General features: G+C 39.5%; 3 protein-coding genes across 6 annotated transcripts; 2 read left to right on the top strand and 1 right to left on the bottom strand.

Moving 5' to 3' along the window:
- Positions 1-23,310: 23,310 nt before the first annotated feature.
- On the top strand, positions 23,311-46,106 carry LOC309710790 (ceramide transfer protein-like). Of its 2 annotated transcripts, none has more exons than XM_082540556.1 (18): positions 23,311-23,994; positions 25,530-25,664; positions 31,998-32,114; positions 32,259-32,324; positions 35,051-35,158; positions 35,346-35,481; positions 36,230-36,313; positions 36,806-36,963; positions 37,051-37,143; positions 37,229-37,315; positions 37,427-37,519; positions 38,566-38,661; positions 38,835-38,967; positions 39,513-39,583; positions 39,722-39,850; positions 39,959-40,088; positions 43,794-43,930; positions 44,043-46,106. In XM_082540556.1, exons 1-17 carry the CDS (start codon positions 23,884-23,886, stop codon positions 43,919-43,921), a joined length of 1,875 nt encoding a protein of 624 aa, XP_082396682.1. In that variant the 5' UTR covers positions 23,311-23,883; the 3' UTR covers positions 43,922-43,930; positions 44,043-46,106. The 2 variants fall into 2 exon arrangements, with proteins under 2 accessions (XP_082396682.1, XP_082396681.1); XM_082540555.1 differs by having other exon boundaries at positions 23,312-23,994; positions 35,343-35,481.
- A 485-nt stretch (positions 46,107-46,591) lies between these two features.
- On the bottom strand, positions 46,592-55,747 carry LOC309710195 (3-hydroxy-3-methylglutaryl-coenzyme A reductase-like). Its single transcript, XM_082539461.1, has 20 exons — positions 55,640-55,747; positions 55,045-55,251; positions 54,526-54,637; positions 54,099-54,186; positions 53,281-53,365; positions 53,060-53,165; positions 52,827-52,933; positions 52,581-52,700; positions 52,334-52,467; positions 51,969-52,258; positions 51,735-51,868; positions 51,432-51,626; positions 51,028-51,186; positions 49,800-49,957; positions 49,618-49,723; positions 49,367-49,537; positions 49,107-49,247; positions 48,798-48,956; positions 48,558-48,706; positions 46,592-47,568 (listed from the first exon to the last, which is right to left on the bottom strand). The coding sequence occupies exons 2-20, from the start codon at positions 55,207-55,209 to the stop codon at positions 47,532-47,534; spliced, it is 2,616 nt and encodes an 871-aa protein (XP_082395587.1). The 5' UTR covers positions 55,210-55,251; positions 55,640-55,747; the 3' UTR covers positions 46,592-47,531.
- A 3,795-nt stretch (positions 55,748-59,542) lies between these two features.
- On the top strand, positions 59,543-65,400 carry LOC309711605 (beta-1,3-galactosyl-O-glycosyl-glycoprotein beta-1,6-N-acetylglucosaminyltransferase 4-like). 3 transcript variants are annotated; one of them, XM_082542012.1, is made up of 3 exons: positions 59,543-59,584; positions 59,837-60,908; positions 62,769-65,400. In XM_082542012.1, the coding sequence occupies exons 2-3, from the start codon at positions 60,886-60,888 to the stop codon at positions 64,060-64,062; spliced, it is 1,317 nt and encodes a 438-aa protein (XP_082398138.1). In that variant the 5' UTR covers positions 59,543-59,584; positions 59,837-60,885; the 3' UTR covers positions 64,063-65,400. The 3 variants fall into 3 exon arrangements, with proteins under 3 accessions (XP_082398138.1, XP_082398139.1, XP_082398140.1); XM_082542013.1 differs by adding an exon at positions 61,022-61,078 and having other exon boundaries at positions 59,549-60,908; XM_082542014.1 differs by adding an exon at positions 61,022-61,103 and having other exon boundaries at positions 59,549-60,908.
- Positions 65,401-69,909: the final 4,509 nt, after the last annotated feature.

The following is a 69,909-nucleotide window of genomic DNA, read 5'->3' as shown; positions in this document are numbered from 1 at the left end:
AGTATAGGAAGGGCACATCAGTCAAAGCAACATGTAATCACGTTTACATTACATTAATTACATTAAGTTAACCTAAGGACAAGGACACCTGGACCAACAAATAGAAAAACACATGCTTGTTTATAAAACTACAAACAAAAAAAGCATCTTCTGTTCTCGCCAAAGACATGGGAGAAAAAAGACTTCAGACTCCAAGAACAGCTGGAAATGAAGACGGGGGTGGCAGCCTCAAGGTTCACGATCCATAAGATGAAGAGCACTGTTCACAAAAATTTGCTGAAGGTACAATAGAGGTAGAATTTTCGATAAAGATAGAAATGAACACTGACTCAGTTTATCCTTCTGGTGCTGAACAGTCTAGTTGTAAGATATCAGGATGTGGAAATAAATAACTCACCAGTGGTCACAGATAAAAAAAAAAAAACAAGAACTGCTAATCAAGGAGAGATTCAATGAAACTGCATGTGGTGGTGTGGTAGAGTAATAATATGCAATATGTATAGTTAATAATTTGTTTGCTAAAGTCTATTCTAAAAATGCACTTGTTCAGGTGTTCATCACAGAAAAAACTTTGTTTGCTAGTTGTGGTCAGAAGTTTCCATATACTTTTAATTAGAATGAATGTCATAGTAATTTGGGGCGTTAAATGATTTCTAGGGTGGAACGATTGTACATTAATTATTTTAAAAACAAAAAAACAAGAATTGGTTTGGATTTATTTTGGAGTTTCTCTCATCCACAAAGCATAAAAAACAAATATATACCCTCACTAATATTTGATTAAAATTACTTAGCCCAACCCGATCTTTGATAGATATCACCAAGGTTGTGGCATAACTCTGGCTAGATATTAGACCAGCTCTTCTTGGCATAATTTGTAAAGTTTATTTAAACTGGCTGGCTTTCTGGCACAGACCCAGCTTTAAAGAGTAGTCCACAAATTTCAATAGGTTTAGGGTCGAGGCTTTGGGAAGGCCATTCTAGAACTTTAATATCAGCCTTTTTTTAATGTGTTTGGGATCATTGTTCTGTTTGAACACCCAAGTGTCCAAGTTTCAAACCTCTAGTTGTTGATTTGAAGTGAAGCTTGGAGGTAATCCTCCTTCTTCATTATTCAATCGACTTGTACTTGCAATGTACAAGAAGCACTGAAAGCAAAACAACCCCAGAGCGTGATGATGCCTCTACCATGTTTAACAGTTGGTCAGTGTTCATAGGTTTGGAAACTTAATATTTACTCCTCTAGGCTACCTTATAATTTTGGCTAATATCTAACTCTTTGTCTAGTACTTTTCTCCAGAAACCATATGGTGCAAATTTCAGTCAAACTTGAAGATGTCAATTTTGGAGTGAGGGTCTGTTTTCTTTAAGGGTGACATTGGTGTTCTAGCAGTTTCCACTTCATAACAGGGTCTCATTTGAGGGTGAGAATCTGGGTCCTCTTCCAGATCTTGGCAAAATGATAAATACCAAATACTTTGTATTGAGATACAGTTTTTTGAAGTGATGAAATTTCTGTCACGATCGGGCGAATTACACACAGTAATTCGGCGTGCCCGCGTGGCGTGCTGGCTAGACCCAAACGCGGTGAAGGCTAGCGATGGGTTGGAACTGGCGTTACAGACGGAGAGCGAGCGGAGCAGGGATGAGAAAAGGAATCAAGAGGGAAAACACTCACAGTTGCTGAGGCAGGCGGAGACTGACGTCGGCAAGGTTTCGGAGCTCCTGACATGAAGAGAACGATGACGAACAGGTAAGTGGTGTCTCTCTTTTAAACCCGGCCCCGTGATCAGCTGATCACTACCTGACAGATCACCCCCCCCCCCCCCCCCCGACGACCGGCAACCGACGGTCCAGGACGGCAGAAATCCGAGATAAGGGAGGGATCCAAGATGGTAAATGGTAAATGGCCTGTATTTATATAGCGCTTTACTAGTCCCTAAGGACCCCAAAGCGCTTTACATATCCAGTCATCCATCCACCCATTCACGCACACATTCACACACAAGGCGCCAGCGAGGAAGTAACGTGCCGTTTAAGCTGCGAGACGTGGACAACCGGATGGACCTTCATGGCGGATGGAAGCCTGAGACGATAAGTCACGGGGTTGAGCTGGGCAGTGATCTCGTACGGGCCAACGAACCTGGGAGCGAGCTTCTTGGACTCGGTGCGGAGCCTCAGGTGCCTTGTGGAGAGCCAGACACGATCCCCCGGCTGAAAAGGATGACCCGGGCGGTGGTGGCGATGATGCTGCTTGGTGTACAGAGCGTTGGCTCGGGAAATGGCAGCCCGTGCCTTGATCCAGGCCTGACGACAGCGGCGGACCATCCGTTCAGCAGCAGGCACGTCAACCTCCACCTCCTGATGGCTGAAGATAGGAGGATGGAAACCATGACAGATTTCAAAGGGCGAGAGACCGGTGGCAGAAGAGATGTGAAGGTTATGAGACAGCTCAGCCCACAGCAGGTAACGAGGCCAAAAAGCGCCCCAGCTGTTGATTGATCCGTTCAACCTGCCCATTGGTCTGAGGGTGATAGTCGGACGAGAGGCTGGGAGAGGGATGGTACATAGAGCCTCCCAGCAGGGGTGTCAGGCGGAGGTGGTTCGGCGGTCAGGGCATCCCGGATAGAGTCCTCCAGGGGCCACTGTGAGGAGAAAATTATTAGGAGGCAAAGAAACACAGACTCAAAGATTTTACATGTTTTGTTTTGGTTTTTTTTAGGAAAAAAAGAAAAGAAAAAAAAAAAGATTTTATATGTACATGGGCGATGCCCCGACACTGCACCAACGTGTGCACTGTGTGTGTCACAGAGGAATTGCGCCGGGGCTCCCAGTACGTTCTTTATTTATACTCAAACAAGCTTTCACAGAAATAGGTGTGGCATGTGTAGAACTCAAATAACATCTCCTTAAAAGGAGAGACCGTTAGCTTATCTGTTGAAACAGGTGGTAGCTTTTTGGCTGTCACAGCACATTTTTTCAACACACAGTGTCTCACTCCCTTCCTTCAATTGTCCAACTCACAAGCTCTTCTTCCTTTAAATGAAGCTACAAATAAACATAACACAAAACTCAAAATCTTTCAACAGCCACCGAAGGGGGGCAGCAAAGTGATGAGAAAGTAGGATAGGTCCGGGGTCTGACGTGAGGCCGTCCTGGGCAAACTGTCTGGAGAGAGCATCTGCCTTAGCGTTCTTGGTAGGCGAGGTGGAAATTGTAAGGCTCAAAGGCTTAGGTTGAGCTGCTTGGCAGTCCTAATATGGATCAGGTTCTGATGATCAGTTCAGATCAGAAAAGGGTCTTTTGCTCCCAGGAGCCAAAGCCGCCACTCTTCTAAGGCCCACTTGATGGCCAGGAGTTCTCGGTCTCCGACACTGTACTGTTGTTGCGTGGGAGAAAACTTCCTTGAGAAATAGCAGCATGGGGTGACATTTTCCATCCAGGCCATGTTGAGAAAGGACGGCGCCGGCGCCAACATCGGAGGCATCCACCTCCACCACAAAATCTCTGGCAGGATCAGGGTGGAGCAGGACGGGGGCCGTAGTGAACCGGTGGATAAGGTCTCGGAATGCCTGTTTTGCGCCTTGGGAGAGGCAGAAGGGTTTAGGCAGGTTAGCTGGTTTGGTGAGGGATGTCAGCAGGGCGACAATGGTGCTGAAATTACGAATAAAGCACCGATAGAAATTGGAAAAGCCCAGGAAGCTCTGTAGCTGCTTAAGGCTGGAGGGCTGAGGCCACTGGGTCACGGCTTGGACCTTTTGCGGGTCCATGGTCAGGCCATCGGAGGAGATGGTGAAGCCTAGGAAGGTGGTGGACCGCTGATGGAAAGCACACTTCTCCAGTTTGCAGAACAGCTGGTACTCGAGCAGCCTGTTCAGCACGGCCCTCACATGGCGAATATGGTCCACTTCGGTGCGGGAGTAGATCAAGATGTCGTCTAGATAAGCAAACACCCACCGGCCTAGCATATCCCGCAAGACATCGTTGATCAGATGTTGGAAGACAGCAGGGCTGTTGCAGAGGCCGAAGGGCATCACCAGGTATTCCCAGTGCCCGTTAGGGGGGATGAAGGCCGTCTTCCATTCGTCCCCTTCCCTAATGTGCACCAAATTGTAGGCGCTGCGTATGTCCAGTTTGGTGAAGATGCAGGCTTGGGAGAGGGAATTGAGTGTGGTGGATAGCAGAGGAAGAGGATGGCGGTTCTTGATAGTGACTTTATTCAGGCCCCGATAATCTATACAGGGGCGGAGCCCGCCATCTTTCTTCTTGACAAAGAAGAATCCAGCAGCAGCAGGAGAGGTAGAAGGGCGAATAAAGCCCTGTTGGAGAGCCTCAGCAACGTACTCCTCCATGGCCTTATTCTCTGCAGGAGACAGAGAGAACAGGCGACCCTTGGGGGGGACAGCTCCGGGGAGGAGCTCAATGGCCATGTCGTAGGAGCGATGAGGAGGTAGAGTTGAGGCTCGCCTCTTACTGAAGACCTCAGATAGGTCGTGGTAAGCCGGAGAGATCTTATCCAGATCAATGGGCTCCGGGGGAAAGGCCTCTTCTGACTTTGAGTTCTTTTTGGTCCGAGAGAGAAGGCAGCGGCGTGGACACTCGGGACTCCAATCCAGGATCTGGCAGGAAGACCAGGAAATGTGGGGGTCATGTTGACGGAACCAGGGGTATCCAAGGATGAGAGGAGAGGAAGTGGCCAAGACTACTAGAAACCGGATCTCCTCCTGATGATCCCCAATAGACATGCGAACCGGCTGGGTCTGGAACTGGATCGGGTAGGGTTGGAGGGGTCGCCCATCTACTGAGGTCACCGGGAGAAATCGATCAACAGGAGCTAATGGAATGCGAAGTCGAGAGGCTAGTTTTTGGTCGATGAAGTTCTCAGCGGCTCCGGTGTCCAGGAGGGCTTCAGATGAGAACTGTTGGTGTTTCAGGTGAAATATTACTGGTAACAAAAAACGAGAGGGGTCAGAGGAGTGTGAAGGGCCAGGTGGGACTCCCCCGCAGTCTACCTGGCGTCGTCATTTCCCGGACGTAGCGGGCACTGGGGACGACGGTGTCGAGCTGATCCACAGTAGGCACAGAGACCCTCACGCCAGCATCTCTCTCTCTCCTCTTTAGATAGTCTACCCAGCTGCATGGGCTCCTCGCTGGATATACTGCTTGGGCTAGCAGCTGCTCCTTCAGAGGGGGCAGGAGGCTGCGAAGACGTGGCCCTCTGAGGCTGGAAGGGTTTGAAGGCCCGAGGGGTGTGGCGAGGCCGCGACATCACTCATTGGTCGATCTTCAGGGCGAGGTCCACGGCCTCATCCAGAGTTTTGGGGGCCTCGCGGCCGGTCATCTCATCTCGGATGTAATCAGCCAGTCCCTCCAGAAAAATGGAGCGTAGAGAAGCATCTCCTCACTTTAGCTTAGCGGCCAGGGTACGGAATTGGGAGGCAAAGTGACAGACAAGTCGGCTGCCCTGGCGTAAATGAAGCAGCTGTGACTCCACTTCCACTTCACTGCTCGGGGGAACAAATGTCTTTTTTAATTCCTCCACAAACGGGGCATAGTCATTGCAAGCTGCGGATTTATTGTTGTAGAGAGCCGCGGCCCATTCCTGAGCCTGGCCAGACAAGAGAGAGGTTAACATTGCAACTTTTGCATGGGCGGTGGCGTATTTCGTGGGCTGGCATTCAAACAGCATGTCTAAAGTGGCGAGCAAACCATCAGGCCAGCCATCAACTCCGTTTCACTTATCTGGTAGTCCGATCCGGGGCTCCGCGCTCACCGGCGTTGGCTGACGTTGCAGCGAGGTGACGGAAGTGGAAAGTTGGAAGACAGTTTCGGTGAGAGATTCCATTTTTGTACTCATCCAATCTACCACACTGCGAAGATATAGTCCTCCGGCTTTCAGCCATTCGAATTCCGCTGGGTCTATAAGCGGCTCAGACATCCTGTCACGATCGGGCGAATTACACACAGTAATTCGGCGTGCCCGCGTGGCGTGCTGGTTAGACCCAAACGCGGCGAAGGCTATCGATGGGTTGGAACAGGCACGCAGTTATTCTAGTAACGATCAGTGCACGAAACGTGGCTTCGGAACTGGCGTTACAGACGGAGAGCGAGCGGAGCCTGGATGAGAAAAGGAATCAAGAGGGAAAACACTCACAGTTGCTGAGGCAGGTGGAGACTGACGTAGGCAAGGTTTCAGAGCTCCTGACATGAAGAGAATGATGTCTGAACGGCGAACAGGTGGGTGGTGTCTTTCTTTTAAACCCGGCCCCGTGATCACCTGATCACTACCTGACAATTTCAAGTTTAGAGACCTTCTTAGATCTATATTAAGATCACTTTCACTTTCCCAATTTTCTGTATTAATATATTTGGGCCTGTAACTTTTGCAAAAAAATGTTTATTTAAAGATGTATGCCTGAAAGAAATCAGCATTTATCATTATTGACATTATTATGCAAAAGAAATCATTAAAACCCCCAAATTGCTATGAAATTCATACCTATAAGGACTGTATTTAAACTTTTGACCACGACTTTGTATGGCAAACAAACTTTTTCAATGATGAAGCCAGATAAAGAAAAAGAATGTACCAACGAAAGCAGCTCTGCAGTCTCCTAATCAATGCATATTTTCTCATTACTTTTATCACTTTACAGGTAGATTATTATATGGAGAAGTTGCACATTGAATCTTGTTTTACTGTGTGTATTTACAATAAAGGAATGCAGTTGAATTTATCGGTCTACATTCACACATACTGCATGGACTTAGTTTCTAGGAAAGTTTCTGAGTTATAGAACCACTTTCAGGGTGAATGGACTACACAGACACAGACACACACACACACACCACTTCACAGCATCCCGTATTACACTCCATAATTTGTCATTTTCCATTAGGAAGGAGGATAATAGATGGTTAGTGACAGTGATGTTAATTGGTTTTCCCCTCCTTGGCAGCCAGGGGTTGGAAGAAGAGACAGCAGGAGAGGTAGAAAGAAGGAAAGAATGGAAAATAGAAAAGGACAGAATAGTTTTACCATACATTATATATTCTACCAGAACAAAACTTACACCACTCACTTATATGACTCGCCTTTGTTCTGCACTTCTTCCAGCTTTCATTTTGATTCTTTTCTCTTTTCTAAGTAATGTTTGTTCTGTTGAGGGGTTTAAATCCTTCCAGCACAATCTATCAGTGTTTTTATTCATATTATCTCAGTAATCTTATTCTGCTTTACCTCTCTGCATTTGAAATTTGCATTTCTTACAGTATTATACACACCTGAGAAAAGTTTTATGTTCACTGCATATTTTCAAGGTGGAGGTCTCCTCCCTTTGAAACATTGTATTATTTTATTTTATTTTATTTATATTTGGATTTTTAAACCAGGGGGCAAACTACACGTGCATTAAGTGTATGAAAATGCAAATCGCTGGATTATATTTAAACCAATAATGGTTGGTTAATTGTTTATCTATATCATCTTTTTTCAACCTGGTTTTTGCAGTTTTATTAGTCTGCTTCCTTAGAAATTCAACCCAGTCAACAATTACTCTGACCGTAGACTGAATTCAATTCAGTTTTATTGATAACATCAAATCCCAACAAGGTTACCTTAGTGTACTCTACATTGTAAGGTAAGGACCCTACAATAACAGAGAGAAAATCTCAACAATCAAACGGCCCCAGCTTGGTGACAGTGGGAAGGAAAAACTTTCTTGGTGAAATGAAATGAAACCAGTCTCCCTCTCATTCCCACACATTCCTTCTCCTTCTGTCTTGCTTCAACTGATTTTCTTTCCTCTTCTCCCAAGAGCATACGTCCACCTCTCTAGGCTCTCAGCCATTTACTCCCTACTTTCACTCACAATGCCATCTGCAACCATCATAGTCTACAAAGACTCCACCTCATCTGTCTGTCAGAATGGACTCAGGGCTGATACCCTGACGTACAGTAGTTCATCTTGCTTTCACAAAAGGTTTTAATCATGTTTAAAATATGAAATGAATGAAACTCATACTAAGGCCTGTTGAAAAGATCACATTTTATGGTTTAGACAATATTTGGGAAAATATGGTCAAGTGGGCTGCACACCTGCAGGGTGAATAATGTAGCACCAAATGAGAGCCGCATTAGTATTGACCGCTCTTCACAGGAATCTACTTTGATTTAATGTCCAAGAGAGACATGGCAATATGAGAGGACCTAGGGTGAGGGTTATAAGAGAGACTATAAACATTGATCAGTGGTGGGGTGACAAAAAAACTAGGGGGAGGAAACTATGATATTTAACATCAGGAGTGGAGAAAGATGGCACTTCGTAATCCATTAATTACATTTACCTGTCAGCCACCACCTTTTTAAAGAGTTTATGGTGTGTGAATATCATACATGGATACACATTTAGTTTTAAGCAGATGCATGTTTGTGTGCGTGGTGTGAGTTTTTATGCATATATTTAATTGAATTACTGTGCACTATAATAGTGCACAGGCCTGCAGTGTGTAACCATGGCTTAAGTCCTTTTGCGATGCTGCAGTAACAGAAAATATTGTCAAGGCGAGCTGTGTGGTAGATGGTGAGCAGACCTGAAATGCAGAAACCCTCAAATAAAAGTAAACTCAAAGTGCAGCTTTTTTCTTGTTTTTATACTTGAGATGAATAATTCTTGAATGAAGATATTGATCTGACACATTTGTTTCTGCATTTTGCTTGTCAAGTTTCTTGCATCTGTTCTGCACTTCCTCTAATTTTGCTTGTTTTTCTTCAAGCTATATATATATATATATATATATATATATATATATATATGTACAGGAACATCTGTGCCGAGTACAACCTGGAAGTCCCGAGGTCAAAATGGGAGATGCCCCCAAGGGTGGTGGAGAATGACCGAGCTAAGATCCTGTGGGACTTCCAGATACAGACGGACAAAATGGTGGTGGCTAACCAACCGGACATAGTGGTGGTAGACAAACAGAAGAAGGCGGCCGTAGTGATCGATGTAGCGGTTCCGAATGACAGCAATATCAGGAAGAAGGAACACGAGAAGCTGGAGAAATACCAAGGGCTCAGAGAAGAGCTCGAGAGGATGTGGAGGGTGAAGGTAACGGTGGTCCCCGTGGTAATCGGAGCACTAGGTGCGGTGACTCCCAAGCTAGGTGAGTGGCTCCAGCAGATCCCGGGAACAACATCGGAAATCTCTGTCCAGAAGAGCGCAGTCCTGGGAACAGCTAAGATACTGCGCAGGACCCTCAAGCTCCCAGGCCTCTGGTAGAGGACCCAAGCTTGAAGGATAAACCGCCCGCAGGGGCGTGCTGGGTGTTTTTTTTATATATACATATATATATATATACATATATACTTGTATATATATATATATATATATATATATATATATACACAAGTCACCATCATGTGCGGGATCTACCAAGGAGATGCTCTGTCCCCACTGCTGTTCTGCATAGGCCTGAACCCCCTCAGTGAGATCCTGCGGGTGGTTTATCCTTCAAGCTCGGGTCCTCTACCAGAGGCCTGGGAGCTTGAGGGTCCTGCGCAGTATCTTATATATCCTTTCACATATTTGCATTGCACATTGAATGTCACCTCTCCGGTGGGGAGGGAGCCTGAGATTGTGTAAATTGGAGTCATTTTTATACCAAATGCAGAAAAAAATGTTTTAAGAAAGCAATTAAGTTCATGTTCCAAAAAATATGATTGTTTGCTTGCAGGACACCGGGAGAGATGAGTCCTCCGTCACAGATGGTGTGGTCAGTAAGATGGTCGCCTGCAGGTTCAAGCTCATTGCATCTCCAACCCACATCCACTGCCACTGTACTTAAGGGAAGTTAAAGACTTTCTTCTGCACCTACATTTGGATCACCTCGATCCATGATAGTCATTCAGGCAGTAATGCCTGGATTCGAAACAAGCCATCCATAAAATATTACAACATTCCAGCTCATGTGTTGGAATACAAAGCAAATGTGTTGTTTAAATCAGAGACTGCACTTGTGAACAATAAATATTTTATTTTGATTATATAAGTAAGTACAAAACAAACTTGTGGTAGGCCTAAACTTATTTTCAGAATAATTACATCTGAGACTTTGTTTCATTGTAAGATAACAGTGATGGCAATATAACTGTTTGTTGTTCAGCAGAACAGTGTCCAGTATGTTGGCTGTTATACTTTGTTCTGTTTGAAAATAAAAGTTGGGCTCATTTTAACATCCTTACAAAAAGTGTTGTTAATTGTTTTTAATCATATTCAGGTTACCACAAATAGTTTTTTCATTTAGTTGAACTTGAAATGTTTGTCAGTAAGTAAACAATTAGTATTGTACAGTCAGAAATATCAAGTTATTCTTAATACTGCAGACTTCCACTGTATAAGTTGTCCTAACAGTCATCTTAAGTAAGCTTTACTTGGTTTTTTTTGAGGCAACGAGTTTCCTTAATTTTTTTGAGTTCTGGGAACTAACAAGGCTATACAGTGTACTCAAAATGAGTAAGTTGCCCTAACTTGGTCATCTTACGTAAACTTGATCCAATTTTCTTGAGTTCTGGGAACAAATGAGCTTGTACAGTGTACTCAAAATAAATAAGTTGTCCTAATTTAGTCATTTTTAGCTAAGCTTTACTCAATTTTTTTGAGGCAACGAGTTTCCTCAATTTTTTCGAGTTCTGGGAACTAATTAGATTGTTAAATTTAAAGAAAAGAATAAGGACAAACATTTTATTGTTTTTGATTTAATAATAGTGGATGTGGAGGTTAATATAACTTTATAAAACACAGAAAAAGTGGTTGATACAAAACTAAAAACAAAAACTGAAATGTTCTCTGCATTTAAAAATGGATTACAAAGTAGACTAGTCTTGTGTTGTGGACGCACAGCACAAGCAGCATCACATTAAAGCTGACTTTTTATGCTCAATAGACTTTTAAAAGGCAATAAATTAGATTAAAAATAAAAAGCTAACTTTAAAAAAGTGTGACAAAATTAATCCACAATGGATCTTTAAACAACATACCACATTTAGGTTTTATTCTGAACCTTTTTCGTTATGTTACTATAATACAGCATAATTATTTGTGTATTTATATATTTAAGCTCTACAAAATATTAAGTATCTTAAACTTAGTGGCACAGAGTACAAAGTAAAAATTTTGCATCTAAAATATAGTGAAGTATAATCAAAATCCATGTTAATAGGCTTTATATGAAGCAATCAGTTTCAGATAGACATAAACACAGGCAGGATTCACACCAGCTATAGAAAGCTGGCACGTTTAAGCCAATATTAGCTATCTATGTCACAAAAATAAAACAGTCTATGGATAAGACAGGAAGTTGTAACGAAGTTACTAGGCTAAAATATCACCGTCTGCATTCAAATTTTCAATGCCATGATGTGCAATAAAAATAACATGAAGAAAATATCTTTATTATACCTTTTCTTTTCCAGGGAAATAACAGTTTAGGTTATTTTACATTATATTCCAAACTTGGTCCAGTCATGCACTGCTTTGCTAAGAATAATCACATACGATCTCATAAATATGAGATGGATGTCCATGTGGCCAGGGTCACTGGGTAAAGTTAGAAAGTTCTCACAAAGGCAATGAGTCATGGGTGTCCTCAAAAGCTGAAGGGTGTATTCATGCTAGAAATGGAATAGATACGTGATCTATGTGCACAAGTAGCAGCTGGGCTATTCAGACCAGAAGTGAAATTTCTACATGGTCTAGTAGTCAGTTCACAATAACCCAAGGAGTCTGTATTTCCAGTGGCCTTCCGCAGCTGAGGCAAAATCCTCCCATACCAGTTTTCTCTCATTTGTCTTTGCAGTTTCCAAGAACCAGTTTCCAATCTTCTATTTAGCCATTTTACAGTTGACAGAAAAAATACACAAAGAATAAATTGGATGTATTATTTTGAAAACGACTCTGGTTAAAATGACAGGTATTTTGAATTGTTTTATGTCACAAAGAGCAGTATACATGGAAATGTTGACTGTTGACTCATTTAGTAACAATGTCAACCTTTCAAAGAGATGCACAAATATTGCTGTGGGAGGTTTGCAAAAAAAGAAAAAAAAACTGGGACATATGGTTGGAGAGCGCTTGTGCAAAAACATGAAGTAGATGGGAGAAAGATAAATGAGACAAATGTTGCAAGGGGGTTTTGTTGCATGTCATCATCTTTCCAAGTAGAGCTGCACTATGCTGAGGATCCCTCTTTATTAAAAAAAAAAAAAAAAAAGAATGAGGCCGGTGAACTGTGAAGGGACTCTGGAGATTCCTGCAAGACGGCTTTCCCTCCCACTCCTGCATGCCTCACACATCAATAAACCATTGTATGACTCACAGCTGGGAAGTCCTCGGGTGTTGAATCTGGCTGTGACTGTATATCTTTACTTCAGCACTTTCTTCAGCTGAAAGGTTAAATGCATGAACACATAGACTCCCTTAACAAACTGCTATTAGTTGTAAAAGCTAAGAATGTAGCCCTATTAGTTTCCATCTGGGTTGGGGAATACCATTAGGACTCCTCTTGCTGTATTTAGTGTGTAGATAATGTTCTCCAGAACCCACTGCAGCCATTACTGTCCCAGTATAATCATCCACGCCTTTAGCTTCATAATCACACAAATGAGCACACTATCAGGTGATTGGATGGTGTGTGTGTGTGTGGTGGGGGGGGGGGATTACAACCAAGAGGTCTTTTAAATGTAGGAAAGTCTAAAAAGTTTAAGTTAGGACAGCTGCAACCAGCCATACAATTTCAGCAGTGCTCCAAATCATTATCCACCTAACCATTTCATATCTGACCTCACACAAAAAAAAATCAACATTTTATCCATTTAGTCCTGGATTCAAGTCCGATTTTTGAAGAGAGAGTCTATTTAAATAGCAAACAAATGCTGCCCACAATATTTCATGACTAATGCTTCGACTGCCAACTGTTTAGAGAGGGTCATAGAAAAAAATCTATGCTACAGAAGCAGCAAGAAGGCAGAGGCCTTTTTGTGTGGAGCTTGCATGTTCTCTCTGTGTCTGTGTCCAAACCTTTGCCTGTTAGGTTAACTGGTCATTTTAAATTGGACATCTCTTTTTTTTTTTTTAGCTCTGTGACTATAGACTGTTGACCTGTCCAGCATGTACCAGTTCCAGTTATTGCAGAGTCTACTATCACCCTGCAACTACTGGCATAGGCTGCTAGTAAGTAATCAGAAAATAAGTGGGGAAAATAGCTGGTTTGGATGAACTAAGAGTGACGTGGGAGGGAGCTATATGTAATGGAGACCGTATGAAACAGGTGTGTGGATGAGTAGTGTTGGTTAGAAGTCAGTGTCTTGCTCTATATAACTACAAAGTGAGCACTATTTGAAATTGCTGGTTCTATTAGCATTCCAGCAACTTTATCAGCATCCAAATGAGCTTGACAGAGCATTTTAACATCTTTTTTTCCCCCTGAGTCATCTCTTTTAATATATGAAAACTTTCTATAGTGATGTGAGTGATCTCCTCCAGGATGACAATACCTCCTTCAGCAGGACTTCTTTGAATTATTTGATGAGCACAAAAATGTTGTGAATCATACAATCTTGTGAAAAAGGTTTTACATGTGCAAAGTTGCATGTGATCAAATCATAAGACTTCAGGAATAATGTCTTTTGGATATATGAGACCAATGTATGAGATAGATGAGACCACAACCGCTTTGGGTGGTGATTTGAGCTTGTTTTACACACCGGACATCTTGCAGTCAGAATGAACAACAAAGTCCTCTGTATGCTAAAGTATTCTAAATTCTTCCACAAAAATGTGAGAGATGGATAAAGTTCTAAAATTATTGCTTGAAGTTACTTAAGATGGTCCTATTAGCTATTGAATCACTGGATGAACATAACCCTGAGAAAAACATTTTTTTGCACATCACTATGTGCCAAGGCATTCACAGTCACTAAATCTAAAAACTGAATGAAGAACTACTAGGGTCTGGGAATCTGATTTTCCTTTGATTTGTCACCCAATTTAAGTGTTTTAAAATGGAGGAGATGAAGCGTTTTTACCAGGCTGGGTTCAAACATTCCTTGGATACTCACTGTATGATTGTTACTATTACTCTTCATCTATGGTGCAAACAATAACTGTATTTACAGATTCATGTCTATGCTGTTAACAATCTTGCACAGTGTTGTGAAGCTGTCGACTGGTTCCCTTTGGGCTATTTGCCTCAGTCTTTTATGTTATTTAAACCTGAAACTATCTCTCTGTGCACTGAATAACAGCCTGCAGATCACAGTATTTTTAGACTACTTGGTAAACACAGCACAGAGTAAGAAACTATTAAATAATACTCAGATACTCCATATAAAATTGCAGTGTTGAGATAATATGGTTCTTTATTGCTCTTCTTTTTTCCCCTTTTTCTGACTGAACTAAAGATCTCTAAAGGCAGACTTCATATTCAGCAGCTCCACCTCAGATGCCTCTTTCTCATAAGCTATCAACAGCCTTTTGAAGGTTAAGAAGCATCTTCAGTATAGACTCATGTAAACGATTTAGCAGATATTCAGACTGAATATGGGTGGGGTGGAATTTTCAGGCAACTTTCTTTTTGTCAGTTAGTCAGCACAGATCTGTAAAATCAACAGCTCAGTCATAATATGAATATTATTATATTAACACTTCATATATGTATTAATATATATTAATACTAATAATACTCCCATCCTCTGTCACTGCGACAACAAGTGCTACAAACACTGTTTTTCTAAGACCTAGCCTTCTATTTGAATACAAAATGAGAGAAGGACACCTAGCTCATGTTTGCAACAGCAATCCATCTTATGTAAGAGGTACTCCTGCTGTGGTGCATTAAACCAGACTCATAAATAATTTCAAGCTCACTCATGCTTTACCTTTTTGAATTATTTAAAGATTCATCTGCTTTTTACTGTTTAACATGTAAGCCAATAAACTAATTATTTACAGGCACGGTCAATCCTGGATTAAAAATGAATGCCTTTCTTTTATTTAAATGTGGTTTGTTTTGAAACATTTGCTATTTAATAAATAGGCATTAAAGTCATCTTGTGGCTACAGCTGGCTATTGTCTCTAAGTGGGTTTGACTCTGCTTGACTCAGAGCCATTGAAATCTGTACTGTCTGTCATTTCAATAGGCATGTACAAGGCCCATTTACAAAGGCTGGAGATAGTAAAACTGAGGGGCCAGCAGTTTTTTGTGGTTGTTTGGACATGCAAATTGTTATGATCGGTACTCTGTATGGAAACATAGCTAGCATTAGCAAATAAAGTCCAGCAAGCAAGTAAGGATCAGATTGGCTGTGGTGTTTATGCTCATTTGGTACTAAGGGGCTGTCGCAGCAGGAACCAAGATCCATCAAATCAGGCAACTTTTTTTTTTAATTCTCCAATTTTGGTGAGCCCATTTGAGCCAGGCTCCTTTTGTTAGTTACGAGGAGTGGCACTGATGTGTTCTTCATCTGCTGTAGCCCATCTGCTTCAAAGTGAAAAGTGTTTTCTTCAGATATGCTCTTCTGCATACCTTGGTTGTAATAAATGGTCATTAAGTGTGCCTATGCCAAAAGGCACACTTATTACTATTGCTCGGATTTATTATTATTTGAGTTACCGTTGCTTTCCTATTAGTACATTCTCCTCTGACCTCTGGCCTCAACAAGGCACTGTCTCCCAGCTCACTCACTGCTCACTGGATAATTTCTTTCTGTCTTTTTGTAATACCAGTAGATCTACAGAAATAATTTGGTTGACCAAATATAAGTTTAACCAGCTGTTTTCCTAATACAAAACCTTTTTTATCCCCCTTTTTAATTAAGCCTACACACAATTTTATAGAATATGATGCTCTACTGTAGACCCCATAGTCTCTGTGGGGGGTTTGTTTGTTTGTTTTGTTTTGTTCAGGGTTTTTTTGTTTGTTTGTTTGTTTGTTTGTTTTTGAAGCTATAAAGATTGTCTACATACCAGTTGTCAGAAAATTCCTTTGCTTTTATAACTGCTATAACTGTTAAACCTCTGCAGCACTCCATCTCAAGCATGCCATCTGACACTGGATAAAGCTGACATATATGGATTGTGAAAAATGTATAGCATATATGTCTGTATACAACTCTCCGTGAGCTGAAGATTCTTTTAATTGGGTACAATTAAAAAAATATTTAAAATAGTTCAAATCAGACAGCTGTCAAAGTTACATCCCTTTTATTGTGAGTATCGTGTGTTTTGCCTGATAATAATGGTGCTGCTGGTAATTTGAGAAAGGATACCTTGGCTTTGAAATAAATATTAACTGACAATTTTAAGCCATTGCAAGTCTGTTATGCTTAAGTATGAAGTGTATCGTTTACAAATGGTTAGGCTATAACGTTTTTTTCTGTACAAATTTAGTACAGACCATTTTAGTGATTAGACTGCCTGGTCAGAAAGTTTTCAGTGAGAATTCTCCATTCTCACTGTCATAAAAAATGAAGGATGTTCTGAAAGGCCAGACATTTAATATAAATAAAATTTTACTTATCATCTCCAAAGGATATGATCACTCTTCTTGAGTGATCAATCTGCATCTTTTGCTATCCACAGTTTAGAACAGTTAAGACTTGAAGATAAATGGTGATCCTAGTCTTTATTAAGGGTGGCTGTAGCTCAGGAGGTAGAACAGATCACCTACTAATTGGAAGATTGATGGGTTGATCCAGGCTGCATGACAGATGTCAGTGGGCAAAACACTAACCCAACGTTGTTCTCCGTGCATCCATCAGAGTGTGAATACTTGAAAGAAAGCGCAATATAGGAACCCGTCCACTTACTATTATGTGTTGGATATTGAAGTTTTCATCAATGATTGTTATTTTTGTTTCTCTGCAGCACTGACAGAAACTATGGCCTGTTTTTCCAGACCTCCTGCACTCCCCCAGTTTGGCACTCTTATGGGCTTGTCTGTTTGATGTGCGCAGTATTTCTCTGCCGTGTAAGTGGGGAGCCATTTTCACTCATGCGGATGACAATTATAATTCGACTAGAAAGAGAAACTGCTGAGTTGGCAAAGCCTGCCTGCCTTGGGAAGGTCAAAGCATTCCTGTGTCACTGACAAATGAGCTATATTTCAGGCCACTGCTTGCTACCGTTCTGCTCTGTTGTCCTTAAAATAGGAATGGCATGAGGAGGGGACACACCCACATGTGCTGGCATAGTGTAAAAAATGTACTCTGTTTATGTTCCTCGTTCTCGGTATTCAGTGCTTTACTCAGACATGCTGCATCCTTAATAGACAACATGCAGATTGATACCTAAAAATATTTCTCTTCATGTTAAGTCATATCAAATCAAATAACCAATGAAATTTGATTAAACAAGTTTATCAAATGAAAATGTTTTTCTTTTGGACAACATTTGATTATTGATGGGTTTAGATTTTATTATTGTCATTTGTATTAGGAAACATTTAACCATATATGCTTAGAGGTGTATAATCAATTGTGTAGTGATAGGATGTGTGATCTTTAGCAGGCTACAAAGGCTTGGTGTGTATTCCACACTGGAATGCACACCTACATCCTAGGAGCATGAGAGAGGTCGTACCTTGTTTTATTGTTTTATGGTAGGATTAACGTAGCTACGTCTGTTCTAGTCTAAGTGCTTTTTGTTTAGATGAACTGCTGGACTACTTCACCATGTTATCTAGGGTGAACCATCTAGGGTGAGGGGGAGGCTACCTTCTTCCTGACCAAGGATGTTTGCTTTTGTGCTTTCATGTTATATGACCCTTTGATCAGCAGTACCACACACACACACACACACACACACACACACACAGTATTCTTTGTTCACATGTATACGTATGCAAGATGCTATATGTTAATGACCCTATGCATATTCATGTAACCACAATAAAAGGAGTGCTATGGGGAACCTGTCTGAGAGTCTGACAGAGGTCAAGTGGTGGGACGACACTTAGCTCCAGGCAGGTCTCCCTCATGCATGAGTAAACCAGAGAACTTTGGTGCCTTGTCTCTTGCTTTTTGCTGCGTAGCAAATTGTCCTTAACGTTCCAGCGAATAGGTTCAAGCTACAAACCTATCATTTATCTTTGATAAAAGTCACACAATTGACATTAACAACCCCAAAAGGAATGTTACCGGTACATAGATGTTTTGTCATTTATTCAAGAAAATGATCAATATATGTATTATTCTTCTATGGGAGACGCAAGTACTCCCTTGACATCAATTCAGTTCAATTTTATTTATTTATACAGTACCAAATCACAACAGTCACCTCAAGGCGCTTTATATTTTAAGGTAGACCCTACAATAATACATACAGAGAAAAACCCAACAAACTGAACTATGTCACTTTCAGCATTATAGATGGTCTGTAGCCACATGTTTCATTGTATCTTGATACTGTTTTTCTTACTGGTTTGAGTAAAATGCTTTATATTTATAAATGTTAGCATTACATTTATGTGGTCTATGTAACTGTTCAGTTCAGGACTAAAATGGTATGTGGGGCCTAAAATAAGATTTTGAGGAACAACCTCTGATCTTTTGTTGCTTTATTTCTTCCACAAGCAAAAAAATCAATCCAAACTCACTCTTTCTTTGCCTCTTTTCCGTATTTAAAGAAGAGATGCCAACTCTGTCCCCATGTAGGTTAAAACAAACCAAGTAAAAGATGGCCTTGATTTAAACATGTCATCTGTCATAACTGATCAAAATATTTTTGCAAACTTTTGTTCCTTTCATTAATATAAAAACATTCAATCAAATTCTTGGCTTGAATTTTTTTCCTTCTTTTGTAGCTAATTCATTTCTTTAAACTCTCTTAGCTTTAACAACACTTAGTTAAACTTAGTAAATTAGTCAGCAGCAAAACAGTAGGCAGCAAGTGGTAAATAACAGGAGGCAAATAGGCATCTCCATCTCACATGAGTAATCATGCTTCTCACGTGAAATAGCGCGACGGCTGGGATACTGCCATGCTTATTACAGCACCTGTGAAAGAGTGTCTCCACTGCGAGGTTTCACACAGTTCAGTGGCTCAGTGTATCCTCTCACAGGAGTCAAGCTTGATTCTGTAAATCAATTATGGAAAGGGCTTAGTAACTGTGGTTTGACAAAGTACGTTAATGAGTGACTGCAGGTGTGAAAGACTGAATGTGTGTGTCATGCCACCTCGGGCTTTTGGTTGGATTATCAAACAATGAGCCCGAGGGCACAGACCACTAATTATTATGAAAATACAGCATCTGGATCAAGCAATTTACTGCACTAAATCACTTTCGTCATTGCTTTCCTCTAATGCACGCTGTATTCTTTTTTTATTTCATATCTAATTTATAGATTAAACAAAAAAGGCTTATTTATAGTGCAATATGTGCAATAGTGCTGTATTTCCTTAGTATAGGGGAAATAGGCAGAGCTGATAAGGAGATGTTGAACATATACCCTACTTAACCAAACTACCACACTGCCTTCTACTGGTCTCACCTAGCAAAGACAGGTGCTTTCCTCCAATTGAAATTGGCTTCTTTAGTTCAGTATAAACTTCTTCAAAAAGTCCAATTACACACTTACTCATAAACAGCTCAACAATGAGGTTGTATTTTAATGCTTTAAACCCTTGATATACTAATTTTGTATTTTTAAAAAATCCTTTACAACTCCAGTTAAAGTTACAGTTAAAATCATAAAGAGTTCATTTGCAGGCCCCTTCAACATTATTACTAATAAACAGTTGTGTTTTACTGCTATTAAGCAATGCACAGCTGGATTTGAATGGTGCTATATAAACATCAAATTATAGTAATTATGATTATTTCACTTGTGACAGTATATTTACTGCTTTACTACATAATGGCATGTGTTTCAATTATTTTACCCACCATAATTTAAATATTTTTGATGGGACAGCATTTAACAGCCACCCTCCAACTAACTTTGACCAGACACACAATGCTGTGAGCCAGAGGGAATAAATAAGAGAATAGCAAAAGTAGAGCAACAGCTAAACTTATAAGCACAACCAATTGACCAAAGGAGGCCAACTTAGTGTGGAGCGTTTTCATATAGATCTTCAGCTCTCCCGTGAGGCCATTCTTGCAGATGTTAGGGCAGAACTCTGACTAGACACATAAACTAGAAACAGACTGTAGCAGAGGGTGGCCACTAACTGCTCCAGACTTCAGACTTGATAAATAACACCATTCAGATTTCACACAGCTTCTGGTAAAACTCTCACTGACTTCCAGGAAGTAAACAATGAATTTCAGTATCTTTACATAAGTCTTTGATGTCACCTGACATTTAAAAGTGATTTTCTAAGTACATGAAAAGTTCTGGTCTTAAAGAGCTTTGTGCTTTAAACAACCTAACATATGTAATTTAAAAAAGTATGCAAAGCCCTAAAACTGCAAAAGCTCAAACTTAATTTTCTGCATGTAGCAATCTGAAAAACCATGGAAGCCCTTTATGGACTTGAACTTACCCCACCTTCCCTTCATATGCTTTATACAACATCTCATGCACCAGTTTGTTTGTTTTTTCCCCAACAACTAACTGCTTTTCATCTCACCAATCTGGAGCAACTCATGGTTCAGTATCTTCTCCAAGTAAACATTGGTATACAGACTGAAGCAGCCAAGGTTTGAACTACCAACTTTCCAACTAGCACATGGCCTGCTCAACCTCCTGAGCCACAGTCACAGTCACCAAAGCTACAGTACAGTTTACTACAGTACAAATGTCATACCTTAAACATAATGACTCAGACATGTCAAAACCTGTTGCAGTTAACCATTATTGTGGTTAAACAAGCAACAACAACACTCTGAAAAAAGTGTAGGTTCAGAGTGCACAGGCAGTGAGAGTGAGCTGGGCGATTATACTAACAATGAAGAGAAACTATGTGAAGAGCAAGTATAAGAAGAGTAATTTCATATTAGACAGAAAAAAACTGAAAAAAGTGAATGATGAACAGTCATGTGAAAAAGAAAGCTTTCACTGGTGAAAAACTAATGCTTTTTTCTTATTTTCTCTGAAGAACCTTTCCAAGATATCAACTATACATAGTCCGAGCTGTTGGACCTGTATGGGATAAATCCACTCACCCATACACAGAGATAAAGAGAGGGAATTTTATCTGTTATCTACACCATAGACCACCAGCAGAGGGCACGCAAGGCAGATCATAGTCTGATCCAAGCCTATAGTCCGGCCTTCTGAACGAATTATTGTGCAAGAAATGCAACTGATCAACAATCACATCCGTATGGAGAAAGTTTCTTTGTGACAGTTAAACCACTGGTTGTAACAGGAAGAAAACTACAATCAGAGCTACCAAACAACCAACTGCTAAAAATCTCATGCCTTTTTAAATCTAATACTTTCTTTCACCTCGCTGAGAATAAATATTCCTGCCCCCAGAGAAGTGTGTGGCACCTGATGGAGCAGCTGTTTCCTTCCTTTTTACCCACTTGGAGCTGCTGACCCACGAGGAATATTCAGCTCGAAAGAGGATGTGATTTAATCACATTACTGCATGATCAGCCCTATCTGACTCGTGGTTCTAGTTCTTGACTCCTCACTTCTTAATGACTCACAGATTCTCCAAGTCTGAAATAATTAGTATGCCCCATTTAATCATCAGCTGAAATCCTCTCTAGTAAAACAACATGTTACAAACCCTTTCCCAGACCAGACCACCGAGTTGCCCAGCGACTGCCTGGATTTTCAGAGACTTAATATGAAAAGAAGGGATTGGCTTGTAGAAGCTCAGCCACAGCTGATTTCACTTGTAAAGTCCAATACTGCTTTTCTTACACATTTTTTTCCAATGAAAATACTCAGTTCTTTCTGTCTCACAAGGTTAAACTACAGATAAAAATTTAATTGTGCGAACAGAACATATGAAAATAAATGCTTTAAACTGGCTCTGTTAAAAAGATTGCGATAAAATAATTCAATATCAGAAATTTATTTCTATTGAGTAAAGACTGATAAGCAAATTCACTTTACTGTAATGACTGCAGCAGTGAAATAGCTGTTGAAAATATGTCTAAAAGTTTAATCTTCCTGCCACTCAGATTTTTTCCTCTAATGGAAGAAAATAGTTGGATTGTGCTCCTAACAGGAGTCTTGTGGTTTCGAAGTCTCATGGTTTCATGAAAATGCATCCAACTCAAAAAAAAACCACCCATGACATGGTTCTTTTCTCCTCTCCTCTCCTCTTTCCTTCCCTTCCCTTCCCCTTCCTTTCCTTTCCTTTCCTTTCCTTTCCTTTCCTTTCCTTTCTGTAACTGACAAAACTGCTGTTTGAATTTCACATGACAAGGCCTGATAGTCTGAGATAGATATATTGCCTAAGGATTATCATATGACTCAGGGTTGCCATAAGTACAGGTCTGTACAGGCTTATATTAAACAAGAACAGGAGACAGGGGGAAGGGATTTCTTATGAATGAATGTGTTATTCAATGTGGAATAAGCAACTAGAATTAGAGTGTTCAAATTCAAATTCAAATTTTATTTGTCACACACACAACCATACACAGTATGACATGAGGTGAAATGCTTGTAGCTGTGCAGTGCAATGCCCGACCATTAAATGACAGTGGTTTTACAGTATTTACAATTTACAGGTTATACAAAATTTACAGATTTAACTTAGAAATTTACAGTAAAAAAAATGTGAAAATAGCAGAAAGAGATTATAAATTATAGGAAGTGTGCATGAAGAAAAACCAGGTGTGTGTGGTGATGTGATGTGTGTGAGAGTCCAGTTATATAGTGATGTGATGTGTGTGGGAGAGTCCTACACCTGGCTCAGGGCCCGAATAGCCTGGGGGAAGAAGCTCCTCATTCTCTCTGTTATGACATTAAATATTTTATCCAGACTATTTTGTTTTGTATGTTAAATTGTATTTTCTTCATTGGGCTGTATTAACTAATTATCTTGTTAAGGAAGACTAATCAATTGAGGAAAAGTATAATGTATTTGCATCTGATTTACAAGATAATAAAGGCTAACTATACAATATATTAAAAATATCTGTGATTAAAGCCTCAACCTTGTTAAACTTATTAAAAACTATTTTCTCCTCAGCACACCTTAAGCTATTTTCTTTTCTCGAACTCCGGAGTGTATTTTTTAGCCCTTCTAAATGTATTTACAGTAAGCTACTATAAAAGGTGGGCGGGGCCTGTTTCCAATTTAGGAGGGGATTTGATGACGTGCTTCAGCCAGCGCCCCTGCGCACCACACAATTGAGAACAGGCGCTCTAGCACGAACCAAGAGGAAGCCCCAGACGTCAGTTGAACATGGCGTTGAGCTGGATAGCTGTCAAAAACCTACCTAGGAAAAAAAGCGCTGTAAGGGTCACGGCGTTTTTCTGAAACTCTACTGCGGATTAGTCGTAAATACTGAAGCTATTTTGAACACGTTTATCTGCTTTTTATCCGAGTCTCTTATTTCTGGGACTCAGTGAACGCTGAAGAAAAGGGCGGTAGAGCGGTGTTGACAGCTAAGGTACCGGACTCAGCTAACGTTGATCTCTGTCAGAAAATGTGTTGAAACCTCCTTTGCTAACTAACGTTTACTAGCTGGGAGCTAGCTGTTGATTTTGTGTGTCCTAAGATATTAGTCAGTCGATAAGAGCGCAACATGGTTCTATAAACTGTTGCTCGTTTTTTCTTTCTTTTTTGGTTTTGTTTTGTTTATTTGTTTGTTTTTTCGGGTCCAAGAAACTGGGCTACTATATTGTCATTCCAAACCTAACGTCATATGCCAGGTTTGTGTCCCCGGTGTTAGTGAGATAGGTTACGAAAATGTCAGATAATCAGAGTTGGAACTCCTCCGGTTCTGAGGAAGATATAGAGCCTCGAGAAGAGCCTGGACATCCCATTGGCATCGCCGAGTTCAGCGGATACCTTAGTAAGGTAAGTCACGTTTGAAAGCCTTTTTTATGTATTTATTTTCCTCGCTCAGTCTCGCTGTCATGTCCCGTGGGTCTAAGTGGCACAGCTGTGTCCGTATACGTATCAGGAAAAAATCTGGGTAATGTGGTGACAAATCGTGGTATGTCTCCTTTAGGAAAAGGTTATCCAGTGAATCCGCCCAACAACATTTCCATCAATGTTATAGCTATATCAGACCAGTAATCCCTCTGAAGTAAAAGGAAAGCCCCCAGTGAAACCAGATGACCAGCTTGTGTAATGCACAGGTCTTGTAGCCCTCAAGCTACTAGATGTAACATTTATTTAAAGCCTGTACTGTAAAGCAATTCAACAAAACGTTTGCTTAGTATAACTAGACTAGTATTGTTGTTCAACTGTCCTGATTTTCTTTAGTAACGGGACTGTTAAGTCTTCTGGTAGACAAAGTCTAATCTCTGTAACCTATTTTGCCATATGGTTTTGCTCATGTGTGTCACCCTTTTTTGGGCAAATTGAGCAAGGTTTTAATTTGTTAAGCTGCTGACAAGCTAATGTGGTAATCTCACTGTACACAGGCTGTCTCTGAACAGATCGCACGCTGACCTGCTAACCAAGCATATTGTGCGATTAAGCAGATCTGTAACCAGATGAGCTCACCTGTTAAATCGAACTAAGCTATACATACGTCATAGGTCTTGAGGTTTAATGAGTCTAAACCTTAGATTAAATTCTATGTGTCAGAATGTTTTTCATGGAAAATTTAAGTTTGTTTTGATTTATTCAGTCCCCTACTGTGAAAATGCTTGCTGTTTTAGTGCAGTCTAATACCACAGAAACTATCTTGTTCAGATGGTACCAAACAGCAGTACAACTGCCAGCATCCGTATCTAGCATTTTGGCTAGATCACTCCTCATGGAGCCAGAACAGCTCAGTCCCATCTTGGGGTATGATCCACAGATCAGTCCATCCCACACATGCACAATTGGACTTAGATGCTTGGTATTTGAATGTTATCCTTGAACAGTTTTTACAGTTTGTGCAGGTAGTCCGCAACAGTGTTAATGCACGTGGTAGCTGTAAAAGTAACATCCTTATTAATGGACCTGAGGTCTCCAAGGAGAGCATTATGCTTCTTAAGCCTGCAGGCCTTTTTCCTAAGTGCATTCGGTAGGTAGCAGTCTCTTCCCCAGGTAAACAGCTCACCTGGCTGTCCTCATGAAGTAAAAGAAAACACAATCTATTAGGGCAAGTCACCTTGTTCAATTGCTCTAGGGTCCAGTTCTGGGTGTTTTGTGGTTGAAAGTGGTCAGCTTGGGCACTTGGCTGAAAAGTAGCCATGAAGTTTTCAGCAGTTTGTGCTACAGTAGCTCTTCAGTAAGGCTGAAATTCAACCTCACATAGATCAGCCATAATGAGCCTTGGGCAACTGGGAACCGAGGTGTTAAAAATTTAATTTTATTACTAAATTGCACATGTGTTTGAACTTTCTTGTCCCCCAGTATAGAAAAGTATTGACGCTGCTAATTTTTATTTTCAGTGGACAAACTACATCCACGGCTGGCAGGACCGTTGGGTTGTGCTGAAAAACAACACACTGAGCTACTACAAGTCTCAGGATGAGACAGAGTATGGCTGCCGGGGTTCCCTCTGTCTTAGCAAAGCTGTTATTACTGTGAGTACTGCACTTGTAATTTACCAGAGGCGACTGATTACTGACCAGCTAAAGTTGTGAAACTTGTGCAAATGTGGTTCTTACAAAACATCTTGCAAGAATGGCTGCTCTTCTAACACTTCACTAAGAACTACATCATGTGACTCTCATTCTTGTGCAACTGTAATTAGGATAGACCAAAAAATACAACTCCAAGCTGTTAGAAGCAGAGATCACCATGCTCATCAGATCTTTCATATAATCCTGTCAGAGAAATTTATGTTCCCACTCTTTCACCTTTCATCTATTCTCACTGGGATCCCGAGGTCAGCTCTTTCTGACAGGCTCTTTCCAAACAGTAACAGGGGAAATGAATAAGTTATCGTTTCTAGGCAGCGCTTTGCTATTAGATCTGTTTGTTCAGCTTTAACCATTCCCAGCACATCTAAAAATTAACTTTTGCTCAGCACTCTCTAGGGAATTAGCTTCTCACTCCAGTGAAAACACCCCATATTTTTGGAAAAATAGCAGGTGATGTCCATTCACAGACAGTTATTGCAGTGTAGTGACAGGCGTGTTACTTACTTAGTGTATGTCATCTATTGAGTAACATGCTTCATTGCATTGAATCAGTTAGCCATATTTACAATCACACCATACTCACCGGTCAAATGTTTACAGTTTTCTGACTTCTTCCTTTTGTCATTTCTGTTATGGGCTCAAAATCAAAATTTTACATTGGAATAGAAACAAACTGAAGGTTAAAAATGTTCCACATAACAAAACATACATGAATGTCATGTCTGCATACTATGGCTGCAACTAAAGATTATTTTGGTAGTTGACTAATGTACCAATTTGAAAATAATCAAACGTATTTTTAAAATTACTCAATAGAACATCAGAACAAAAATGAAATAAATAACATTAAGTAATACAAATTACAGTGCTAGTAGTATTTAAAAAATAATAATGTGCAAATAGAAAAGTAAAAAAATGGCTTCTGTCAATAAGCTTAAATAAAGCTTCAAATCAAATAAAAAAGATTTTATTTTCCAGCCCAAAATAACAAGTTTCCAAAGTTTCCAGATGATTCAGTTCATGAATTCATGAATGCCGTGGACGTGCTCTGGAGTGAGGCTTGCTCTTATCTTTGAGATAATGTTCCCAGCTGCTGATAACAACCCTAAAGATGCTCTGTCATGACTTCAGCCATTTGAGAAGTGCATAAGCCTCTTTACAGGACAAACTTATCTATACACCTGTGCTTAATACTAGTAAAACAGAATTAGAATAGATCAGTACTAGTCACAAATCTTGTTGTATATCATAGTTTCTCAGATGGTGTAGTGTTCAAATATGGTCCAACCCACAAGTTAACGACCTAATGTTAGCTGGAAGAGATTTACTATTCAGAATAAATGCTAATATTATTGTGAAGGGGAAAAAGGAGGGGAAAACTAGGAGACAGTGTAGCTGCTTCTGTTTAATGGTTCAGTGTCATCAGTTATGCAAACTGCATACATATTATATCTTTATTCCAGAGGGAAGTAACGGAAGTCTATGTTGCACTCCTAATAGATTTTATTCAGGGTAATGACAGTTAAGAGATTTTGCTTAATGCATCATTTCGTGTGTGTGCGTGTGTGTGTGCGCATGTGTTTGAGACTATTTCTCTCTTGGGGTCAGTTTCCATAGTATCAATATTAAGTTTTGGGTAAACCAAACAAGACTCCTCCAATAACTCATCAGCTCATTCGTAGTGTTGGCATTGATTCTTTGGTGGTGTATAAATTATAGTTTGTTATAAATGCTTTGACTATGAGAAATTCTCAAGCAGTGAAACTGATAAAGGCTTACAGTTAAATCTCTGATATTAAAGTATTGTGTGGAAAATGTGGAATTGATAAGGAACTTCTTCTATTATCCTTTAATCACCTGCTAACTTTTATTAGCTCAAGATTTATTTCTGAGTCGGTCTGTTTTCTGTTTGTTGACTTGGTCCTGAACTGTTTTGTCATGTTGTTCCAAGTTGTGGTTATAATGTGATTGTAGGATAAGTGTATCTACAAAGGCTGACATGACCATTGCCATTTTTAGCTCCATGGTCAGTTAATAAGCACACTGGCCTACTTAGACTCTCTCACTGGAACTGGTGAGCAGTAGATGTTTTCGTCTGTATGAGGTAAATGCAAAAATGGATGGTGATATCCTGGGTCTTTCTGCAATGGTATTTATGTCACAATGAACCACTTGAAAGAGTTGGAGAAAAAGAAGAAGTTAAATAGACCAATGCCAGTGAAGCTTTGCAAGGTGTCTTTAGCCAGCAAGTGTGTCTCTTCCTGATAGTGTGTGACTTCCTTCACAGTGAAGAAACATGTGCCTTATTGTGTAAGTAACTAAGAAAATGTTCATGGCATCATTGACTCTTGCTGATTTAGCTTTCCTTTTCCCTTTGACCACTTGGTGAGTCAATGCTTCCTCTACTATGACTGTAAGTGAATCCTGTTTTGGTCCCAGACAGATGCAGAAAAATGTTCCTGGCACTTGGTCTTAGTTCAGTGTTGAAGGAATAAGAACATATTATATTGTTATATTGTGTTGTTATATGTCTGAAGTTCATTTAGGTGGAGAATTAATATATTGTTTAGATTACATTTAGCTCTTTCAAAGTTTAGTAGGGTGTTTCAGGGTTTACTGTGGTTTCACTCCCTCCTCCTTTTTTTTTCTTCTACTGAATTGTTGTGACTTCTTTTCTTGTACTCCTATTCATGCAGTTCGGGAGATTGTGACTGCAGACACGTACACAAGCTAAAAAGAGGTTAGATGGGAGAGGACAGAAGGGGACGCTTTTTGGTGCTTTGTAGGAAGTTTATATTTATAAGAGAATAGAGACAGGGTGGGGCTGTTTTGCCTCATCATTTTCATGACCAAACCATAAATATTTTAGCTGTAAATAAGTTCATAAAATGTAGTTATTTATCTACCGTGCTGGGTGGAAAACTACCAAACAAATAAGATTCATAGACACAGCCACTTGTATAATAGTCTCTGATACTAATTCACACACACACACACACACACACATAGATGGATGGATGGATGGATGGATATCTATAGCTAGAGATAGGTGCGTGAATTATAAAGTACAGTAGCAATTCACATAAAGGCAGGGATTGTGGGGGATGCTGCCAGAGGCCTTTGGCAGCAAACACAGGCAAGGAGAACGGCACAATACCCTGAATAAAAAGAATCAAAAGAATCGCTGAAATAATCACTCACTAACACTCCCTCTTAAAGGCATCACTAATGGTCACAATCTGCTATTTTTCCCAGATAGATTTCTAAATATCTAGGTTAAATAGTGAAAGTAACATTATGAGGCAAAGAGAACTGCATGTTTGATCCAACCTTTATTAGATATTGGCCTTTGAAGATGTAAAAAAAAAAAGTATCGATTTGTCAGGGGACCTTCAGAGCTTTACTGCAGTCACATCTAAAATATCCATCCCTTTGTTTAATGCCTGTTTGTTCTGTCCATGGTCACAGGGGACTAATAAGGTAATGGACTCTGGACAACATGTATTCACTAGGCCTTCATATTCACTTTGATAGTTAATTCATCAAACTGCACAAATAAACTGACACAGAATAAACAATCCATGCACTTTTATTTAATTGTTTTTTTCGTCTGCTTGCCTTTCTCATGTGGCTGTGTTTGTTGTCAGCATGCCATGTCATCTTGTGAAAGAGCATGTCAGAAATGGATTTTTTTTCCCTTGGATCCAAGTAACTTCTCAGACTTGGTGCAGGTTCCTATTTGCCATGATTATCTGTTAGTAGGCCAACATCCAGCAACCAGATGTCACCAGAATCCAGATTTATACACTTCCAAGTTTTGTGCATGACTGCAACCAGCTCTCTCACGTGTGTTTCCATAGTTTTAGTATAGTATAGTTGTAGTAGATAAGCAATATTTGTAGTAGTGGGGGAGCTTTTAACAAGTGATTTTTCTCAAAAAGAGTGGTCATTGCTTATATGGAGGTTAATCTCCCTCATTTAGATATATGAAAAATGCAAAGACAACAGCTACTTGTGATTTCTGTAGGTTTGAATCCAGTCCTTTGTTTCTTTTAACTGATACAGGGTCAAGGATGCCACATGCTTACTTCCTTCCTTGCATTTGTTTCCTCTTCACATGTGTCTCTGTGACAGCTGTTGGTTTTATGTAAGTGCTGCTGGTAACTCCTAAATGAGCGTTTGATTAGGAGGGCATTCAGTATTCACTCAGATGCTGTGGTATTGACATTGAGCATCTGCTCTTGGCCCCAGTGCTGCCCAGATGCCAGGCAATATAGTCAAACCACACTCTTCCAATGAAATCTACTTAAATTCCCTGTAGTGGGCCATTTCTTACTCTGCCAATGGACTCAAGCATTCTGCAGTTAAGCTCAAGCCATCTCGAAGCGTATTAGATCACACAAGAGCAAAGTATGGCCAGTAGACTGTCTTAGACTGGGGTGCTATGTGATAAAATCAAATAAAAATGAAATCCACAGACCAAAAATCATGTTAATGGTGATTTCAACAAATCAATCCGTCTTTGGTTATTTTTAACGGAGAGGTTATTATATGGAAGAGTTGCACATTAAATCTTGTTTTACTGTGAAGAGGGACAATAAAGGAATTCTATCCAGTTCATCTGTCCCTTGGACTGTATGTTTCAGTATCGCACAACATGCCAGACTGCCAGTCTTAGATTGTCCCGGGACATTAATATTCTAGGAACGTGTTGATGCAGAGCTGTATTAGGGTTGAGTCTATCAAGACAAAAGAAGTTTGATTTTTTTTTTCCACTGGAAAATATTTGACTGCTCTTTGGAAACAAATGAAACTGTCTGCCTTGAGTTCACATTTATAACATAAGTGTATGCACACTAAGTTTCATTCATGACGTGTGCAGTGGTACATATTTGACAATCAGTCCGATATAAACTACTTTAGAAGTTGATGCACCATGTAATCGTTTTATTTAAGTAATCTCTTCATTGTGACGACATGTTTCAACTCATATGTCCCAGTGTGTTGCCCTTTGCTTACTTTACCTTAGTATGAACTATTTCAAAAAAATAAATAAATTGCTCATCCTTGTATTAGACAGTGAGCTCATAATTGCTCGTAAATGTATGTAGCTCTATGTAGCTTGGTTCACAGAATTAAAAAAAATACTTTATAGTAGTGTTAATGTGTTATAGATTAAATGGAGGTTCATAGATTGGAATAATCAATTAAGTAAAATTACAATGTTTGCCCTCACAAGTTGATATTGATTCAGTAACCCAGGAAATCGATAATTGCATTAATTAAACACTAAAACTGTTAACTTCAGTCACTTTTTCTCCCTGGAAAAAAAATCATGGCAATGAAGTCTTTGCAGTGTTGGATCCCCTTATAGCCCTCCATTATAAAGGACTAAATTTGTTATATTTATTGCAAACACAATAAATACAGGTTACAGATGTGTTTATTTATTGTGGCGAGCATACGAAAGTAGAGATTTTTTTTTCTTTCCTTCTATTAAACTGCATTTCTGTTCATTAAGAATTTTCATTTCTCTGTGCCCTCTAACCTCTATCTGTGACTCTTTGAACAAGCCAGGCTTTTACTCATACTACCCTTTGCAATTAGACGTTGAAAGCAGTTTAGCTTTGGGACTTAACTGCAGAAGTGTCTTTTCACAAGGTCTGATGCTACATACGTAAATGCCATCATTACCTCTTCCATTACTGTCACACAAAGTCTGGTTGCATGCAACACCAACACAGTGGATTTGCAGTTCTGACAGTATACTGGAGAGCTATTAGGAGTGTGCTCCATTGTGCAAAAATGCTTTACAAGTTATCTGCCACTGCTCCACCTGTAATACACCATTTTAAAATTGAGACTTCTGTGCCTGTCATGCACTCTTCTTTGTCTTCCATCACTTTGTGATATATAGATTGGTCTAAACTAAAGACAGGCTATTATTAAAGGAAAAGCAGGAACAGATTGCTGCCCACCATGTAACATACAAGGGACAGCAGTTTGCTTTTGGACTGTCTTTTTAATAGCTACTTTCATGGGTGACCACCCCTCACATATGCCTTGCTGTGCTCTCCTAAACAGGAAAGTCAGCTGGTTTTCCTGTTGGATTGAAAAGAACATGAAAGCAAATTCTGAATTTTATGGCTATATCACTACAGATATCAAGTCAGCTTGGTTCCCATAACTGGCCTCATTTACCAGAATCTCACACACTGATTAACCTAGTTTTTGTCCTATATTCTTTTTCTGTGTGTATATTTTTTTTTTCAGCCTCATGAATTTGATGAGTGCCGGCTGGATATGAGTGTAAACGACAGTGTGTGGTACCTCAGAGCTCAGGACCCCGAGCACAGACACCAGTGGATTGAATCGATTGAACTGCACAGGGTAAGTCTTTAATACAGCAGACCATGAACTGGTGTTATCAAAAGAGATCAAATTCTTGTCATATTTAGAGATGTCATCTCATTCAGAGATTTGTAAGTGTGTGTTTATTGTTTGCTTGTGTGTGTGCTTGTATGTATTTCTTAGAGTATCAGAGAAGGGAGGAGAGAGAAGGGAGGAGTCCAGGGAAGAATAATCATCCCTCCACCACTGGTGCGTTTGTTGGCAAGACCAAAGGAGTGTAGGAGCTCTTGTGCATTTGTCTGTAGCACAGTAGTGTTACAGCACGTGTTTCTGTTTGCACAAATTCATATTTATTTATTTTTATCCATAATTGTGTACTCTGTGTGGGCACTTTAATCCTAGACAGTTCTCTACTGGTGCGTAAGGGCTTTTTAACAAAGTAGGTATACATAGCTCAGTTATTCTAACACTGGAGTTAGCTGAGGCTTAGCATGATCCTTTTTCAAACACAGACACTGAACACATAGGTAACTTGCTGAGGAAGCTGTTTGAAGAGCACAACTAAGATTTGTTTAAATCATTTTTGTTGACATTACCCAGATATCTCAGATAACCCATGACTATGCAATCTGTATTTTTTTTTTTTTTTGCTTTGGCATCAGTGGCAGAGTGAATTTATACACTTTTAGAGTAGAAGTTTGTCATTTACATGTTTTAGTGCATGGAGAGCAACAGTGGTAGCCAGCATATTTATTCCATGGATAAAAGACAGTAGTGGCTTTGAGGACACTCTTATGTTTATGCATGTACATCCATATTACTCAATGTATGTCACATGTGTGAATATGTTTTGCATTTTTTGCCACAAAGATAATTCTTTGTGGCATGTGTGATTTAGCATTTATGCCTGTGTTTAAAAAAGGCAAGAAATCACACAAACTAATTTTTAAATAGAGATTTTGTGTGTGACTATTTAAAGGGGCCCTGCTACACTCATTTCAAATGCAATATTCCTTTACCACGCCTTCTGCCTCTCTGCTTACACACATGCTGCTCACACATGGTACTTGATTTTAGGAAATCCCCGCTCTTTACCCTCCTCCTCCCCGTCTTCGATCATCTAAGCACCAGTGACTCGGACAAAGAATAACAAAGAATGAATCTTCAGCATATACAAGCCTTCCCACCCACAATGAGTCATTGCCTAAAACCCTTCTTCTTAGAAGGCCCCGCTTCCCTGTCTAAACTACATTACTCACAGCACTTAGCAACCAGCGTCTCCAGGGAGACACAACACACTACAAGCTCAGGGATCAGTCATCTTACACTTTGAAAAAGTGACACATCCTAAAATGAAGCAACTCTTGTTCCTAGGATACTGTTAGTGTTTAGATAAACTATGTTTGTTTTAAGTTCTGTATGTTCAGATATATGGCCTAACGTACTGTAATCTAATATATTGTGTCTGCCTTATACAATTATTTTATTATACTTATTCATTATTAGAAAATGATAAAGTCTGTTTCTGCTCAGGCAGAAGGCTTTCTATGAGGACCAGATGTTGCATCTTCTTTTTTCCAAAGAGCATGTTTATATGTATTCAGTGGGGCTGTAATCACCAGGCACACTAAATATTTGTACATCTATTATTTACCCTGCAGCATGCAACCTAATGACCTGTGCATGTGTGTGGGTCTTATTGACAAGGCATCCAACATCTGATACTTTATACTGTGTTAATTTGTATTTTCAGATTTTTATCCTGCCATGGATAGAAACCCTCTACTTGCTTGGATAGTTACTTTTTTGTCATCAAACAGGTTAAAATGTCTTTATATAAACATTTAGCAAGGGCCATTTGTACTGGTTAAGTCAGTGGGGCAGCAGAATGTTGGCTAAAGGGCAAGCAGCAGTGACAGAAATCCATCTGAACACAGGCAGAGCTACTTCTGGTCACTGACCGACAGTAACCCCAAGCTCTTGTGCCTGTCATGTACGTTTACGTTTCATGCCCTCTGCTGGCTCAACTTGAAACTATCTTTTAAAGGGACAGGTACTGCAGCTCTTGTTTCTCGTCAGTGCAGCTGAACCTTTTCTCTGTGTTGTCATTACTGTCTATTTTGAGGGCCAGTCTATTATGTAAGAGGCAAATTGAACCAGCCTGGCTTACAGGAAGCCAGCTGATATTTCAGTTGTGCTGTCATGGTCACTAAAACCTGCTGCTGTTGTCACGGTGTCTGAAAAATTGTTGTACCTGCTTGAATGTAATGTGAAAAGAATTTCAGTGTTTACTTACTGTATGTTGTTTTTCAAAGGATGACAACAATTTTTATTAAAAAATTGACAACAATTTTAATTTTAATTTTTATTAAAATTGTTGTCATAGAATAGTAGGACTAATGGTGACTACATCTGAATGCTTTATAAGGAAAAAGCTAAAAAGATACATATTTGTTTTTATAAAGAACTTGGTTAGTGTCTCTGATTTTGCTTAAAGGGGACCTATTAGTGTTGCAATATGCTCATATTAAACATGGCTTAAGTGTCAAACTGATCAGTGTATTTACACATAATTCCCAAGCTTTATGCTCATATCCTAAAAAGTTGATTCTGTTCATCTGGACGTAGTATTTTCAGTGGGAGAAACATGTTGTTGAAGAAGTCACTTGGATGACTTGAGACTAAACAGAAACAGATGAGTCATGAAACGTTTCTCCCACTGAAAACACCACATTAGTACAATATAGTTTATTTATTTATTTTTACAGATTTTTTTAGTCTTTTATAATTAACTGTTGTTTTCTGTATGTGTCTGATGTATTTGTTTGTTTGTTTTCGGTCTTTTTTTTTTTTTTTTGTCCTCCTGGAATATAGTTGCTTTGCTTTACAGCTCTCCTATTAAATAATTACAATCCATTTTCAAAGGTGTTGTAACAAACTAAATTGTTTACAGTTTGCTGTATTTATTTTTGCAGGCTGATTCTGGTTATGGCTCTGAGTCCAGTCTGCGGAGACATGGCTCCATGCTGTCTCTCACCTCAGCCACCAGTGGCTACTCTGCCACCTCCACATCTTCCTTCAAGGTGAGTTTTCCTGGTACTGTTTACTCGAGCTGAGGAAGTCAGTGGGTACAGTCTTGGATCTGTACACATGAGGGCTCTATTTGTGATGTTTGGTTAGTTGTAGATGCACAGGCTGATCATTTTTGTCTGGTTGCATGTTGATAATGTAAACTAAGGTTTATAGCTAAATCTGTTGTTTCTTCAGAAGGGTCACAGCCTGAGAGAGAAGCTGGCCGAGATGGAGACGTTCAGAGATATCTTGTGCAGGCAGGTGGACACACTCCAGAAATACTTTGATAGCTGTGCAGATGCTGTGTCAAAGGATGAACTGCAGAGGGATAAAAGTAAGAACCACAGCCACCCACACACCTACAAAACCATTGTTTTGGTGATCCAGTTTGGATATATATTTTGTCTTTTTAACATTTGAAAGAGAAAAAAAAATCCACTTGGTCAGAGCGTTTTAAACTTTTTAAATCAACTTTCTTTTTATGTAGCTGGATTTAAATAGTTGATCATTTCAGGCAAAAAAACCCCAAAACAAACATTTTCGTTTTCAGCTTCTCAAAAATGAGGATTTCAGTTTTTTTTTTTCCCTTGAATGTATTCCCTTCATTTTACCCAAACTTTAGCATTCATATTTTACCTAGAACTGATGATAAATATTTGCTTAGGAGAAACTTGGGCTGGGTCTGGTAAGGAATGTGTTTATGTGGTGTGACTCACCCACCCCTCATACTGTCTTGGCTGGCTGAACATTTGTTCACGGCAGCCTGCACTGGGCACTGTCGTTGACCGCAGTGAATAAAGCTCTGCTTTTGTTCTCCTCACCTCCCTCTCTGCGCCTCTTTGCCTCTCTCACCCTGTTTTCATTCTGAAGATGAAACCGGACCATTGTCATGTTGTGCAGCACAGCAGCGATCTGTCAGTCTGATTTTATCTGTGCTGCAGCTTAAGTTGCAAATGGGCCACTAGGTGCTTTCCTGTTCTGTAGCCCTCACAGGGTCCTGAAAGAAAAGACTTGCCTGTAGCAACACAAATCTGTTTGGTTTTCTTGTGTTTCCCTGAACCTTTCTTATGTTTTTCCCCCAGTTGTGGAAGATGATGAGGATGACTTTCCCAACACCCGCACAGATGGAGAGTTTCTGCACAACAATAATGGCAGCAAAGAAAAATGTGAGTATTGCGGGCACTCTTTCAGAGAGCCTGTGAACTTGTTTTTAAATGTATTTCTGTCTAGATCACTGAAAAAATACCTAATATCAGGTTGTGATATCACATGTCATTTAGAGTTATCAAAGTTATTTGTTAAAATATTAAAAAATAACTTGTACCAAAAGCTGTTAACTTGCATATAAGAAAGCTCTGAGAAAGGGTAATAGCAGCCAGAGACCAATAGCCAGCATGCTGCAGGTTGTGAGTTGTAAGTTTCTACTTTCAGATCTGTATGATGTCACTGAGAAAGGAAAGCTTTAGTATGGTCATCTCTGCTTTAATTGAGCCCATGTATTGTGAAACCTCTAGTAAGAAGAGGCTTTAGGAAGTCTAAAGCTTGCAAAATAGTTACATTTACACTCAACTTTTTAAGGGGCAAAGCGATAAAGCCTTAAAAATTATGTTTATTTTTCATAGCATTTACTGTACTTCCTCTGCTCCTCTGATTTGCAGTGCTCCAGTCCTTGAATCCCAAAGGAATCAATGGCATAGATTTTAAGGGAGAGGCCATTACATTCAAGGCTACAACAGCTGGAATCTTAGCCACTCTGTCCCACTGCATCGACCTGATGGTGAAGAGAGAGGACAGCTGGCAAAAGAGACTGGATAAGGTTTGTAATCTCTGGCTCAACAGTGTCCAGATGAGTTTCATCTACAATTCTTGCTTCTTCAAATTTAGGCTTATTTTCTGTGTGTAGGAGATGGAAAAGAGAAGAAGAATAGAGGAAAGCTACAAATCAGCCCTCAATGAGTTGAAGAAAAAGTCTCACTTTGGAGGTCCAGATTATGAGGTAATGTGTAAATTTCATTCGCAGTACAATATTAATAATGGCTTATAGGAGAGCCTTTCAGTTAATGTTCTCATTCTACTGGCAGGAAGGTCCAAACAGCCTCATCAATGAGGATGAATTTTTTGATGCAGTGGAAGCTGCTCTTGACAGACAGGACAAAATAGAAGAACAGGTAATCTAAATATCAGAGTACAGTTTACCATCAACTATTTAGATACACTAATTATACACTTAAACACTGTCAGGTCTGTGATTAAAAACACCTGTTTCTGTTTGTGTTTAGTCTCAAACTGAGAAGACAAGAATACAGAGATCTGACGCCGTTTCTCTTGGAGATGCCTATTCAAGCTCCGGCACACACAGATTCTCCAACAAGGTTGTTAAACCCTTCACTCAGATGTTATTACTTGTCATCATCTGTGGACTCATTGTTTGCCATGATAGATTGTCGAATCCTCAGTAAATATAGATGCCCACTTCTTGAACAGGCATTTGCATTTACTGAGGATTTACTAGCAGCATGAAATGCAAGCTCTGATTTTTATTTGTGTCCAATGTAAGACTTGGTAGTACGCAGAGAAAGCGCAAATGGGCTCTTAATGTTTTGTGAAAGAAATTCTGTGAATTTAAAAAAAACTTTAATGTTCCAGATTCTATCATCTTTAGCATTTAGAGGTTCGATTAATTTTTGTTCACATTTCTCGTTTGACTTTTCAATTTAATTTCCTTCATTTTGCTAAGGTGTGCCTGATTTGTAGATGTAGGCAATCCAGCATTACTACTAGAGAAATGACACAAAGGAAAAACAAGCCTGTGCTCTTTAGTGCAGCAGGCAAATCAACTAATCATCCTCTTAAGAACGGATGGAAACTGGTAAATGGGCTGTGTGGGTTTTCCTGTTACAAACATCGATCATCAATAAGGCAGTTTTGTGGTTTCAGGACACTTTTCTTCATTTCCACTAACAGGGTGCTGTTCTGGAACCTTTTTGAGAACCAGAGCACATTTAGTGAATGTTACATAGCATTTCTAGAGGTTGGGTCCCTTCCTATTGGAAGAAAATCATGGTGGGCAGAATCTGAGAGTGACCTTTAATAATAATTGGTGAACTTGTTGTGGTAGCCCCTCACATATTGTTAAAAAAAAGCTACTCCTTCCTGAACAATACCCAAGTCAGTCGATGTTTTTGCAGACTGAAGGAAGGCACTATACAGCTGTAATCAGTTTCTATTCATATTAATGATAATGAATTATTTCCAATGTTGATAAATGTTCTAAAAGTAGGAAGTTAATATTTTGTCTTTTAAGACATGGTTTTAAGTTTTTGTCCACATTCGGTTTTTATTAGCCATATATTTACTCTCAATCTTTTCAAACTGATCAGTATCATCTTTTCTTTTCGCTCCTGGCTTTGTGTTGTAGGTGGAGGAGATGGTGCAGAGTCACATGACCTACTCCTTGCAGGATGTTGGTGGAGACGCCAACTGGCAGCTGGTCGTTGAAGAAGGTGAAATGAAGGTATGAGGAAGATCTGAATGTAAAATGGTGCTCGCATGCGCGTTAACTTATTTTGAAAAGGTTATTGTAAACTGAATTTGTTCTTAACGTAACATTTATCTAAACCAGTTTATTGGATGACATGTGTTATATAAGAAAAAGTGATTACACATAAATGTGCCTTATGTATCCAGGTATACAGGAGAGAGGTAGAAGAAAATGGGATTGTACTGGATCCGCTGAAGGCCACTCATTCAGTAAAGGGGGTGACTGGTCATGAGGTGTGCCACTACTTTTGGGACACTGCCTACCGCAGTGACTGGGAGAGTAAGTCTGTGAACTTAAAATCAATTCAAGTCTAATTTCAGACAATTGTTGCTGTTGTAGTGGTGTGTTGTAAATATGAAAGTGAACTCTAAATGTTCACTTTCATATTTATTTATTTTTTTATATACTCTTTGATCTGTGATTACAAAGAGAGTGGATATGAGATATGTGTGCTTAAGTGGTCTGTGTTTTCTTATTTGGTGGGTGTATCAGAAGCATTACACTATCAGCAGTGACAAACACCGCCATATTACAAGGAAAAGAGGATCCCAGTTTACAAGAAGCAGCCAATCAAAAGAAAGCTGGTTGAAAGGGAAGGGGGAGAGAAAATGATTTGTTTGAGATTGAGGCTGAACTTGAGGGCTGCGCCAGAGCTCAGTATGAGATAAATAATCCTTATTTTAAACTGAATTGTGCAACACTAGTCCAGTAGACTGTGGAGGTGGAAACGAGTATAATAAACCCTCTTATAAATGTTATATTTAATGGGTTTGATGTAATACTGCTATTTTATTTTATTTTATTTTATTTTTTGCTTCCTTTAGCTACCATTGAAAACTTTAATGTTGTGGAGACGCTGTCGGAAAATGCAGTTATTGTATATCAAACACACAAGGTGAGAGCTACAAGCTGAGTATCAAACACTGTATGCAGTGAAGTACACTATTTTAAGCTACTTAAATACCTCACCATTGATTAGAGCATGAATCATTCTTATCACATCTGAAACAACAAGAAAGAATTTGTGTTGCAGCGGGTGTGGCCTGCCTCTCAGAGGGATGTGTTATACCTTTCTGCCATGAGGAAAATTATGGCCAGCAATGAGAATGATCCAGACACCTGGCTGGTCTGTAATTTCTCTGTGGATCATGAAAATGCACTGGTGAGCAGTCAAGCCTCCTGAAATCTGACACAGAGCTTCTTCTTTTTAAAAAAATAAATGTGTAATGCTGACACATTTGTTCATTCTCTATCCTATCGCTTTCCACAGCCAACCAGCAGGTGTGTGCGTGCCAAAATCAACATTGCCATGATCTGCCAGACACTCGTCAGTCCACCAGACGGAGATAAAGAGATCAGCAGGGACAACATCCTTTGCAAAATCACCTATGTCGCCAATGGTGTGTGTCACTGTTTTAGCCACAGCTGATGTTAGCAGTCAGGGTGCTGTTTAGGTTGTTTAGTGGGTTACTGTTGTTGTTGTCTTTCTGTCTTTTTGGTTATTATTTTTTAACACAATTCAATCATTAGGGGGAGACTGGTTTGTGGTTGCGCATCGCTGCCGCGAGAGATTGTTCAGTCCTTTTCAGTGGTGTTATCTCCAGAAACTTTAACTTCATTAGATACAGTTTAATTATTTGATCCCCTGCTAAATCTTTAAGTTTGCTCACTTATAAAGGCATGAACAGTCTCATTTTTATGAATCTGGTGTCCATGAATTTTGCATTTTCATCCAAACATTTAAAATCACCATTTGAGTTAGAATTTGAGTTTAACCAAAATAAGTGATTGGTACCTTCATTTAAAACAGCCAATAAATGGAAATTTAAAAAGTAAAGAGATGAAAGAATCACTCTTCAAAGTGTCTTCCCTTTTTGGCAATACATGCTTAGAATGCTACAAAACACAACAATCATCAGATCTGAGTAGAGAAGGGCGTGGTGTAAACAAGTTATCCATGACTTTCAATTCAATTCAATTCAATTCAATTCAATTCAATTTTATTTATATAGCGCCAAATCACAACAAAAGTCGCCTCAAGGCGCTTCATAGATACAGAGAAAAACCCAACAATCATATGACCCCCTATGAGCAAGCACTTTGGCGACAGTGGGAAGGAAAAACTCCCTTTTAACAGGAAGAAACCTCCGGCAGAACCAGGCTCAGGGAGGGGCGGCCATCTGCTGCGACCGGTTGGGGTGAGAGAAGGAAGACAGGATAAAGACATGCTGTGGAAGAGAGACAGAGGTTAATAACAGATATGATTCAATGCAGAGAGGTCTATTAATACATAGTGAGTGAGAAAGGTGACTGGAAAGGAAAAACTCAATGCATCATGGGAATCCCCCGGCAGCCTACATCTATTGCAGCATAACAAAGGGAGGATTCAGGGTCACCTGGTCCAGCCCTAACTATATGCTTTAGAAAAAAGGAAAGTTTTAAGCCTAATCTTAAAAGTAGAGATAGTGTCTGTCTCCCGAATCCAAACTGGAAGCTGGTTCCACAGAAGAGGGGCCTGAAAACTGAAGGCTCTCCCTCCCATTCTACTTTTAAATACTCTAGGAACAACAAGTAGGCCTGCAGAGCGAGAGCGGAGCGCTCTAATAGGGTGATATGGTACTACAAGGTCATTAAGATAAGATGGGGCCTGATTATTTAAGACCTTGTATGTGAGGAGCAGGATTTTGAATTCAATTCTGGATTTAACAGGAAGCCAATGAAGGGAAGCCAAAACAGGAGAAATATGCTCTCTCTTTCTAGTCCCTGTCAGGACTCTTGCTGCAGCATTTTGGATTAGCTGAAGGCTTTTCAGTGAGTTTTTTGGACATCCTGATAATAATGAATTACAGTAGTCCAGCCTGGAAGTAATAAATGCATGAACTAGTTTTTCAGCGTCACTCTGAGACAGGATATTTCTAATTTTAGAGATGTTGCGCAAATGGAAGAAAGCAGTCTTACATATTTGTTTAATATGTGCGTTGAAGGACATGTCCTGGTCAAAAATGACTCCAAGGTTCCTCACCGCGTTACTGGAGGCCAAGGTAATGCCATCCAGAGTAAGAATCTGATTAGATACCATATTTCTAAGATTTTCAGGGCCGAGTACAATAACCTCAGTTTTATCTGAATTAAGAAGCAGAAAGTTAGCGGCCATCCAGGTCTTTATGTCTTTAAGACATTCCTGCAGTTTAACTAATTGGTGTGTGTTATCTGGCTTCATGGACAAATAGAGCTGGGTGTCATCTGCATAGCAGTGAAAATGTATGCTATGTCTTCTAATGATACTGCCTAAGGGAAGCATGTATAATGTAAACAGAATTGGTCCTAGCACTGAACCCTGTGGAACTCCATAATTAACCTCAGTGTGTGAAGAGGACTCTCCATTTACATGCACGAATTGGAGTCTATTAGATAGATATGATACAAACCACTGCAGCGCAGTACTTGTAATACCTACAGCATGTTCTAATCGCTCTAATAGGATATTATGATCAACCGTATCGAACGCTGCACTGAGGTCTAGCAGGACAAGCACAGAGATGAGTCCACTGTCAGAGGCCATAAGAAGATCATTTGTAACCTTCACTAAAGCTGTTTCTGTGCTGTGCTGAGCTCTGAAACCTGACTGAAACTCTTCAAATAAACCATTCCTCTGCAGATGATCTGTTAGCTGTTTGACAACTACTCTTTCAAGGATTTTTGATATGAAAGGAAGGTTGGAGATTGGCCTATAATTAGCTAAGACTGCTGGGTCTAGAGATGGCTTTTTGAGTAAAGGTTTAACTACAGCCAGCTTGAAGGCCTGTGGTACATAGCCGATTATTAGAGATAGGTTGATCATATTTAAGATCGAAGAATTAATTAATGGCAGGACTTCTTTGAGCAGTTTTGTAGGAATGGGGTCTAAAAGACACGTTGATGGTTTGGAGGAAGTAATTATTGAAGTTAACTCAGAAAGATCAATTGGAGAAAAAGAGTCTAACTTAATATCAATGGTACTAAGAGTAGCTGTAGATAATATTACATCTGTGGGATGATTATTGGTAATTTTTTCTCTAATGATAAAAATTTTATTTGTGAAGAAGTTCATGAAGTCATTACTAGTTAACGTTAAAGGGATGGTTGGCTCAAAAGAGCTCTGACTTTTTGTCAGCCTGGCTACAGTGCTGAAGAGAAACCTAGGGTTGTTCTTATTTTCTTCAATCAGTGATGAATAGTAAGATGTTCTGGCTTTGCGGAGGGCTTTCTTATAAAGCAGCAAACTATTTCTCCAGGCTAAATGATGATCCTCTAGATTTGTGACACGCCATTTCCTCTCCAGATTACGAGTCATCTGCTTTAGGGTACGTGTTTCAGAATTATACCACGGAGTCAGGTACTTCTGATTTGAGGCCTTAGTTTTCACAGGAGCTACAGTATCCAGAGTCGTACGTAGTGAGGAGGTGAAATTATTAACAAGATAATCGACCTCTGTTGGGGTAGCGTTCAGATAGCTGCTTTGCTCTGTGTTGGTACAGGGCATTGGAGATGATAACAGTGGGTGGATTATATTCTTAAACTTGTACAGTAAAATAATAAGTCCAGTAAGTGCACATAGTAAAAGTGAGGGAAATCGCTTTGTTTGGTTTGTTTGAAAGAAAAAATATATAGTATTTGCATTAAAAATCCCATATAGGTCGGGCTCTATTTAAAATTGTTAGTTTGTTCATTTACTTTACAGCCTCTGGACATGGCTGAGCACTTGGCAATAGCAGAAAGGAAGAACTCCTTTTTTTTAACAGGAACAGAGTTGTGGCTAAGGGAGGAGCAACAATCTGCCTTTTTCATTTTTTAACATCTCATGTGCCAGATTTTTATGCCAACATCTTACTGCTGGGGCTCAGGTTTTTCCCTCTTTAGCATTAAGTAGACTTTCTGCCAGCGGGCCCAAACAAAGAGCCATGCAAACGTAGTGACTTTAAATTGAAAGCTACCTACATATGTTTACTAATTATGGTAGGTTATATCAATGTTTAATGTATGAAAATGGGGTTAACCATGATTCAGTGCTCTTTCTTTACTGTATGCTTGAAGCTGGAAATAATCTTTATGTCGTCTGTGTGCAGTGAATCCAGGAGGCTGGGCTCCTGCCTCTGTGCTCAGGGCCGTGGCTAAGAGGGAGTACCCCAAGTTCCTCAAACGCTTCACCTCTTACGTCCAGGAAAAAACTGCTGGCAAACCCATCTTATTCTGAAGCACACAGGCAAGACATCACACACAAGTGTTCCAATGTTTTGTGTGTGTGTTTTTTACCACTGAATACTTGTTGAATACAAATGCAACAAATCAACACAAAGCATCTCCATTTTTTTCAGTGTTGAAACGCAAGGCCAGAACTTCACCTGAAGCTTTAAGCACACACTGTAAGCAAATTGTCAGCTGCTCTGTTGTCCTCAACAGAATTTATTAAAGTTCCCCTCAAAAAGGGGTTAAAGGGCTCCCACCCTTCCTGATTTCTGAATTCAAATAAAAATATGTTGACCTCAAATAATATAATCTCTGAAATGGGACTTCATTTAGAAAATGATGGCCTGCAGTCATTCAGACTTAAACGATTGTAACCCAGAAAGGATTTCTTGAGAGATACCCGGCCAGCTGTGAGGCAGTTAGTTCTTGTCCCTGCAGCAGCACTTAATGCTATCTTTAACGCTATCAGGTTGTCTCTGTTTAGAGAGAACAAATGATATAAATCTATGTTCTGTAAGGTTGTAAAAATAAACAGAAATGTTAGATAATTGAAATTAAATATTCAGCTCTGGTTTGATGTTTATTTTTTCAAATACCTAACTCGTACATTTACAGCTTTCCTTTAAGCTGCTCACATTTCCTAGTAAAACAACATGAATGATTTGAGCCAACTGTAATCTTTTCTAAAGGTTACAGAGGTCCAGAGGGCTGTCATTCACACATGACCCCTATGACATTAAAACTTGATCTGACTTGTGCTCTCTGATGAAGACGCCTCTTTTTGGTTCTGAAGGAGGGACAGGACATCATGTACGTTACCTGTATGGCTTTATAGTTACATCACTGTTAATATGTTGGAGTGTCTTTGAACATATTTCAAGTGTTTCATGAATTGTAATTAGTGACATTAGCATTTTTGCTGAAGATCTGCAAAGCTTTTTTTTTTTTTTTTTAACTTGAGCCCAAATGCCTTAGTTTTCCAGCAAACTGTAGATCCAGACTTGGATAAAGAGGGTGCTCTTAGTGCACCCTTTGAAATCACTAGTGAAGTGCCTCATGGCTATGCTCCCCTTGTTAATGTTTAATTAAAGCTTGAATGAACCATGTGATATGTTACAGAAGGCTGGCAGGATGTTTTCACAAGTATTCTGAAGATTTCTGAATCAAATTTGGATTAATTTTACTAGAAGCCATCAACTTTTCTGTCAGTATTTCTGGGATTTGTTACAAAATTAATCGGTTAAAATGTCTTTGTATCATGTATTTTCTGTCTGAAGATGTCGATTGTACATGTACAGGACTGTTAAGTCTATAGAGTTAAGTAAGACTCTGCTTAGCTTAAGTAAAGTTTTTCTTATTAGTGACGCACCAAAATATCGGTACCTCCTGATATTGGCCTTGTTGGCTGATATAGTGACGTCATTTGCCGATATTTTCCCGTTATAGAACGCGGTGTGATGAAGAGATCCATGACTTTAAAATGGGTCGGTTCTTTTTATAATTGTTTGTTTCCCTGGGCAGAAGGGGAATAAATAACCAAAAAGACAAACTGCTGGCACCAACCATTGCTGTTGGCCATATTGTTTTTGGTTCACAAGAAGTGCATCCCTGTTTTGTTTTGTTTTTTTCTAGGAACAGTTTTCATGCAATACACTGCTAAACATTTAAGTAAATGTAAAAATGTAAATGTTAAAAGCCAAGTTCTTTTTGTCAAGCACACAGGATGGATAAAGATTTCTTTTCCCTACAAGCTTCAAATTTAAGATATCAGTATTGTTGCCAGGGTACTTTTTTTTTTTTTTTTTTTTTTTTTTTAAGTTGCATTTTCACCTGTTGAGAGCATAGTGTTTTTTTTTTTTCTTTGTTTTTCTGGGGTGGTGTCATTGGCAGATTTGTAGCTGTTTCAGGCTTCACTCAAAAGCATTTAATTTTTTTCAAGCTCTTTGCTGAAAAATGTTGGCGATATAAAATGATGCTCAGCCACGCAGCTAAGAGTAACAACACCATGCTGAAGCTCATTCACCTAAAACAGGCATTTGTAATACAGGTTTGTCAAATCCGAATGTAATTTGATTTTTTTTTTTTTTTTGGTAAATCTGTTTATACTTATGCTGTGGGATCAACTTATAAATGTACTGTGATAACATGGCTCTGCCCTGTTTTTAAAGTGGAATAAATAAGTTTATCCTCCAGTTTGTATTGTTTGGGGTCATTTGTTGCCATTTTTTGTATTTTGTATGTGTATAACATAATTCTGTTGGGTTACACATTTGCCTAACAAGTGAAAGAGTCCTGATTTGATTCTTGGAGGAGACACTAAATCCCTTCGGGGTTGTATGATGAAGGGCATCCACTGCATTTAAAAAACAAACTGCCCATTTGAACATAAAATTACTTTTCATTTCAAATGAATAAACTATGTGCATAGAATCACCAGTTATTAAAATAACTTAGCTTTACCCCCATATTAGGTTTTTAAAAAGCTTTTTCTTTTCTCCTCCTGGAAGTCTAATGCTGTCTTCTTTACTGTGTAAGAATAGATTTCATGTCAGGCTTCTTTAAGTGCCTCGTCTCTCTCTTAAGCCTGTATTTGACTCAGTTTGTTCATCTGCTAACTGGAAAAGGCCCCAAGTGTTGATTCCAGTCTTGTTAATGTTAAAGAAAGACAAACACGGTATTGTCAACAAAAACTTGTCATTTATTTTTTTAAATAAGACAGTTAAGTTTACTTTTATCATAATTGGTTATTCTAAAGTGTGCAGCGCAAGGCTCAATTTCTAAAACATACTGTATGTAAGGGCACTTCTGAGTGTCACTGCTTTCTGAAAATGAGCAGGACCTGCAGTCAGTGATAATTTATACCCAGTCCTTCAGTTCCACAGATGACAGTGTACCGTAAAGGTTTAATTATTATGGCTTCCAATTTTCCTCAAACTTGTAGAAGTAGTTGATCAGAATCTGAACCAAACACATCCTTCTGCTGGCAACAGCTTCATTCATTGAAGCGAGAATTCCAACACCCACGGGCAATCTACAGTATACACAGTATACAGTAGCACCTTCACTCAGGGAGGGATGAGCATATCTACGTAGTGGTGCCTACAACACTGGTAAAAACACATTTGCACATAAAGTTGACTTTCAGAACCTGAGCACAAGCTGCCCACTACACTCTCTCAAGCAAGCTTTTGATAAATGCAAAGATCCATTTGTCCCTAAAAATAAAAACGATGATGATGACTGCATGAGGATCTCATTTCATTCAGCTCATGTAAAAGCCATTCGGACATCCCATCCATCCTTTGCGACCCATCAGAGGCACAGGACTCTTGTAACTTGTGCAGCACGATGGATTTTACTTGTCTAAACACCATCAGTCTCTTGCACTTCTCTCAAAGATCAGTAGCAGAATTAACAGGTTCTCAAACAATATTACAAAGTTCAGATGCAGAAAAATGGCACAAATTAACAACCAAAACTTAAGGCCTCAGCTCACAAACCAGTGAGGTAATAAAACAAAGCAAGCACATGTTGGCTCTGTTCATTAACACTCTGATATCTGGATGTCCACAGGTTCGCTTTTAGAACCGCATCACGACGGCCCATCGATGTTAGTGTCACGCCGTATTCTCTGAACACAGGTTTGTTTTCGATCTAAGAGACAAAAAAAGAGAATTTCAAAGTGGACACAATAAAACACTAACAGATATCAACAAAGGAAAACTTAAACGGTGATACATAAGTATGGGCTATTTTGGATGCACTTTGGAAAAACCAGACTTCAAAACATTTTTTAGGAACAAAATGTAGAGACTCTGGATTTTACATTTGAAAACAAGAGACTTTAAAGATATGACAAAACCTCATGTGGCATGTCATGTGATCTGTGTATATCAGGTGATTTTGTAAGGTTTTGTAAGTGAGAGGGATGTTACATGTAGTTTTAGACATTTAAATGCACAAAAAGGTTTTTGAAAGAAAAAAAATTGCCTGATTTGTGATGTTAAATTTAAGTGTGTGTAGTAAACAATCACCTTTTTTCCAGGTTTGGATGCATTTGTTAAAAAAAAAAAGTTTTACTTGTGGTCAAATTGCTTCGTATTTCTTTGTGGATTGGAGCACACATTTGTGAGGCCTTTGTAATCCTTTTGAGGCAAAAATATATCCTTCTAATAAGTAAACTGAATTTCTTTGATAACTTATCCTGGAGGGCTAATTGTAAAAACTACACAACGTATTCATTTAGCCGAATACACAATTGTGATCACTCAGTCTTCACTATGAAGCTCTGACAGTGACGAGTCCGTTGACTTTACACGGGCAGCCTGTCCACGTTTTTGATTGGTCAGATGCTGACAGCAACACACCTTTCACAATAACATTCACACAGCTGTATTGGGAAACTCTGGTTTGACTAATTGGATTGTGGTTAACCACCTTCGTGTGAATGCTTTGCTCTCTGTCAGTCAGGGTAAGTAAAGCCATATAATGAAAGGAGATGCTGGTTATGGTACGCTTGCTTCTTAGAACAGACATGTCAACTCATTTTCCTAAAAAACACACGACATGAAAATAAAACGGCACAAATTCTCAAATCTGACCAGGCATTGCTGTAAAAAACCCAAAAGAATGAGACATCTCACCTGTTGTGGGTCATGTGGCTCTTGACTAGGTGTCCAGCAGCGAGAGCAGCCATCAGGGAGAGCTCTCCTGCCAGAACAGTGGCACAGACTACACGGGCCAGCTGACGGGCATTGTCACCTGGCTGGTTGGGATTGCTAACACCAAGCATCTGCAGGTACAGAGGTTTGGTGTTAGAGGGGAAAAAATATCCTAAAAACGCATCAACAAATGGCAGCTATGTTACATGTAGTTGAGACTACCTGCAGACAGGCCTGCTGTGGCGACAGGTTGGTGCCTCCTCCCACAGTGCCGAGCTCTATAGAAGGCATAGTGCAACTGATGTACAGGTCCTCCCCACCTGGACCGACAGCCTCCATCTGAGTAATGCAGTTAGAGCTTCCCACTGTCTGAGCTGGGTCCTTAACCGCAACACAAACAAATACTTGTTCTTTAATAATATGTCTTTTTGTTGGATCATATACCATGCCACAGACATAATGTTTCACTATTTAAACCTTTTTTTAAATGTATTTATTTTATTTTTTTGTGTTAATTTAAGGTTCTATTACTTGTCCACAGGCAATGTAGATAGCAGCGACAATGTTGGCAGCATGAGCATTGAAGCCACCTATACTGCCAGCCATGGCTGACCCCACCAAGTTCTTGTTTATGTTCAGGTCCACCAGAGCAGCTGTGCTGCTCTTCAGCACCTGGGGAAACATTAAAGGGTGATTTTACAAACTGCAGAAAAACAGAAAAACTGGAGGGGAAGAAACTGTGGCCGCTGTCATTAGATTTCTGTCAGGATCCAGCTTTGAATTGTTTTTACCTCTCTCACAACTTTAGCAGGAATGGTGGCCTCGCATACAGCAGACTTGCCTCGGCCCAGAATCCAGTTGATTGCGGCAGGCTTCTTGTCTGTGCAAAAGTTGCCACTGAGCGAAAGCACCTCTACGTCTGGATGCTGCTGCTGGAGTACATGCAGAGCATGCTCAGTGCCCTGAAGAAAAAGACAGAAAGCACTCAGCACTGAAGTCAACATTTAAATAACAAGACCGAATTACAGAAGACTTCTCATACCTTCGAGAGCATGTTCATACCCATGGCATCGCCTGTTTGAGACTGGAAGCGAATGTATAGGTTTCTGCCAGCTATGCCCACCAACAATTTCTCCAGACGAGCAAACCTACAAAGAGTACTCACTAGTTATCATCTGTGTACCAAAAACACAGTCATCAATCAGTCATAGCTCTTCCACTGACCTGCTGGTCTCATCAAACGCCTCTTTAATCATGCTAAATCCGTCCGAGGTCTCAAGCCAGACTTTGACCTCTGCAGCCCGGCACGCTGAGGGCAGCCTGACCAGAGGACCCCTGGTCATGCTGTCAGCTAGAATCCGGCTGATGCAACCCCCACTCAGCTGGACAGGAAAGAAAACACTGTCAGCAGGGAGCACACACAGAAATAACAGCAGCCAGAGTTAGATACAATAATTTTCCATCGCCGTGAGGATGACCTTTTTTATGACCTTACATCCTCTAAAACTGGCTGCATATAGGAGGGCGATAAAAGTCCAAATCAGTTTCACTACCTGCCAATGAGCCATACCATTTTAGTTTTGGTTCATAAATTGTTTGGGGTTTTTTACCCAAACCACACTTTATGTTTTTAGATTTAGGTTAGTTTTTAAAATAACCATCTTTCTTGAGCATTGTAGTGACATCACACAGACCCAATAATTAAGGGCAAAGTGCACAACACCTCTCCAGGGTTTTGCCACAATGACTCACATGCACGGATTCGCTAAGTAAAAACAACATCAACTGAACTCCCAAGCCTAGCAATTAATTACTCACCTTATCAGCTGAGACCATTTATAGAGGATGGACAATAGCCACACTGATATCAAAAATCTAGTTTTATGCTGAGTGCTTTCACAATTGCTGCCTTGATGTTTTGAAATGACTCAGTCAGAAGAGAGCCACACCACAACCTATAAACTGCTTTAATCTCTTTTTTTTTTGACTGCAATGGAAACCTGCAACTGAAGCTAATAACTCCTCAGGAAAGTCTTTACTGAGGTCACAGATCAACTAGACAATCAGATTCACTGCCACCTGCTGGTCATTAGACAGAACGCAGATTAAAGGCCCTCGCACTTTGGCTTATCAAGACTTGTGACTTATTCACAAGTGGCCAGACATCAGACATTATATTCCTGGCACGCCACAAATTTACACATGACTTTCTGGTCAGTGATGTTTCCTCCGCCCAAAAACTGAAGTATTATTTACTACATATAGAGTTTTTTAAGTCCATGCTAACTGAACCACATAACCTTCTATATTATTAATCTTTCTTGACTGCCATTGCCAAATTCTATGACTTGTCAGTTTTTCCATGAATCTACAAACCCTGTAGATTTATTTATTTGCATCTACTGAAAAGATAGTTACTCTTCCCTCAGGGCTCCACACGAGACACACTTACAAAAAGTGCCCTGCATCCTCGGTTGGCGCTGGCTACCAGGCAGCCTTCTGTGGTGGCCAAAGGAACATAAAACTCCTTCTTGTCCAACAGAAGAGGGCCAGCCACTCCCACTGGCACTGGCATGTAGCCAATGACATTCTCACAGCAAGTACCCATCACCTAAAAGGCAAAGACAACACAAACTAAGCACAACTAAGAACAGAGTAAAGGAAAAAATGAACATAAAAACATTTGATTTAAAAAAAAAAAAAAAAAAAAAAAAAAAAAAAAATTATATATATATATATATATATATATATATATATATATATATATATATATATATATGATTTAAAACTGACAACTGAAGATAAACATTTTTCCCAAGAATAAACAGGACTACACTTTAAAAGGACTGTCAGTACCTGTGAGTAGTTGTAGTCTTTGTAAGGTAGAGAAGCCAAGGCAGTGGGAACAGGAAGTTTGGATGATAACAGTTCTCTCCTGATGGCCACGCCCCTCTCTGGAGTCTCAAGGACACCTTCAAGTTTATAATTCATAATCTTGCGCAGGGTTACAAGATTCATCACCTCTGCATCACTCAGCAAATGGGCACCTCTCTGGAAAGAATCGTGGGCAAAACAGTGATATTTTTGAAGAATCTGAGGAACACAGAACATCATATATCTAGCTTTGTATTGTGCTTCCAGTATAACCTGACAACTTACCTGAGAATCTGAGAGGATGGCCATACATTCCTCCAGACTTCGGGGCTCCGACGTACAAACACTTGGAGGAGCACATTGTGTCTGAGCAAGAGAATCCCCAGAAGATGTACCACAAAATGCATTCTGAATCACATCTGCAGCAGAGGAATCACATGAAAAAACACAGCAGTTAGATCATCTTCATCACTGGGTACACGCGTTATCAAAGCTAGAAGCACCCGCTACGAGTCTCACCCTCTTCTCTAAATGATATGTCAGCTTCAGAGGAAAGTTTCACGTCTGAAGCAGCTGCTAAAGAGGTAGGGATGGTTGCCAAAACACTATTAGATGTCTTCTGGGGTTTCAGGGCTGGGAGGGACCTCATGCAGCAGTCCTCTGTCACCCAGGGCTTCGGACTGGGAGTGGAGCTTATAATGGTACTCTTGAGTGAAAGCGAGGACTCTGTCTCTGCTTGCTCAAAAAATACATACTTTACGGCCAGAATCAGAGCAAGACCGAGGGTTATCACCTGTTCCAGGTCGATACTGGAGAGAGAAAAAGTCATATATCAGTGGACGCAGGAATCAATAATACAAACATTGCAATATTCCATGGTTTACCTGGTGAGCTTAAGAGGCAATATGGTGCTAGGAGAGTCCAGTCTCTTTGCTACAGGCCCTTCCACTGTGCGGTTTTGACCTGAATGTTCAGCTGTCAGTCGAGTGTGAGCATGAACCAAAGCCAATCCCAGAGACTGAAAGACAACATCACACAGGCATCATCGTTCAGACCTAAAAATGCTTTATAATACACAATGTTGAAGACTAATCTAAATAAACATCCCCACCATAGATGATGGGAACTCACCATTATGATTTTAACCCTTTGAGTCACAGGATTGGGCTTGTTATCCTCTTCCTCAGCTAGCACACGGGAGAAGTGGCTCAGCTGCCAGATGGGGCGCCCCTCACGACTCTCCCTTGACAGCTACACACAAATATGCAGGACCACAAAAAATATTAATAAAAAAAAAATATCACAGTTAAACTCTAGCAACTTGTTTCCTTATCTTATCTGTGTTTATTTCTCCAAATTGTTGCATGCACATCTCACCTCCAGCACCAGAGAGACACAGGCAGGGAAGAACGTCATGAAGACAAAGTAATTGGCCAGAACAGACATGCAGCCAAAACAACACATGATCTCCAACTGAGGCACACCTAGAAAAAAGGAAGAAACACAGCTGACTTCTGCTTTTCTACTCGATCAAGCATAACCACAATATTTCTAACACACAGAGCATCACTGATGATGCTTATAGGTGGAGAAACAGCAGTAATCCTTACCAGACATGGTTCCGATTCCTATAACCAGACACTCAACCACAGCATCCAGGGTGAATGTTGGGCCCAGGATGGCCATGCCGTGAGAAATGTTCTCCCTCACCTCCTCCTATTCCCAACACACAAGACCAATTCGTTAGTTAAGGATGCTTTACACTTATGTCCCCCATATGAATAAAGCCACATTTCATACATATGGTAAGACCAAATATGTGTGAAATTACCTGAGAGTTTGAGCTGAGGGCAAATTTAGCCAACGCACAGGCTCTAGACAGGTCAATAAGCAGGAGGAAAAAGGGCAGCGCTTCACTGCAGGGAGAGCAGACAAGTGTCAGCCAGGGAGTGACCTGGAATACTTTCCTTCAGTGTCATCTTACAATTACAGATCAGTGAACTTAATCTTACAGCTGAATTAAATCCTTGTCTCTAATGCAAAGGAGCTGCAGAGGTTCAAATGTATTGCCCTAAAATTGTGAAACAATGTGTACATCACCCTGCTGGTAAATGTTAACTATTTTGTCTACCTGATCTCACTAGCACATTAGCTGCCTCTTATCCTGCTACTACCAACTGTGTTAGCTACGCAACTAGTTTTAACATGGATTAGTGATTTAAAAAAAACCCTCTCACTAACAATCATTTGCAGAAAGAAGGCCTCCCCTATAGTCAACACAGAAAAAGTAATAACTTTTGACAACAAAGTAAGCTGGCAGCAAGTTAAAGCTCTGTAAGATCAGCCTCTTCTGAGGAGGAAGTACAGTGTAATGTAACATCAGTCTAACTGAAACTCTTTGCATAACCTCGAACAGGGACAACATGTATATCCTTATCCTTACTTATTTTCTTACTTAGATTTATTATTGCTCATTAATAACACAAAGGTGTTTCTTACTGGATTAACTATGTTAATCAACAGAATAATAATTTAATAGAATACTTAATTGCTAAAATAATCCACTGCCTATGTACACTCTCAATATGTCACAGACCACTTTAAGAACCACTCTCCTAGCGTATATGTGAGTCCATTGGAAACACTTACTTCAGACCTGTCAGCTCCTTCCCAAAGAAATGGATGACGACTGTACTGAAGACAAAGCTGGAAAATACTGTAAATAATCCAGCAATACCTGGAGACGGAGGAGAAATGGAATGTTGGTGTATTTTTATGATAAATTTGCTAGCCAGTCATTTGTTTTTCAGTCTAAATGAAAAGCAAAGAAACAAACCAACCCAAGTAGTTTGGGGTTAAAAATGTAATACATTAAAATCATGTTCTATATTAAATCCACTGACAACATTTTATGGCAATTCAAACAGCTGAAGCTGGAAAGTAGTAAAAGAAAAACTGTGGCCACTAATGAGTGGTGATTATACAGCCAAAACAAATCTGTATGATGTGAGAAGAAGTGTTTACTACTGTCCAAAACTGGGGGAAAAAAACCCAACAAACATCTCATGATACTGACCTAGAATATATTTGGATCCAAGCTGTCTGAGATTCTTGAACTGGAAATAAATATAAATAATGGCCATGCACCGAGTGACTGTCAGAATAACTGCATCACTGCTCTGGATTTTCTGCAAGAAAAAAAAAACAGACATTAGTGTAGACCCTCAGGGGCGATCGTGGCTCAAGAGTTGGCAGTTGGTCTTGTAATTGGAAGGTTGCTGGTTCGAGCCCCGGCTCGGACGTTGTGTCGTTGGGCAAGACACTTCACCCGTTGCCTACTGGTGGTGGTCAGAGGGCCCGGTGGCCCCAGTGTCCAGCAGCCTCGCCTCTGTCAGTGCGCCCCAAGGCAGCTGTGGCTACAATGTAGCTTGCCATCACATGTGTGTGAATGTGTGTGAATGGGTGAATGACTGAATGTAGTGTAAAGTTCTTTGGGGTCCATAGGGAGTAAGTAAAAGCGCTATACAAATACAGGCCATTTACCATTTTACAAAACTCCGACAACATTTCTTAGAGAGTGCCACACCAGCCTCACCTCCTCCTCAACTTTGGGGCATTGGTTCCACTTGCACATCTGGTTGCTTGTTGCCAGGCTGTTCATAGACACGAAGCATACTGTCAAAGCCAGGGTCCCCACGATTACCTCCCATGGGTGCGAGGCCACCAGCAACCCATGAAGTCTAAATAGACGTGCCAACATGGTCTCAGGATATCTTCCTACTACACAAGATCCCAGAATCACCTGCGTTACAAGAACATTGTCCAGTCACTGGTAGTTAGCAAGTCTGACTTCTGTACGGCTTTAAAATCAAAATGCAGCTTGTGTGATGATGGCGAAATATAGTGAAAGACGATCGTCAAGTTTAATATACACACTCGGTCGCCGCAGTGCTGTCAAAAGGATTTAAACAATAGGATTCACAAAGGTATCATTACTCCTGGTTAGCATTACCTAGATGTTAACACACTGAGGCTATATTAGCGCAGCTTAGCTAATGCTAGTTACCGTAACATCGGTCAACATTAGCTACGCTGACTAATTTTACAGCCTGTCACCAAAATAACTTAATCCCCCTGGCTCATTACATTTTAAGTACTACTCTGCATTATACGGAAACCTGTAAACATACAAAGAGTTTCTTCGTGGTCAGAGAGTCCTTTCCATAGCGACAGTGCCCTTCCCACAAATCGCTTAGCCTGCTACATTGCCTGATCTGATGTAATGAAACTAATATGGCGATCCGGAAATACTGACGTCAATCCGCTTGTGAAGTCCTGACGTATGAACCCTGCTTCCGGCTCCAAGCTCCTGCTGAGTTAATAGAGGCTGTTGCCGTTATACCGTTTAGTAGTTTAGTAGTACAGTGTATCTTATTTTATTTAACACAAACAAGCCCTCAAGAATAATCAGTGGTCGTTGTCTGCATCTGTGGCTTTTATCAGCGCTGTTCATGTGGATCACGTCTCTGCTTTTTTTCATTCAAAGACGAAGGTAGTGGCCTACTTTTGCCCAGCGAGATTTTTTTTTAAAAAAGTATTTGTCCGCTTCCTGATTTCTTAGTAATCAAATAAATATTAGACAATGATAATCTAAGTAACCAAAAATGCAGTTTTTAAATTATGATTTCATTTATTTATGGGAAAAGGGTTATTCAAACTTACCTGGCCCCATGTAAAAAAAAAAAAAAAAAGCTTCCTAAACCCAATAACTGGGTGATAACAATGACAATGGCAATGTGGAAGAATCTTAGCCCACTGGTCTGTATAATTGTTTAAATTCACCTACATTAAAGGGTTTGGAGCTTAAATAACCTGTTTAATGTCACACCAAAGATTTCCATTCGTTTTTGGGTCCAGACTTTCTTTAGGTCACTTTAAAACCTTCATTCTATTTATTTATTTATTTATTTATTTATTACTGCGGTATTTTGGATCTTTGTCCTGCTGCATAACCCAAGTGTGCTTCAGCTTTAAGGTAGAAACTGATGGCTGGACATTCTCCTTTTGCAGTTTCTGGTAAAGAGCAGAATTCATGGTTCCATCAATTCACCCAGGTCCTTAAGCAGCAAATGATGCCCAGACCATCACACTACCACCACCATGTTTGACTGTTGATATGATGATCTTTTTCTGAAATGCTGTGTTAGTTTTACCCCAGATGTAACGGGACTCAAACCTTTCAAAAACTTCTCATCCTTTCAAAAACCACTTTTTCTCATCCGTCCACAGAATATTTTCCCAAAAGTCTTGGGGATCATCAAGACATTTTTTTGTAAATGCGAGACTAATCTTTGTGTTATTTTTAGTCAGCAGTGGTACTTTCCTTGGAACTTTCCCATGGATGCCATTTTTGATCAGTGTCTGTCTTATTGTTGAATCATGAACACTGACCATACGTGAGAGTAGCCTGCAGTTCTTTAAATGTTTTTCTGGGTTCTTCTGTCTTTCCAAGCATCCATTGAATGGACAGATAACATCTGATAACATCCAAAGAGAGGACATTTGGGTAGCATTTCTGCCTTAATAAATGAAATCATAATTTAAAAAAATATCATCCATTCATTCTTTTCCACTTATCTTTGTCAGGATCACCCATCCCAGCCACCATATCACCAGTCTGTTGCACATCTAACACATAGAGACAGACAACCATTCGCACTCACATTCATGAGTTACCAATTAGAATTACCAATTAACCTAACCCCACTACTGCATGGCTTTGGACATGTGTGGGAGCTGGAGTGCCCAGAGAGAACCCACTCTTACACAGAGAGAACATGCAAACTCCACACAGAAAGGCCCCAACCAGGTGGTGGAATTGAACTCAGAACCTTCTTGCTGTGAGGCAACAGTGCTAATAACCACACTGCTCCATTTAATTTTAAAAACTGCATTTTGTATTTACTTGGATTATGTCTGTATAATATTAAATTTGGTTTGAGTGCGAACATTTATGAAAAAACAAAGCTATGGAATCAGGAAGGAGGTAAATACTTTTTCACAGAGCTGTAGCTAGATGCTGAGTTGTCTAATACGAGTTTTTTTTTCTCATTCATTGCCTTCATTTGCCTACAAAGACTGCCTCAACATTTTTTGATCAAATTACTCCTTACGTAATTACTTACCTACTTACCGAATCTGTCATAATCGACTTTTAGTCCAAGGATATTTTGTGAATAAGGCCCTTGATCTAGCTGCTTGAATCAAGCTTCAAGACCTGAAATATTTGTGTTTATATTGTGCTCACATAGTGGTCACTCCTACATAAAGCTGTGCTTATGTATGAAAACCTGGAGCCAGGCTGGGAACTTGGCAGAGACAGAGTGTCCTTTCACAGTGTGCAGAAGGTGGCTCTTGGATAGGTTTACAGCAGTCTAACAGCATTTTTTTCTTTTTCTTTTTTTCTTTTTTTTGTTGGCCCAACCCTCCAGCTCCTGTTATGGCTCCTAATCTGACTTTTCTTCTTATATACAACACTAGCAGGAATATTTTCCATCCAAAGGTCTCATTATTAATTTGCATCCAGTATACAGGGAGTGCAGAATTATTAGGCAAGTTGTATTTTTGAGGAATAATTTTATTATTGAACAACAACCATGTTCTCAATGAACCCAAAAAACTCATTAATATCAAAGCTGAATGTTTTTGGAAGTAGTTTTTAGTTTGTTTTTAGTTTTAGCTATTTTAGGGGGATATCTGTGTGTGCAGGTGACTATTACTGTGCATAATTATTAGGCAACTTAACAAAAAACAAATATATACCCATTTCAATTATTTATTTTTACCAGTGACACCAATATAACATCTCCACATTCACAAATATACATTTCTGACATTCAAAAACAAAACAAAAACAAATCAGCGACCAATATAGCCACCTTTCTTTGCAAGGACACTCAAAAGCCTGCCATCCATGGATTCTGTCAGTGTTTTGATCTGTTCACCATCAACATTGCGTGCAGCAGCAACCACAGCCTCCCAGACACTGTTCAGAGAGGTGTACTGTTTTCCCTCCTTGTAAATCTCACATTTGATGATGGACCACAGGTTCTCAATGGGGTTCAGATCAGGTGAACCAGGAGGCCATGTCATTAGTTTTTCTTCTTTTATACCCTTTCTTGCCAGCCACGCTGTGGAGTACTTGGACGCGTGTGATGGAGCATTGTCCTGCATGAAAATCATGTTTTTCTTGAAGGATGCAGACTTCTTCCTGTACCACTGCTTGAAGAAGGTGTCTTCCAGAAACTGGCAGTAGGACTGGGAGTTGAGCTTGACTCCATCCTCAGCGGCTGCACGCTTGACTTTTCTCAGTTCATGGGCAGTTATTTTGCGCCTTGGTTTTTCCACACACTTCTTACGACCCTTTTGACTATTTTGAATGAAACGCTTGTTGTTCGATGATCACGCTTCAGAAGCTTTGCAATTTTGAGACTGCTGCATCCCTCTGCAAGATATCTCACTATTTTTGACTTTTCTGAGCCTGTCAAGTCCTTCTTTTGACCCATTTTGCCAAAGGAAAGGACACCTGATATAGGGTGTTGATGTCATTAGACCACACCCCTTCTCATTACAGAGATGCACATCACCTAATATGCTTAATTGGTAGTTGGCTTTCGAGCCTATACAGCTTGGAGTAAGACAACATGCATGAAGAGGATGATGTGGACAAAATACTCATTTACCTAATAATTCTGCACTCCCTGTAATCTTACAACATATTCACAGCCACAACATTATAATCATATAAACCAGCTAGGCGTAATTCCCTTTCACCTTTATTGTATTTAAAGAACATTTCTGAGCAGAAAAGACTGTAAGATAGTTAAAAAATGATTGTCCTTTCATCTTGTTGGATGTGGAAATTTCATATTTCCAACAAACAGTGTCAAACTCTTATGAGAACTTTTATGAGCTTTTCTTATATGAAAATATCGTGGTAGTGTTAAGCAACCACTGTTTGGTGATGACTGTAATAAATGGAAACAGTATTTGTTTTCCTCTCGCACATGCTCAGTGAAGCGAGGCTTATTCTCGGAAGACACACAGAGAGTGGGTGAGAGCGTGAGCAGATCCCGGTGGGGGTTTTAATTCTTCTTTTAATTTTTGAAAGTAATTTTTCTTTCATTTATAAATAGATTCATTGGTTTAAAAACAGCATTTGCATTGCATTTCATTTTCAATATTTGTTTCTAAAGTATAATAAAGCATGTGACTGGGTTTAATGGCTCTCTGTTAGTTGTGTCACATGTAAAACTAAAAAAAAAAAAAAAAAAACGAAAGTGGTTTCCGGTGTCTCTTTCAGTTTCTTTGTGTTTTTGTTTTTTTAGGTTAGCTTCATAAAACCAACTTGAAGAGAGAAGAAACAAAAGACACACCTCAGACCAATATGCCTGCACACCTGCACGCTATGCTTTTTTTTTTTTTTTTCAACAAATGCCTGGACTTTTGTTTTGCATGGTGTATTTAAGTATGACTTTCATGGCATTACTGATAATAATAACCAATCTGCATGACTTTGAGTTGACATTTATGACCCAGCAAAATCACCAATCTACATTCCAACCTGGCTCATATTAGTCACTCGTGTAGGTAGCATATAGAATTTTCACGTGTGTTTTAATAGGTTGATTATAGTTTAAATGCGTTTAAGCCAGTATCTTAGAATTCTTTTGAAGAATTAGTTTGCTTTTCTGTCATAAAGAGATAATCAGGATTGTGTTATTTCAGAACAAAGCCAAGTCACTGAACGACCGTCGTAGATTGATTTTTTTTTTATTCTTTCTCCACCCCCCACCCCCCAAAAACATAGAAATGACCTCACTGTTGAGTTTTCTCACACACCACCTCCAAGTTTTAAGTCTTGAGAGCTCCCACGATTGGTACAGCTCTCTTCCTTCTCACCCTTCCCTTAGTGAGTTCAGATGACTCCAGACACGGGGTTTTAATTCAAACTATTTTAACCAGGTTTGTTCAGGAAGCAGTCGTTTCAGTAAAGCGCATTTGCAGGGGAAACCATTTTTTATTTGCTCCTTCCCCCCTCTTAAAAAAAGTTTTGTTTTTTTACCTACTACAGAGACAAACCAATGATTACACACAAAACACGTCTTTCTGCTTTTTCTTGCTTTTCAGTTCGTTTCTTTCTTTCGGTTTTTTTTTTTTTTTACTTGAGCTGTAATTAGTTTCCTGAACCCCTCCCTCTTTTCCGGGTTATTTCTCTGTCCTGTGGTCCTCAGCTCAGCGCGGTTATGACAGCTTGTCGCGCTTCTTCTGAACACGGTTTCCACTGATTAACAACGTATAATCAGACATTCAAGTTTGCGTTGTCCACAGATGTCGCGACAGCAGTGTGGGAAAAGTGGAAGGGCAGGGAAGACGAATGCCCACTCTTTTTTCTGACAGGTAAGTTTTCATTCTTCCTTTTTTTCATTCTTCACTTTTGTGAGTCGAAGTTTTACTGTCGAAGCAGCGAAGACGGAACATTTGCATTGAACCCACGTTTTGACAACTTTCAGGTTTAAAAACTGCTTGCCAGGTCTTTTGGGGAGACCGGCACCAGCGTGAAGAGCAAGGTGAGGGCTTTTCACAGTATGGAAGGTATCCATCACATCTAAATTAGCTCTCCCGTTTGCTATATCATAGATGGCAACTGCCTCCCAATTTCACTTCTGTCTCTTTCTGTCTGCTTAAAGAGATGAGATCATATAAGCTATATATTCTGTGGTGTTCCGTTGTTTTTATTGAAGGTATTTGCAATGATAGTCTTCAAACAACAATAAACAGATCGCACGTTTAGAAGTTTGGAATAAGCTGTTTTGATCTTATTTATTTATTTATTTATTTATTATCGTCCACTCTGAATTGGATAACTCATTTTAACTTCTTTTCTAGTGTATATTCACGTCACCTTTGTGTTTTGGTCACTCTTTTTAAGGGCACACTTATAAATTTCAGACGAATATCTCCTGTTTTGAATCGGGAGATGTTGGGTTTTTTTTGTTTTGTTTTTTAAAACTAGGCCTATGAATTTTTAAAGCAAATGACAATGAGGCAACTATATCCATGTGAAATCTGTAAAACTAAATTTCCAAACGTAAAGGTATTTTTAATAGCAATTAGATGTCTCTCTGTGTGTTGTATACTTCTCATTATATAAAGAAAAAAAATCATATATGTCAGATCTGAATAAGACCCTGTTTTCTGTTTTATTTCGTGAATAATAACGTCCGCATATACAATAAAGAAATGCAAAATGTTACCTTTGTACTGTAGAAACTGTAAGTATTAAGATAAGATAAGATAAGACTTTATTAATCCCACAACGGGGAAATTTTTGCGTCACCTCAGCTCAGGTACAGATATATGAAGGAAATACAAAAACACAAATAAGTACAATCAATGAAAAAAAGTAAGATAATACACTATATTACAAGCGTACTTAGGAGTTGGTGAAATCTGATTCTGTGTTTCCTCAGAAATTCTTAAGTAAATAATTCTTGATAGAATTTTTATTTTATTTTTTTAAAACCAGAGAATTTATTGAACCTTCCCACCATTAAAAAAATCAATTGAATGTAAATTTACATATATATGTATGCATTTGTATAATTTTTGCCACATCTATTTATTGCTTAAAAATAAATTAAAATCAGTTTTGTTAGGGAAAAAGTGATGAAGTCTCACAAACTCATGTATCAAATCTTGTGCAATTGGCGTTACGAAGTGACACTTTCTTTCTTTTGGACACTTGTCACATTTCTATGAAGGTAACACAAGATAAGATAAGAAAAGATTTTTATTGTCACTGTTACCAGAACAATGAAACACAGTTGTCATCTCTCCATTGGCAGAATGGAGAGCACAGAGAATGTACACAAAAAGGATATGCACAAGTTGTATACACACACACATACATACATACGTACGTACGTACGTACGTGTGTGTGTTTATGTATGTTATACTGTAATAAATACAGTTTATAAATATAGTGCGAGTGTCCTTGAGTGTTAGCAGCACAGTTAACCTTCAATCAGGGTGTAGGTAGGGTACGTTTGACAGACTGTGGGTAGAAGCTTCTATTGAATCTGTTTGTCTTTGCAAGGCTTCACTGGATGTGCTAAAGTTATTGCAAAATAAACAAATATGGAGTAACCCTATTCTAAAAGAAACTGAACATTTTTTTAAGGTGGTTAGGTATTTCTGAAGAATAACATTATCAGTTGGGTTTATGTTCCTTCATGTTGTGTTTTCTCTCACTACAGAATGACCATGCGATGTTTATCGCTGCGACTAAGACGAAAGCAGTTCCTTCCTTCCCTCCTGTCATTGCTGACTATATCCATCCTGCTATTGGTCTGTGTCAAGCACAGCTACATCACTGAACCTTCACATATTGGTACGGACATGCAGATAATTCCCAAGTACAATATTGATTGCTCTGCTATTTATGACATGGACCCAGTGGAGGTGGGGAAATCTCTGCTGATCAAAAAGAAAGACGTTGTGGAGATTAAAGATGAAAGTCTAGCTTATCTTACCTCTAACTGTACTTTATTCAGAAAGTACAGGGGTTATGATAATGTGTGTGCCACAGAAGAGGAGCAAGACTTTCCTATTGCTTATTCTTTGGTTGTGCATAAATCTGCCTGGATGGTAGAGAGACTCATCAATGCACTGTACTCACCCAGTAATATCTACTGTATCCACTATGATCAAAAGTCCTCTGCTCAGTTCATATCAGCTATGGGGGGTTTGGCCCAGTGTCTGCCCAATGTCTTCATTACCAGCAAGAAAGAATCAGTATATTATGCAAGCATTAGCCGATTAAAGGCTGATCTCAACTGTCTGTCTGACCTTTTGGGTTCAGAAGTCAAGTGGAAGTATGTCATCAACCTCTGTGGCCAAGACTTCCCTCTCAAGTCCAACGTGGAGCTAGTGTCAGAACTAAAGCAACTGAATGGCAGAAACATGCTAGAGACGAGCCGACCCACACCAGCTAAGAAACAACGGTTCACCTTTCACTATGAGCTGAAAGATGCCAGCTTTGAATATCAAAAACTGCCAGTGAAAACAGAGTATGTAAAGAACCCACCACCACACAATATTGAGGTGTTCTCTGGAAATGCCTACTTTGTGCTTTCCCGGAAGTTCATTGAGCATATGAATGCCTCAGGTGTAGTGAAAGATTTTTTGTCCTGGTCAGAGGACACCTACTCCCCAGATGAACACTTCTGGGCAACACTTGTGCGACTGCCAGGTGTCCCTGGAGAGGTGGCTAGATCCAAGCCTGATATCACAGACCTGATGAGCAAAACCAGGCTGGTGAAGTGGCAGTACCTGGAGGAGCAGCTGTACCCACCGTGCACAGGGACACACGTTCGCAGCGTTTGTATATTTGGTGCTGCGGAAATGCGTTGGTTGCTGAACTATGGCCACTGGTTTGCCAATAAGTTTGACCCCAAAGTGGACCCTGTACTCATTCAGTGCCTTGAGGAGAAGCTGAAGGAAAAGCAGAAGTTATTTCAATCAGTATCACTGACTTGTCGTAAAGGTTAAACGATGGCTAAAATGGATCAGGAACAAATATTATGTTCTTTCAGTGATTTTTCAAATTTGACTGCTATTTCTTATACATCATTATCTTTGAAGTTACAAATCAACATAATTGATTAATTATAATGAGCTATAAGTAATAGCGAAGGGGACTAATCACTGTTTTCTGGTCTTTTAGAAACAAAAGTTTAAGTGGGAAAGACAAAATGCAGCGTTGAGATATGAAAATGGTGTTTACAGCTCTAATATGTTGCAACGTCGTTTGTTTAAGGAAAGCTGCCGAGCTCCGTTCTTTTCTCAGGGTGTTTCTGTCTCACTTGAGTCACTTGTTTATCTACAAAGATAATGTTGGTTTTATGGTAAATGGTAAATGGACTGATTCTTATATAGCGCTTTTCTACTCTCCCGGAGTACTCAAAGTGCTCTATAAATTTTATGTATTTTTTTTATGTATTCAGTTTTTAAGAGATTTATTTCTTAGATTTCTGTCTTCACAGAAAAGTCCAGTTTACAAAAAACACACCCACGAGGAACATGTCTTAGCAGAAACAGTCGTCTGCTTCTCATTGTGAATGGGGAAAACAGGGATAATATTTGTTTTTGTTAATTGGTTGAATGAAACTGTAATGAGAGGTAATTATACAATAATGACTGGTTACATTTTAAAAGCTAACATGCTCTTGCCTGTTTCTGACGGATTCCCTTTTCCTCTGATACATGTGTTAAAGTTTTACTACAGATTCAGTTTTCGGATCATTCTGATGGTGCTCTTGCAAACTATAATAACAAAATATTATTTCCTCAACACACAGCATGCTATCTGGACAGCCCCTTTTTCCATGAAATGCAATGGAACACACATTGGTTTTTACACAGAATACTGTGTAAAACAGAGGAGAGGTCATCTATTCTATGTCATCTATTCCTCACAAATTAATCGAGAGCTAATTTGTTTGCAACAATCCAACTGGTTGATGGATACAAGCTGCTTTAGTAAGGGTTGATTCCAACTATATATGTAATGCAGGTTTGCATCATACTATAACGTAAATTGGAAAAATAAACAGCCTCTCAGTGTTAGACTGTATATAAAAGATTAACAGAACTTGTTAGGTTATAAAAGTAAAGGTCATGGAGGAAACAAATGCAGTATGTGCCTGTTGATGGGGAAATAAGCCCGATGTTCATCTGATATGGCATTATCAAGTGACCTGCTTTAAACATGTCCTTAAATAGTTGCTTGTGATTTTCTAGTCTTTGATGCTTGAATTGAGTTGAACACAACAAGGTGTTCATTTTACAAATTATGGTCCTCAAATAAAGTGAAAAATGACAACATGATTCAGAATGGGCGTACTCTGTTATTTATAGCTAGTACTACTGAGCATGGATCGTTGCTTGGTTTCTCATTCAGATCCACCCCAAAAGTTATGCCTGGTTGGGGAAAAAAAACAAAACAAAAAACAGCAAAAACAAAAACCACAATAGTCAAAAGACTCTAAATAAAGGGTGGCCTCTTTTAATTACAGTTTATACTTTTCTTTTTTCTTTACTGCTTTCACACAGATGTTTTGAGTTTTACGATAGACAGGAAATGAACACTGCAAAAAAAAGTTCTGCTACAATTGGGATTTTGTACTGAAATACCTTAAATGGTTATTCATTTTAAAGCATTACTGCAACATGAATCGATATGCACACAAGAAAGTAAAAAAAAAGAGGCTATCTCAAGAGGATCTCTATTGTTATCTGAGCTCTATTTACATGTTTACAAATGTCAGCAGTGGATAAACATAGGAACATATTGCAGCTACCACAACTCTGAGCAAAACAATAACTTGAAAAAAATGTGGTTCACATAAATCAACCATGGTTGTTTACAATTATAATTAGCACTGAGCTACGAGGCTCCTATTGTCGAGATTTCATCCTTGAGAACATAAACAGGAGAAGAGCAGATTGTCATGGTTCTTGCAGGACTGCTCTCTTTTGCATCCACTGTCTCTCTTTCTTGTTCTTTCGATTCTTAGGTGGAGTTGGGCAGGCGCTGGTGCATTGCGCTGACCCACTTTCAGCCAGCCTGCTTACCATTATCACATCACTTATGGGAGTAAAAGGGTCAGCAGAAACCTTACTCCTTGCCAGCTCATCTTCACCCTTGTGGTGGTAATCAGGTTCTCAACTTATGAGTGCCTTCGTTACCTGACCTTGTTCTCCTGTTTGTGCTCCGAGTTGATTCAGTGCCTTGGCTGGACTTGAGTTACCTGCAAATTGAGATGGGCAAACTAGGGCTTTCTGAAACAATGGAAAGTCTGAAGCAATTGTGCTGGATTTGTGTTGATGTTTTGAAACAATCTGACATCTAATCTATGTTTGCTCATCTTTAACGACATCATTTATTTACAGAACATTGAGCATGTCACAGATGGAGTCATGAAAGCTTATTCAATTACAGTAAATCATAGACTTTATGGGATGTTCCAGTTTTGCATATGAATAAAATGACCCGTATGAGAACACTACACATGTAAGGACAAGTAGAAGCTTGTTTTTTTTCTGCAAATCTATCACTGACACAATCAGCAACAACACCAAAACAACCCTCATGTTACTGTGGAAACTGACTTGTTTCGGCATTAACCCATGATATCTTACAGGTTTCTGACAGCAGGTAACTGGGAGAAAATCCTTATATACTGCTGAGGAATGCCAGTTACAAAAAAATTGTGCAGACTGGCAACAGCAGTTAATACGATGCAAACCAACCAGAAACACACAGATGAAAGGAGTCCGTAAAAGACTAATGGACAAGCTTTTTGTTATTGTTTGTTCTAATGTGTTTAGCCTACATGCTAATCTAATCACTCTAGATAAAGGTCTAACAGTCACTTACTCTTTTCTTTTTTTGTGGTCAGACTGTGTTATGAACATATTTCAAATGACAATTTATAGATGCTGATTGGCTGTCAGTGCTGCTGTGTAAGCTGTAAACCAGTAAACTAGTACTTGTAACCTGTTTGAGCATTATGCAGAAACGATACTTACCAAACAGAAAGTTCGTGCATAATATGACTCATCTTAAGGTATGCAGAGTGTCTATTGAAATAATGTCTCTGACAAAATGTACAGTTTTCACAATCTTCCCTTTGTATAAGCTGTAATAATATTTCACTCCCACTGACATCTGAGGATTTGATCCCCATAGTGCTTTGCTGAGATAATGTACTTAACCTGGCACATCTCATGTAACTACTTCAGCCCTCTACTACTAATTCCTAGTGCATAGCCTAGTAGTGCATAAAAACTCAGAAACAGTATTTCCCAGAAATGTCACAATTTTCTCCATATTTCTGGTTAAAGGTTTGTATGACTTGCACACTGCTCATTTTAACTTTCCCAGTAACTATATTACATGGGCTCAGACTCCGAATGCTGACAAGTGAAGTGCCAATTTTAGTTTCCTGTAAGAAAAGTGTTAATGTTTCTGGTCTGCAGTTCCTTTGAAATCATTTCCTTTTAACCCACAATTACTTTTCAGTACTTTTTCTTTTTTTCTTAGTTTTTCTTAATTTCTTTTTAAACAAAGCAGTCATTGTTCTCTACACATACTTTTTTCTTTAGAGTATTAGTTCTTTTCCCTCTTTGCTTTTTAAACATGAGTTATGTGTTAGAAAGTGTAGTTTCTTTGACTCATCCCTTATTCCCAGAAGAACTTAACTCAATTCAAGCTGCTAAGGCTTTTGCACACAGAGGCAGTGGTAGTGTTCAGGAAAAGGTCACAGTAAAACCCTCAAATAGCACATGAAATTGTAGCCCCTCACTTACCACATGTCTGAGAGGTGTCTGATTTCTACCAGGGCTGCGTTGCTCTGTTTTGAGCATAAAAGTTATACTAATGTTTATTTTGCACATCATGAAGAGCACACATGGTATGACAGATGAGGTCAGCTTAATTCAGATTCTAAAATATAAAAGAGGTTTTGTTTGTGCAGTGGTGATGCATCTTGGTCTTATTAGGTACACTGTTAAGTCAGCCAAAGAAACCCCTTGGCCCCTGTTCAAGGGGGTGAAGTCTTCTAATGGAAATAACTTTTAAGCCTCAGTGAATCATTTCTTAACAAGCCTCACAGTTCAGCCTCGAAGAAGAAGAAGTTTTACTTCTCAGATTCGCTGAGGTATTTTGATGAAATAGCATTACAAAATGCAAAAACAATGAAGTTAAAAACGTTAAAAGAGATTCCAATGATTTGAAAATAGTACACAGAACACTCTTTCTGTTTTAAAACAGAAATGTATTTATTTATTTTCGGAAAACAAGAGGTTTCTATGAAGAGTGTCTGGCCTCTCCCTTAGAGATAGGATGAAGAGTTCAATCATTTATGAATGGCTCTGACCCAAGACAATTTGGAGAGATTATATTTCTTAAGGCTGGAATGAGAACGCCTTGGTGTTCCCTCAGATACACTAAAGCAGGTGATTGGGGAAAGGGAAGTCTGTGTTTTTCTGTGGTGGAAGCTGCCCTGGAAGAGCATAAATGGACAGATGGATTCGTTCACTATGTTAGGACATGTGGGAACAAGGGCAAATCTTTCATGTCCTATTTCTCTGGAAAAGGCCCTTTGCTTGCTCAGCTACTTGCTAGTGGAGCCACAGGCTACAATGCCAAATAATACTTGCCTGTAATGTGCTTCACAGCATTGTCACAAGACATAATGTTCCCCTCTGTGATAATGTTTATGATGCACCTGAGCCTTATGAGGACCCAGAAAATCCTCCTGCAATCCCTCTGACTAGGGAGATGCAGCTGTTCAAAATTACTCTTAAGTGTTTTGTTCAACTAATCAAGTTGGTCCTATAAATTCAGCATTGGCACTGCTGGTGGGTGTCAGGAACCATTATGATGTATTTGTAGGACTGAGTCACAATGGGCTGGGGTGTTAGGAGGACAGCAGAGTTAGTTAAATTCAGATGGAAGAAGGCCAAGTCAAGAAGGGACCATGCTGAAGCCAAAAACACTCAAACTGGTGACAAATCTTACCAGAGCACAGACTACAGAGATATGGTCCTTAATATTATTGGAGGTGCAAACTGACAAACTTTGCATGGGATTCAAAGTACTGTAAGGGATGCTGAGCCCACAAATGTAGAGAAAACTGATCCAGTTCTTTCTAATGAAGAGGACACACTTGTTCTTGTTGTGGACAGTGGATCAGCTCTAGTAGAACCAGCATCTACTGCATCAGAAGGTATCAAATAAGGCTTAAAGAAGTCTTTGTCAAAGACAGATAATGATGATGATTATGTTACATGGTGTCAGGCTGGCGTCTGGTTCCTGGTCCCCGCTTCGATCTCCACACCTGCTCATCATCACTCACCTGCTGCTCATCATTCATGATTGCTCCTGCCATTATTTAAGGCCACACTGGAGTGCTGGTTTTTGCTGGGTTGTTGTACTCACCTTGGTTAGTGTAGCGCCAACTCGCTTTGTGAATCATATCGTATCTCATTATGTTTCCTGGATTTCCTAATGAACGTTTCTATTCTCTGTACTGACCCTTAGACACTGAGTGAGTGTGACTGAGTCACAGACTGTGTGAAGAGGAGTGTCCTGGACCTGCCCCTGGATTTGTGTTAGAGTCCTGCCTGACATCTGTGACAACATAGTCTTTGAAATTGTGTAACTTATTTTTTAAAGAACACCTTCATATGCCATATTGTTTATATTTATTAGTTGTTTAGTCAGTGGACTGAATGTTACACAGAAAGTTACCACCAGAGCTCTTCTTTGTAACACTTGAAATAAACACACTTAAAAGTACTGTGTGATTACTGTTCTAACTGTTCTCTGTA

The sequence above is a fragment of the Aulonocara stuartgranti genome (assembly GCF_965226115.1).
Source record: "Aulonocara stuartgranti genome assembly, chromosome: 7".
NCBI classification, from domain to species: domain Eukaryota; kingdom Metazoa; phylum Chordata; class Actinopteri; order Cichliformes; family Cichlidae; genus Aulonocara; species Aulonocara stuartgranti.
The sequence above is the reverse complement of the archived record's forward strand: the minus strand, read 5'-3'. Positions and strand labels throughout refer to the sequence as shown.

Bases quoted from the DNA above. Each gene is read 5' to 3' on its own strand.
- LOC309710195 (XM_082539461.1), bottom strand. From the start codon at position 55,209: ATGTTGGCACGTCTATTTAGACTTCATGGGTTGCTGGTGGCCTCGCAC. The intron at 52,934-53,059 runs GTAAGGATTACT...CCTTTTTTCTAG, and splicing joins AGGAATCGGAACCATGTCTG to GTGTGCCTCAGTTGGAGATC. The intron at 49,958-51,027 runs GTAAGTGTGTCT...TTTCCTGTCCAG, and splicing joins GAGGATGCAGGGCACTTTTT to CTGAGTGGGGGTTGCATCAG.
- LOC309711605 (XM_082542012.1), top strand. From the start codon at position 60,886: ATGCCCACTCTTTTTTCTGACAG. The intron at 60,909-62,768 runs GTAAGTTTTCAT...CTCTCACTACAG, and splicing joins CCCACTCTTTTTTCTGACAG to AATGACCATGCGATGTTTAT.
- LOC309710790 (XM_082540555.1), top strand. From the start codon at position 23,884: ATGTCAGATAATCAGAGTTGGAACTCCTCCGGTTCTGAGGAAGATATA. The intron at 39,584-39,721 runs GTGAGAGCTACA...TTTGTGTTGCAG, and splicing joins TTGTATATCAAACACACAAG to CGGGTGTGGCCTGCCTCTCA. The intron at 39,851-39,958 runs GTGAGCAGTCAA...CGCTTTCCACAG, and splicing joins TGGATCATGAAAATGCACTG to CCAACCAGCAGGTGTGTGCG.